The sequence below is a fragment of the Coffea arabica genome, chromosome 6c (genome assembly GCF_036785885.1).
Source record: "Coffea arabica cultivar ET-39 chromosome 6c, Coffea Arabica ET-39 HiFi, whole genome shotgun sequence".
Taxonomy (NCBI): domain Eukaryota; kingdom Viridiplantae; phylum Streptophyta; class Magnoliopsida; order Gentianales; family Rubiaceae; genus Coffea; species Coffea arabica.
In genome coordinates, this window is record NC_092320.1 from 23,028,260 (window position 1) to 23,089,207 (window position 60,948).

At 36.1% G+C, this 60,948-nt stretch overlaps 2 protein-coding genes and 1 long non-coding RNA gene across 4 annotated transcripts; 1 reads left to right on the forward strand and 2 right to left on the reverse strand.

Moving 5' to 3' along the window:
* Nucleotides 1–29,986: 29,986 nt before the first annotated feature.
* On the reverse strand, nt 29,987–37,338 carry LOC140008559 (uncharacterized). 2 transcript variants are annotated; one of them, XR_011816025.1, is made up of 3 exons: nt 36,943–37,260; nt 35,223–35,282; nt 29,987–31,726 (listed from the first exon to the last, which is right to left on the reverse strand). It is a non-coding gene; the product is annotated as an uncharacterized lncRNA (long non-coding RNA). The 2 variants fall into 2 exon arrangements; XR_011816024.1 differs by having other exon boundaries at nt 29,987–35,282; nt 36,943–37,338.
* A 2,439-nt stretch (nt 37,339–39,777) lies between these two features.
* LOC113693165 (uncharacterized) lies at nt 39,778–41,914 on the reverse strand. Its single transcript, XM_027211738.1, has 4 exons — nt 41,145–41,914; nt 40,565–41,043; nt 40,145–40,285; nt 39,778–39,866 (listed from the first exon to the last, which is right to left on the reverse strand). The coding sequence occupies exons 1-4, from the start codon at nt 41,912–41,914 to the stop codon at nt 39,778–39,780; spliced, it is 1,479 nt and encodes a 492-aa protein (XP_027067539.1).
* Nucleotides 41,915–49,040: 7,126 nt separating this feature from the next.
* LOC113693166 (uncharacterized) lies at nt 49,041–50,448 on the forward strand. The gene is made up of 4 exons (XM_027211739.1): nt 49,041–49,088; nt 49,200–49,335; nt 49,818–50,084; nt 50,153–50,448. Exons 1-4 carry the CDS (start codon nt 49,041–49,043, stop codon nt 50,446–50,448), a joined length of 747 nt encoding a protein of 248 aa, XP_027067540.1.
* Nucleotides 50,449–60,948: the final 10,500 nt, after the last annotated feature.

Consider the following 60,948-nt stretch of genomic DNA (forward strand, 5'->3'; position numbering starts at 1 on the left):
GGATCGACCCTTAATACCCTATACTTGCTCACGATTCGTATACTTACGATAAATTGTGTGTGGGGTGTTTAGGAGTTTATAAATGTAAAACTTGATTGTGAATGAACTAATTGTGTATATATACCCTGCGCACGTCAAATTTTTGGCGCCGCTGCCGGGGAAGATTTGGCAATATCGGTGTGAAGAGCAACTTTATTAGTTTAGACATTTTATTAGTTATAGTTTGAAGTTATTTTCTGTTATTTTTAGCGTTTTATGTGTAAATGTGTTTTATTACCTATTCTTCTTACTACTCTTGCTCTTAAGTTATTTAAAAGCAATTTTAGGTAATGAGGAGGGTAGGTCAATTTGGAGGACAATGCTTGAGAAGTGAAAGATTGGCAATGGATGGTTACCAAATACAAAACTCCTTCAACAGAGATAACCAAGAATTTACTGAAGGTATGTCATTTGAAGATGGTTTAAAGTGCTTAAAGGCAAAATTTGATATAATTATGTTTCAAGTTCAAATGGATACCATGATGCATGAAATTGAGCAAAGGAGGAATGTTAATGCTTTTAATTATTATCATGTAATTTGTGACTTGTGTGGAGGTTATCATGCTACTAGTACATGCATGCAAGTACAAAATGTGGATTATTATGATGAATTAGAGCATTACAATCCTTGTTTTAATCAATACAGTGCTAATTGGAGCCATTCTCATATGTATGGTTGGGATAATCAATGTGCATATAGTGATTCTCCAAATTTTTATGATTACCAACCTGAAAGTGTCCAATATGAATCAAAACCATCTTGAGAGTTGGCAATAGAGAAGTTAGCTAACGCACCTCTATCTTGGGAATTAGAAAGTGAACCATTAGCTAATTATTTTAATGCCTCTTGGGAGCTAGCTGTAGAAAATTCTTTTAATCACTTTGATTTAGCCATAGAAAAGTTAGCTAATGTAACTTCCGACCGTTTTAATAGAATTGAGGAAAGAATAGATGAATTGGCTTCTCATTTTGGTAGAATACATGAGCAATTGAATGCATTTGTGTGAAGTTATTTTTTCTAATAATTTGCAAAATGATCCTAACATGAATGGTGAGAATGTTTTATGTGAAAATGGATTGCATTTTGATGAAAATTATGAATCTCAATTGTGTTTCAATGAGCAAATATCCATTTCACATGATAATATCTTTGGAACTAACCTTGAACCTCAAGAGATGAGTTTTAATGACTCATTTTTCACCCCCTCTTGAGGAGTGTATTGAAAGTATAAGTTCTAAAGGTATTAATGCTCAAGATATCCTCATTGTGTCTCCTTTGGTAAGTTCTCAAGTGGTGTATATTAAAAGTAATATCTATGAATCACTTGAGATAGGTAAACTACTTCCATTTCTCTTATCATTCGATTATGTGGCTTTTATCATAAAGTCATGCTTTAATGATCCACAGCGGCCTAAAATGATGGATTATTCTTTAACTAAACCTCTTTGACAAGTGAGGTGAAATAGTCGAGCCAACGACTATAAACAAAAGCGCTTGTTGGGAGGCAACCCAATAATTTCTAATTTTTTTTGGTTATTTGATTGGTATTTGTGTGTATTTTGTAAGTAGTAATGACAAGAAGTCACGTGAAGTATTTCAAGTGCAAAGGAGTTTATAAGGAGTGGAGACCGATGTGAAAAAGGGAAGCTTAACCTTTATTTTTGAGTTTACAATGCTTAATTTCATGTTATGAGATTAAGTTAGTCATTTGCATGAAGTTAAAGTGGATTCAAGTGTTTAAATGTGTTCATGACCTATTTGCACTCTTTAGACCATTTGAGCATCACCATGTGCATTGGAAGTGTCAAGGGGACTATTTGATCCAAGAACCTCAACCCTCAATTTGCATTCTACATGTTTTTGATTTGTTTTGAGATATTAAGATTCATGTTTAAGTCATTTTTCATATGCGTGAAGTGTTGAATTGTTAAAAATTTCATTGTAGAGCACGAATTGGAGAGTGTGTTTTAAATTGGGGTCAAATTGAAAATTGTAGAAATTTCTGCAATAAGTGCAGAATCAATGGATCCGAGCTCGAATCCATTTCTGCAATCAGAAAAAATTTGAGTTTCTTGATCCGAGCTCACTTATCATGATCCGACCTCGGATCCTTTCAAAAACGACCTCGGATACTTTTTCTCATTCTTCCCTCTTTTTCCTCCGTCAACTCCACTTTTCTTCTTGTTGGTTGCAAGCTTTTATTCTTAAGAAGTTTTATTTTTGTCTTTTTCAAGGTGCATTAATTGAATTCTCCATGCTTTCTCAAGTAAAGTTGGAAATTCATCACATTGCCATGGATTCGGATCGCGCAAGTTCATTAGGGGAGTATTACTTTCTCTTACTTTTGTTATTTCTCCTTTCTCACATTGAGGACAATGTGAAGTTTAAGTGTGGGGGAGGAAAATATTTGAACTTGCACTTTAATGCTATGAGATGATATTTTGTGACTTTAAATGATTAGAAATGTTGGAATTGTGCATAGAAATCTTGCCATATGGATAATTTGCTTGAAATTGGGTATGTTGGCAGGAAGTTTTGTCCATTTATAAGAGAAAACTTTGTCAAAATTTTTCTAAAATCTTTTCCAATATTTCATTATGGCCTAAAAGTTCTTCAAATTTTTGCATTTTTATTCAAAAGGGCTAAATTGTTTCAACTTTAAGTGTCTAATTCTTTCACTTTTGAAAACTTTATATATATTTTAGAAGATTTAATCCTCATTTAACTTGGAAATGATTAGTATGCAATTAGGATTTTTGCATTTTAGAAAGTATATCTGATAAAGTGAGGAAAATTATGCCTATAATTTTACATATTTAATAAAACTTCTTCTCTTTACTTAATTTTTCAAGTAAGTGATTGATATAGTTGATAAAAGTTATACTCCTCCTTTGATTTTTTTATATATTTTCTATGAGGAAAAATTTATTTATTGTCTTACAAAAAAATAATAAAAAGGGAAAAGAAAAAAAAAAGAATAAGAGTTTTTCTTCTACTCCAATGATTCTTGTACCGAGTAACTGGGTGTTGGCATCTACAAATATCGACTTTCGCGTAAAAAAGTACTTGAATTACGAGTATACATAGCAATTTAAATAAGTGAAATGTTGAGTAACTGGAGATCTTCACTTAAAAGTGTCGATTTTCGCGTAAAAAGACATTCTCACTATTTAAGTAAAATTAGTGTAAATAAATCCCTCTTAGTTGTAAAATTTTGAGAAAAAGATGATTATAGGAGGAGGAATGTGACTTGCTTATTTGTGAAAGTATGTTAGGGTGAGAGATTAAGTTTAACTTGTTAAAATTAGGGTATAATTATCTTTCCTTTACTTGATATTATGAGTATTTAGTGTAATTTGAACAATTGCATAATGATTGTTTTCCAAGTCTTAAGGAATTAAATTTGACAAAAAAATGCATATATTATTTCACCTCTTGAATTATTATAATTGATTATGTGTGAATTGCTTGAGGACAAGCAATCGTTCAAGTGTGGGGGAGTTTGATAAGTGCATAATTTACGTGCTTTTAGTGTATTTTATTAGTTAGTTTTGGTGTGTTTTAAATAGTTTTATAGTTAATTAACTAAGATTCTAATAAAAATATGCATTTAGGGGTTTAAGTGTTAAAAATTGCATTTCTATGAATTTTTATGGTGAAACTTCATGTTTTTGTAGGTTTAATGATTCAATCATCAAATAACATAAATTGAGAAGAGAATTGGATGATTGATGATGGTTTTAAGTGATAAAAAGAGAATATGAAGTGCAAGAGATGAAATGCAATCAAGTTCTAAAGAAAAGGAGTTTCACAGTTTTGACATCTTGTGGTATTTTGGCAATATCTTGAGCGACAATGATCGGATTGAGGTGATTCTTATATCATTTTGAAGCCAAAAAATAGATCTACATTTGGTATGAGATATTGAAGTCCAGTTCAGTGGTTTTCATAGTCAAAAGGTCGAAATATTGAAGTACATTTTCTATGGTCGAAGCTGAAACAAGTTTCTGACCAATCAAGGGTAATTCGGTCATTTATCAGTCCACGGAGCTCCAAATTAGGTGATTCTACATGCATTGGAAAGCTAACTCAAAGAGTTACAACTTTCATGTTTTACATAAGAGCTAGTTCAGCCTCTAACATCACGAAAATATCAGTTGAAGTGGATAAAAAACAAAGCAAGTGATCCGAACCTGGATCCAATATGATCCGAGCCCTCGTCTGATCTTCTGGACAAGTGGATTCGAGACCAGAGGATCCGAGCTCAGATCCACTGTAGCAGGCCTCGGATCCCAATGAACAGTGAAGGTAAAAAATGAAGAAAAATGCCATCCGAGGGGTAATTTGAGCGATCCGTGCTCAGATCTATCCCTTGGATCACTACTTTCGGCTTACCAACTTGTGTTCTGTTCACACAAGCTTTTTGACCAACCTTTCCTGCAAGATTATCGGTGGAAACAGCCCAAGACAGCTGCAAAATAAGCTTTACAACTCCATTTTAGCTTGTTTATGGGCTCAATACATGAAAAAAAATATTTGTCCATTACAAGAAATTCCTCTATAAATATATGGCTTGAAGAATATTTTCAGAACTTTGGGAGGCTAGAGAAACTCCACAAAAATGTAGTTCTCACTAGTTTTTCTTAGTCAATTAGTTTAGTAGTTGAGTGTAGAGTAGTATGGTTCATCCTACTTGTTTATTAGTTAGGCAAAGATGAAGATGGAGATGAAGAAGGCAAGGGAAGAGCTCCCGTGACAAGGGTTACTTTTCTTTCTTTCCAACTCTTTATCTTTTGTACTTGATTCTAAGTTTAGTTAATATACAAGTTCTGGATTTTGTGTTTATGATGTGTCTTTAAAGTTTATGCCTTGGGTTTGGTTGAACTTCCTATGATTGTTAGTGTTTATTATTTGGCTATTTGATTGCTAGTATTTGAGAAAGTTATTTAGCACTTTAACTCTTTAAATCATGATTAATCTGGTACCATTAATCACTACAAGAAATTTGGCCTTTTGTGACAACATTCTCTGTGGCAACATAGAAACTTGTCACAATTGAAGACTTTAGTGACGACACTAAAAGTTGTCATGCTTGATCGTGGGTTCACCCGTCAACAGTGACAACAAGAGATAAGTCGTCACAGTATGGATGGCGCGCAACTATGCAGTTTGGCGGCAGATCACCATTGTAACGACTGGAAAAGACGTCGTCACTGTAGGACCAATTTCAGTGACAACTTTTTAATATCGTCACAATATGGTGATACGTTCTGAATTAGTGACAACAAGTAGTCGTCACTGTACAAAGCGTTTATTCTTATCCCACTTTCACTAATTCTACTATGTCACCTTAATATTTTCAATATGGCCCATATGTTGTAAATAAATTTTATTAATTCTATTATGACACCCTAACTTTTGCTTTTTGACCCATATACCACCTTAATTTTTTCAATATGGCCCATGTGTTATAATAAATTTTATTAATTTTACTATGACACCCTAAATTTTACGTTTTAGCCCCATATACCACATTAATTTTTTGATATGACCCATGTGTTGTAAATAAATTTAATTAATTATGTTGTTTCGCTGAGCTTTTATGTTTTAGGCCCATATTTGGTAAACTAATTTCATTAACTCTACCATGACACTAGTGTCTTTTGCAATTTAGTCTCGTATGCGATAAAGAAAGGTTGTATTAATTCTATTATGGCACCCTATGCTTTTACACATTAGGTTGTGTTCATCATTAGCAAAATGAGGAAAGTATTGTAAAAAAAGATGTTTACCTATTTTTTAATTATTCCAAACGTAACTAATACCTAGTTATAAATTTAAAAAATATCATGAATTCATTATTTAGTTCTCTTGACAACATATGGGAAATTACTGATTAACATTGTGCGAAAATAATGGTAGAGAATAATAAAATTTAATATGAAATTAAATAAAAATCTTGACAATTGCATGACTGGAGTTTGTTATGTATTACAATTTACAATAATCAAATTGGATCTATGGTTAATGAATCAGTACTTGTATCAAATAGATTTAGTGTTTCATGCATGTATTAGTAAACCATTTTGGTTATTTGATCAACTAAACAGATTGTTTGGTCTTGTCAAACCACACTTCGTGCATAATTGATAACATTATTAAATTGATAACAAAAATATTTGCCTTTAAAGATCTTTTTTTGAATCATAAACATATTTGTAATAAGCCTTTTAGTTTTTGAACATTATTTTTGGTAGAGATCCTAATGTTGAGATGCCTTGATTCAAGTTTTCGATCTTCGCTGAGCTGCTCGGTAAAAATAAAAATTCAAAATTTAGTAAAAAACCTATGTTAGTAAAAAAATTCAAAAATTCAAAAATACTAAAATTTTATATTCCAAAGTTTTAATACAGCTTGTGAACTGAAAAAGCTCAAAATAATAAACAATGTTAATTGAACAAAGATTGGGGAAAAAGAAAAAGAGATAGAAGGCATTATTTCTATAAAAAAAAAGGTTCAACAATTTAGAGAGAAAAGGCGTTATTTTTCAGTGTGCAATAATGGAAGCGGGAAGATGAAAATTGAAGGAGTAGAGGCGGGTTCTAAAAGAAGCAGAAACGACATCGTTTGAAGTTCATTTGGAAGACAAATACTCAACAACACTTAACCAAATTCCAAACAAAACTCATTTCCCTCTTTCTTTGCCTTCGGACACCATCTTCTTCTCCTTTTCTCCACTGGGATCTTGCTAAAATTACTGAGATAATCACTAAATTGAGCTACCTAAACTTCAATTGCAACTTTAGTAGGTAGCAGATAGCAAATATCCCTAAGTTGAGCCACCATTTGCATCCCTAAATTGAGCTACCCAAACTGATAGAGCAGCTTTAGTAGAGTAGGAGATAACAAATATCCCAAGTTCGTCACGGCATTTGACCATGAATTTTGGGGAAAAGCCAGAGTTTGAAAACTGAATCAGAAGGAAAAGAAGACCTAAGGTTGTCACGACATAATTTGAGGTAAGAAATCTCAAATTTTTCCATCTATTTTCGAATAGTTCTGTCTACTGTAAGTCATGTGAGCTGAATGTTGAGTTGTGAGAGTGAAACGAAGTGGAAGGGAGGGTTGTGAGCTGCATGTTGAGCTGAATCTTGGAAGGGCGGTTGTGAGCTAAATGTTGGAAGGAGGAAATTTCAGAAATTCTGGAGGAAATTTTGAAAATTTTGGAGGTTTTTGTGGCTTTGAAGATGCTTGTTTGTGGGTCGCCCTTTGTTTATTCCATTGTCTATAGATGCATGGCAGCTTTTATTTCATCAAGGACGAAATTTACACTGTTGTCTCTTTAGGTGAATTTTGTGAACTACTAGTATGGTTTCTACTTTCTTGTGGATCTATGTCAAATATTGTCAGATGCAGTGCTCATAGTCTGATGTTTCGGGTTCAGTTTTATCAGTAGGCATGTGATATACAGATGCATGTGCTCTCTGTTTCGGGTTTTTCTTGCAATTAGTTTTCTGTGAAGTCAGTTGTTGAATGATTAGGTTTTGATGATGAGATGAAATAAGTGCCTCAAATTCGCAAAACAAGTATCTATGAAATTGAGACAGCGAATCCGTAATGATGGTAACAATTAGCAAAATGTAATTTTTCATTTATACTGTATTTGGCTTCTAGTGTGTTTGTTTAACGTTATCTCCTGTTATCCAAGTGTTAGTCATTCTTGCAATCTTACATCAGACTTGAAATGTCGTTTCTTGCTGGCCTTTGTTGAAATAACTCCATGTGTTAGTCATCCAAGTATTAGTCAACTTTGTCATTGGAGCCATTGTTGAAAAATGATTCTCAGTTTTTTCATTGCCTTTGTTGCAGTTGCTTTACAATGGATTCAAGAGACAATTAGGCCCCTTTTTACCTCTGTTCTTCTAATTTGGAATTTACGTGTCAGGTAATGTCTTTAACTTGTGCTTTAATAGATTGTTTTTGACTTGTGTTCTGGAAAGCGTGTAATTGTCTCTTGAAGAATTGACTTGTTTTTGCTTTAATAGATTACTTAAATAGATTTACAGCTTTCAAGTGTAAATCTACTGCTTCATAATCTGCTTATCTATGCTTTTTTCTGGTTGTAATGTGTAGATAAAAATTTGTGACTTATGTTCTGGATTTGTAACTCTAGGAAATGGACAAAAATTGGATGAAACTTGATAATAGACAGGACGAGTCGTAGAAACCTGGGGTGGTTGTGTTCTTAAAATTCGCATATTCTCAAAAGGCAAAACATCTTACGATAGCTTGCTCTTGTAAACAATGCAATAACTTCTGCAACCATACAAAAAGTGTGGTGGAGAACCACTTATTTACAGTTGGAATTAGAAAAAGTTACACCATGGTGAACAATTTTGACAGAAAATTAGAGAGGATAGTGATCTGGGCGGTGATGAAGAAGAGGATACTGACAGTGAGGAATTAAACCATATGCTCAATGACATAGGCACTGCACAATGGGGAGGGGGGGAATTGGTTTAGTAGGGATGATGATGGTGAAGGAAGTTCAGGCTTGAATGCTAGTGAGACTGATGCCTTCCTAAAATTGTTGGAAGATGCAAAAAGGAAACTTTATCCTGGAAACAAATTTTACTCAAAGCTGTCTTTTGTAGTCACTATTCTACATCTCAAAACAATGAACGAGTGGACTATAAACTCGTTTAACTCCTTGCTAGAGGTCTTTAAGAAAGCACTACCTCTCAAAGCTGCAGTTCCCAAGTCTTTCTTTGATGCTAAAAGAATTATTCGAGACTTGGGGTTCATATCTGAAAAAATACATGCCTGTGTCAATGATTGTGTACTCTTCCGCAAGGAATATGAAAATTTGGACACTTGTCCAAATCCAAATTGCAAAGAGGCCTGCTACAAGTCAAAGGGTTCAAAAATTCCACGAAAAGTTCTTCGCTATTTTCCCTTGAAACCCAGGCTTCAACGCTTATATGCACATAAGGAAATAGTTTTAGATATGCGGTGGCATAAAGAAAAGCGTGTAGATAATGGTAACACCATGAGGCATCCGCCGGACAGCGAAGCATGGAAACATTTTGATAAATTATATCCAGATTTTGCTCATGATCCTAGAAATGTCAGGTTTGACCTTGCGACTGATGGTTTCAATCCTTTTGGAACCTTGATATCGACTTATAGCATTTGGCCTGTTTTTGTTGTACCATATAATCTGCCTCCCTGGAAATGTATGAAAGACCCATTCTTTTTCATGTCAATGTTGATTCCTGGTCCTAAATCCCCGGAAAATAAGATCTATGTCTACATGACACCTCTAGTAGATGAGTTGAATGAATTTTGGGATGGTCTAGAAACTTATGATGCACATACTGGTCAGAAATTTACCCTTCGTGCTGCTTTATTTTGGACTATAAATGACTTCCCCGCCTATGCTATGTTATCTGGATGGAGTACTAAAGGGTATCAAGCTTGTCCAATTTGCATGGCAGAAACATCCTATATGCATTTGAAACATAGAAAAAAATTATGCTATACAGGCCATCGTCGCTTCTTGCCTATTGATCATCATTGGCGTAGAGAAAGAAAGCCATTTGATGTAAAGTAGATTTTAGGAATCCTGTTATTCCCTTATCTGGAAAAGAAGTTCTGGAACAAGTAGAAATAGTTGAGATACAGTTTGAGAAAACTCTTCTGCAAATCAAGGCAAGGAAGCGCAAACGTAATGCCAGTAGGCTTAATTGGACAAAGAAAAGTTACTTTTTTGACTTACCTTATTGGTCAAACCTAAAATTGTGGCATAATTTAGATGTCATGCATACAGTGAAAAATGTCTCGGAGAGTGTCTTTGCTACTATTATGGTTATTGATGGCAAGACTAAAGACAGCTGGCAGTGTCGCAATGATTTAAAGGAGTTAGGTATCAAAAAAGAGTTGCACTTGATTCAGAATGGTGATGTTTACATCATGCCTCATGCTTGCTACCAGCTATTTAAAGAGGAGAAGAAAAAAGTATGTGATTTCTTAGCTTCTATCAAATTACCGGATGGCTTTGCTTCTAATATATCTCGATGCATAAAGAATGGGTAATTCCAGTTTTCCGGAATGAAGAGTCATGACTTTCACATTTTCATTCAACGAATACTCCCACTTGCAATTCGTGGATGCTTAACTAAAGAAATTTGACAAGTGCTGTTTGAATTAAGTGATTTGATTAAAAAGTTGTGTGCTAGAACATTGCATAGGGATGTATTATAGGAGTGTGATAGCAAAATTCCTGTGATTATGTGCAAATTAGAGAGACTATTCCCTCCTGCCTTCTTCGACATAATGCTACATGTGCTGGTTCACCTACCTGCCGAAGCAATTCTAGCTGGCCCAGCTCAATATCGTTGGATGTTCCCATTTGAGAGGTATGCCATCGTACGTATATAGTGTCTTTTTGTATGTCCATTATTATAATCTGTCTCGCTTACTGCAATGCATACTAATATTTCCTATTTTTATTAAAACAAAGGAAATGGGAATACTTAAAAGTTATGTGCAGAATAAGGCTCGCCCAGAGGGGTGTATTGCCGAGCGGTACATAGACAAAAAATGGTTGACATTCTGCTCTATGTATTTGGATAATGTCGAGACAATATTCAACAGGTCTGAGCGTAACAACGAAAGAGTTGACAAACATGGGCAGCTATCAATATTTTCAGGCTCTGCTCATCCATTTAGAGGGTCTAAACATCGGTATTTACCTAGGGATGTTGGCGAGCCGAGCTACTCGCGAGTAGCTCGGTCAACGACTCGGCTCGAACTCGGGTTGACCGAGTTCGAGCAACCGAGTTCGAGCCGAGTTTCGAGTAGCTCGAATGCAAATCGAGTCGAGTTTCGAGTCGAAATAACCCAGCTCGAGTCGAGTCGAGTAGCTCGACGAGGCAGAGTTATTTAAATAATATATTTATAATTTAAATAATATATATGTATTATAATTATAAAATGACCATTATGGGTATAAGTTATATGAAATTTACAATATATCATTCTTTATAATAAAATCCTATAATGGCAAAAAAGTAATAACATAATTGTAAAAAGACCTAAAATGAAAAAAATTTTCAAGCCTCGAGCTTAAAGGAAATTTTTCGAGTCGAGTCTCGAGTATCGATTTTTTGGGCTCGCTCGAGCTCGACTCGGCTCGATTACACCCCTATATTTACCTGATTCAGAACTAGCAAAGATCCACACATTTTTGCTTAATAACTATGATGAGCTCGATGACTACATCAAGTAAGCATAACTTATGCTAACATATTTTTATGTCTATGACTCACCTGTAAACTTACTTCAACATATTTTTATGGCTAGTGAGCATAAAACCTTATTGGAAGCTGAATGCACTGAAAATGTGATTCAATGGCATGATAAGGAGTTTGTTACATGGTTCAGAGAACGTGTACGGTCTAATTAACGCTGCAGTTGTTTGGACTTCTTATGACTATAATTTAAATAATATTTTTAGTGACTTTTCTCAATCTCTGGACAGGTGTTATATGGTTCCCAACCCTAGAATGATGAATTTCGCTTATTGGCCTTAGGTTTAGACAATAGAATTTGTATGTATACTGGTTGCATGGCTAATGGGTATAGATTTCACACTGAAGATCGTGAAAGAGAGAGAAAAATACAAAATAGTGGCATTGTAGTGAAAGGCGAGCATGACAATAATGTCATTGACTTTTATGGTGTCCTAAAAGAAATTATTGAAGTGAGGTGCTGGTTTGGAAAGAAAATTGTTGTCCTATTTAAGTGTGATTGGTGAAAACTAGATGATACAGCCAGCATGCAAGTAGACAAGGATTGGGGTATTACAAGTGTGAATTCATCAAGAAAATGGTACGAAAACCAACCTTATGTCCTTCCTCAATATGTGGAACAAGTATTTTATATTGAAGACCTGAAAATGGGTAGAAACTAGTATGTAGTTGAGAGGTTCGATCCACGAAACTGTTATGATGTTCCTGAACATGTGGACAAAGAGGCAGTAGTTGAAGAGATATATCAAGAGGAAGCACGAGGGGATGGGAGAATTCAATATTATAATAGATCTTGATAACCCCCACCAGTTTCAAGAGAAGATGGCAATCTATTAAAGTGCGTGCCTTCATCTGTTATTCATGGTGACCAACAGCTGAGAGGAATTCAACAAGCTAATGAAGACTTTATTGATGACAGTGACATTGGGGACCCCAACAGTTGCGATGATGACCAAGATGAGGATATTCTTAGTGACAATGACACAGATTCTAGTTAGATGAGATTTATTCAATATGAATCTAATGGTTGTTGGTATCATGAGTACAACTTCTAGTTTAGTTGATTCAATATGTTGTCATCTTGTTTGATTTATCTTTTTAATGGATGTTTGGTTAGTCCAAAAGTTTTGTCATCTTGTTTTATAATCTTGTTTGTTAGTCTGATGTCATCTTGTTTTGTCATCCCAAGTATCTTTTTAGTAACATTTTTTTAATGGATGTTTGGTTAGTTGTTGCTTTCAGACGGCTGGACCCGGAACGAGAGCCCAAACACTTAGAAGACAAGCATAGCAAAAGCAACCATCACTACCTTCAAATCAGCAACAAGGTCCACCTGCAAGTACTAGCTCAAACGACAATGAGACCTTTGTGATGCCAGCATCTTCACCACAAAATGTTACTACTGGTTCAAACAACGGGCAACCTCAAACTCCTAATTCATTGGCATCAGATGCAAATGAGACTGCAAGATCTCAGGATGGTCAACATGATAATACTGGTACCAACTTATGCACTTACATTTCTAGTTCTTTTATTTTGGTTGAACTATTATAGTTAATTTAGTCTTAAATTTTGTTTAACCATAGCTGTGCCATTGCCAAAAAGAAGAGGTCGTACTAGAAACATTATTTTGGCTCGCAAAAGAGAGGATAATGAAACTCTAATTATTGAAGTTGATCCTTCCATTCGGCGCATAGTAGGAAAGGACTCTTAATACTTCATTAGTGAGAGTGGCTGTGTTGTTAGAAAGTTTGGAAGGTTTAATGTTGACAAATGGTCACATTTTGAGGCTGAATATAGAGAAAACATATACAAGACGGTTACGGTTCTTATCTTTTTTTGCTTATATCACTACTATAATGAATTGCTTGATCTTTATACTCATGCAATATTCTTATGTACTTCTATTTAATTTTTCGGCACTTATATTTGTCTTGTAGGATGACTTCCAATTTGAGAATAACATCACCTCAAAAACTTCTATAAATAGGCAGTTGAACACCTTGTATCGGAATCACCGATATCGGTTGCATCGCTATTTTCTAACTTTTGGGACGAAGGAGGAAGCAATTCAACATGTTCCTGAAGGTGTATCAGCTGAGGATTGGACATGAATATGCAACTACTTTGGAAGTGAAGAATTCAAGATCTAGTTACATACTTGAATTAGTCTTGCCTAAATATAAAACTTATTTCAAATATTTAGAATTACTGCTGGTTGTTTATCTATTACAGAAAATCAGTGACCGTAACAAAGGAAATCGTGCCAAGAATGAAACTCATACTACTGTGGGAACAAAGTCACTTGCTAGAGTTGTTGAAGAGAAGGTAATCAATTAAAACTGTTTGGAGATGTGCTTATGCTTTTGTCTTTCTTCACTTTCAAAGTCAGGTGTCAGAATTTCTATTTGACAAAAGAGGAAGGAGGGAGTGGAGCTTTTAGAGATAGAAATGTTTGAAATTAGTCGTACATCAAAGAAGACAGGAGGGCTGATAAATGATCTAGTGAAAGAGACTTTGGTGCGAGATGTCCTTCTATTTTTATGCATTTACAGCTCCTTCGTGACATGCCTTTTAACACCTAAGCTATTCTGTCTTGTCTAGGCAACAATGAAAGAGATGGAAGCTACAACTTCAATAAGCAGTGCTGAAATTTGTCAACAGCAATTTGGATACATACCTGGACAGCTTCGTAACCGCAGCACAACCAAGAGGCAAGTAATGGAGATTGACCACTTGAGGAGTGAAATTGAAGAATATCGAAGACGGGCAGATGTGGCAGAGCAACGAGCTACACAAATGATAGAGGAATTCAATGCCCAAAAGGAGCTAATTAAGAGCTTGCAAGATCAGCAACTTGAAACTAGGGGGCTGTACGAGGAGTTGATAGCCCAAATGAAAGACTTGCGCAAATGATAGACAGCAAAAAGGTGAAGAGTTTCAACCTTAAGACTCGATGACTTGATTATTGGTATAATTTTATGCTTAATGTTGGTCCAAAGATGATACTTATTGCGAAAATCAAGCCTTAACTTCGCACCCTGTCTTTCTAGTCTTTGTTGCATTTGCATTGTGTGAAACTATGAGCACTTGAAAGTACACTATTGTATCTTGAAAGTACACTGTGAGCACTTGAAAGTACATTGTTGAGCACTTGAAAGTAAACTGTGAGCATTTGCAACAGATTTGAGTTCATGCGTACGTGAGACAGATCATATAGAGGAAGAAATGGACGCACAAAGACCATTATTGTGAAAGTGTACTGGTTCAAATATCTGTTCTTTTGTAGTTGAAAAAAAAATACTAAATTTTATCTGTTTAGATATTCTATGCACAAAGGAGAGAAAGGAGGCAAGAAAACCATCTTTGCTTCTTTTCCTTTACATGAGAAGCAACCCCGACCTGATGATTCTTTGCGAAATTAGAAAAAGTATTTTACTGATTTTTGGCTGGTTCACCTACTTGATTGATTTTTTTTCTTAAGTTCACAGTAGTTGAATATGCTGAAACTCTAAAGAAAAGTTTATTTTCAATGCAGTCTAACTTCATATTTTGATCGTGAGAAGACTGATGCTCGTGCTGCAAGAGATGCTCAAAATCTGACCATAGCTGTGTAGTCTATGCTTTAGTGGCAAAATCTAGTATTCCATCTTTTGGGAAGGATATGTATTGGCCATTAGAACTTACAACTGATTATGTGGGATTACTATATTCCCAACATTTGTGGTTCACTTCTGTTTTGATTAATTTGGAGATGTGTTATGGCCAAATATATGAATTTGCAGCATATATTCTACGTTGGTTTTTGCCTTTTGTCAAATTGAATGTTTTGTTATATTTGTTGAAAATGGCATCGCAATACCATATTTGTATCGGTTAATTTCAACTTCTTTAAACAAAATTCAGTGACAACCTTCTCAAAAGATGTCACTTTTAGCCAAATTTAATTTTTTTTTGCTATAATTGTCAGAACAAGAGCCATGGCAATGTTATATTTGGAATGAACAATTGCAGCTCTTGTTGACAAAGTTGTAAGTTCACTAAGTAACGACTATTCTTGTCATAGAATACTAGGAGTGAGAGTGACAAGTTCAAGTCGTCACTGTGCACGTTCAAATTTGTGACGACTTTTGCTATCTTTTATGATAGAAAAATTTTTGAAACAGTGACAAAAAACTTCGTCACAGAATACTAATCCTTAGTGGCGACTTAGTCTTCGTCATTAAATAGTAATATTTAGTGACGACTTTGTATAGGTTGTCACACGTACCCATTTGTGACATAAAATTAGTGACAATGATGTGACAATGGAAAAAGTCATCACTATACTCATATAATGACGACTTTTTAATTTTTAGTGATGATTTTTATTATCACAAAAGGCCAAATTTCTTGTAGTGAATCTTGATTATCTAAGGTATTGTTTCTGCAATGAAAATTGAGATTCAACACTGGTTCAAGAGATGCTAAACATAGGTAGTATACTTACGAGAGTAGAAGTGCACCTAGGTGGTTTGGTAATTAATTTCATGTAATTTTATTGAAGCAATGAACTTGTAGCTAATTCCATAACCATGAGAGTAGGTTTGGATTAGTTATGAGTATAATTGATTCATTACGAAAGTAGGATTCAAATGCATAAGGAAATTACACTATAGATACTCTAGATAGTAGTATTCAATGATCCAAAAGTCACACTTGCATAAGTAGTTAGGGATACCACAACCCAAGGAGTTTCCATTTTGTTATTTTCTTAAGTTCAGTAGGTTTTACTTATTATAATTCATTGATAGTTTAAATAATAGAGAAACTTTAGTAGTGTCGGTAATTGCAATCTTTCTTGTGGGATCGACCCTTAATACCCTATACTCGCTCAGGATTCGTATACTTACGATAAATCGCGTGTGGGGTATTTAGGAGTTTATAAATGTAAAACTTGATTGTGAATGAGCTAATTGTGTATATATATCCCGCGCATGTCAGTTTTGAAGCAAAGATCGGCATATGCTTTAAAATCATCCCTGAAATAGCAAGAAGAGCAGAAAAAACCAAGACAAAAGTGTAATAATCAATAAAAAGAAAGAATAGATGTCTGATTACATATGTTTTGCCTGTAATTAATAAGACTACATCCTCACAAGTAGTAAACAAGAAACTTACACAATTGGGCTGTCCAAGAATCCATTGTGCTTGTTTTGCAATGCAGTTGGTAGATCAAAGTGAACAAGCGTTACAAACGGTGTAATTCCTTCATTGATGCAATTATAAGAAATATTTAGCCACAATAATTGCTTAACTAATATTTTCCCATGCAAAAAGTTAATGATAAAAGTCAAGTCCTTGAAAAACAGCTTGACTAAACAACTCCACCATTCTTAATTAACTCATCAATGAAGTTGTTGTAAAAGTCCATTCCAGCTTGATTTACTCCACCAATTAAAGTCCCATCTGCAAATTGACAAATTGTTAACTTACTTTTCTATATATTCTATTGAATCTATTCATCAGAGAAGACTAAGAAAATTTCTATCCTGATGCCATCACACCTGGTAAGATCCGTGACTAGGAAATGGACATCCTGTAAGTGTCAGCCCCCATTTCCTTGAGCTTTTGAACATCTTCCTGTGTTAAAAGATGATCATAAGAACATATTTTAGCTTGAAATTATGCTTATTTTGATCTCTTTTCAAAGTACTGCATGTATATATTAACATACATTAATTTCTATATTCTGAGTTACCTTGTAGCGATCGCAGGAATCAACTGCTTTTTGGTCGGTGCCAATAAAAATATCCCAAGTACTTGGTCCTCTCCCATCTTCAGTTCCTGAACCCTCAGTCTGCAGAACAAAAGTGACAACTGATAATTAGTGATTTGATCATGTGAAAAATAAAAATATGTTATTCGATGTAAGGTAATATTAATTGCAATATATGCATATTTTACTTGAAATTAAAGCCGAAGTTGAGTTGCCGAACTTGAAATCCGGTGGGAAATCTTTCCTCTTTAGTTGCGGTTTGGGTACAATTTCAGATGGGATGATTGCTCCATTAACGAGTTTCTCAATAACATCAGGCTTGGGGAAAACAATCCCCTTGATACATTTTGTTATGCTTCGAGAATAGGAGGGGTTCGACCTTGCAGTTTTGAGTGGTGAAATTTGCACATTTCTTTTGAGAATCTGGCACTCTTTATCTAAAGAACTCAAATGGACGGATGGATTCTCTACAGGACGAGGACCCAAAATTGGTGCATTGAAGCTTGGCAAAACATCGTTCGTAAGTGCCATAATCTTTTTTTTTTTCCGGAAACGATAGAAATTTTTATTTCTACTAATAGAGAAATTACAATATATGAGTAAGGGCTCAAACTTGTCCTTTACAAAAGTGTGTTAAGGCACCGAGGATCAAAGAACTCCTCATCACAGTGTATATGCATTGCTTGCTTGCTTAGTTCATCACTGAGTCTATTAATACTACCATTACTAGATTGACTATCAAATGAGCATGTCCTAAACATTGAGCTAAGATTTTTTATGCATTCTAGGTGGGCTGCTATACGCATGTTGCTTGGAACTTGACCATTTATCAGCTTTAAAATCTGATTGCATGGTGTCTGAATCTTTATGTTCTGCCAGCTTTGTTCTTTTAGCTTGCAAACTGTCAATTTTATAGCCACCAAATTGTCCAAAATAGCTGATCCAGTGCTTCTTTCTTTCAGCATCCATGTTGCACATATCTGGTTCATGACGTTTGCTGCTATGATGCCAATTCCCATATTCTATCCTTCAACGTGTTGCCCCACATCTATACGAATGTTCAGCATGTTTCCAGCTTCTCCCACACTTTCCTCTTGTTCATTTGCTGTATCCGTTTCTGAGATGCTCATCTGTTGCTCAGCCTGTTGGGATTGCTGATACTCCTCCCATTCCTTGACTGCCTTTGTAATTACTTCCATTGGATGTCTATCTTTGTCTTCAAATTCTGCTTCATTCCTGGCTTTCCAAATCTGCCAGAGGATGTCTACTGTTAATCAATAGACATAATCAGTTTGAGTGTAATTAGTGCCATAATCAGTGTGGTTGTTTTCTACTTCTCTGTTTGAGTGTAGTATATTCTATGCTATGACTGAGGGGAGGAACTCTACTTATATAGGCACAAAAAAACCAAAAAAAAAAAAGCACAAACCAATGGGAATATTTCATAAATGGGGTTTGGTATGGCTGAGTAGTGCAGTTATATATTTTTTCTCACAATTTAGAGTGAACTTATCTCCTTGTTACTTTCATCAAGTGAATTGATGTATATAAACAGAATTCACATGTCCTACAAAGTTTTATGAGTACATACAAAATTATATTCAAAATATACAACATTCATATTAGTTATTCCCTCCATCTCATATTTTTGTGACTTTTCGAGAATCTAACTTTTTAAGAATAATATTTTAATTGTGATATTTATACTTTTTTCTCAAATTTGTCCTCTAAATTTCAAATTTTGAATTTGAATATAACATGTACATATGAATAAAGGTAGGGACAATATTAAAAATAGAGATTAAATATAATTTTGACTTTTGTAACGTGACACTAGAACGGAGACAATAATAGAAAGAAAATCCAACCATACTTTTTCGAAATTGGACAATTTGTTTGGTAATATTGGATTATAAAACACATGTTAGTTGTAGTAGCTATCGTCAGGCTAGCGCAGAAAAGGCTGTTGAGATTTCGTATTCATCAAGTTTCGAAAATGCCATATTTCTACGTCACAAGTACACAATAATAGAGCAAGTCGAATTGTCCTTAGTATATAAAATGGTGCATGAGCTATGAATTCGTGCTATAATATCAACTACTCACTGATTTTCTTTTGAAAAGAGACGATAGAAATTTTATTAAGGATGCTACTAGAAATCGTCCAGCACAAGTTACTTGACAAAATTTGGAAAGAAATTTCAAAGAGATTTAAAAAGGTTAGCACACTTAGCATGATGGATTAAAGTATGCGCTGCCTTATTTGCTTCCCTTAAAATCCATTTAACATCAATAGAATGCAGTATTATAATCTAAGTTGCATATCATATTTATCCATGTAGAATTGAAGATTAAAATTACGTATATAGGCACTCTCAATAAGGTCTTGGAAGACATAATTTATAGACTTTGTGAAGAATAGAGGTGAGGAAGAAAAGAGGCTTGCAGATAACTTTTTCCCTTGCCCCCTTTCCTATCGATTGCCATGGTATTTAAGCACAAAATACAGCCTAGAGAATCTGTTTTGTTACAACAGATATATCTATCTTAGACTAATTCAAAGCAGAACTAACTACCAGAAATCTAGGAACAGCAAAACAGTTATCATAAAAATAGAGCATCGGTTATGTTATCTTTTCATGCCCCCGCAAGATGGACGGTGGTGGAGTGAGTCCAATCTTGTTCAAAACCATGGTGAATTGTTGACTAGACAGGGGCTTGATGAGGACATCGGCAAGCTGATCAGAAGCTGAGACATAAGAGACTCTGAGGAGACCGTTTTGTACTTGTTCACGAATGAAATGATAGTCTAAGGCAACATGCTTCATACTCGAGTGAAATACTGGATTGGCATAGAGGTTTGTGGCTCCAACATTGTCACAATAAATCACCGGTTGATGGGGAATAGAAACGCCAAGTTCAGTGAGGAGAGAACAAATCCATCGGAGTTCAGCGGCCAGTGGCAGCAACTGATTGATACTCAGCTTCGGTTGACGATCGGGCAACAGTTCTCTGTTTCTTGGAGCTCCAAGATACGGGATTATGGCCGAGATAAACAATGTAAGCACTGGTGGAAGTAAAATCATCCTTGTTGCCGGCCCAGTCGGCATCGGAGAAAGCATGAAGAGTAAGAGATGACTTACGACGAAGTGTTATGCCATGATCTAACGTGCCACAGAGATAGCGAAGTAAGCGTTTGACAGCCGTCCAATGTTCGTTCGTTGGTTGATGCATGAATTGAAAAAGTTTATTGACTGTGTAAGTAATGTCTAGATGGGTCAAGGAGAGGTACTGAAGACTTCCAACAATGGTTCGATACTCTGTAGGATTAGATAAGGGAGTATCAGCATGCAAGGTAAGAGGCGGACTTGTTGCTAGAGGTGTAGTGGCTGGTTTTGCCTCAGTCATCCGAGTTTTTTGAAGAAGATCAACAATATACTTTCGTTGACTAAAAAACAGACCATCGTCATGGGAGAGCATTTCAACACCCAGGAAGTAGTGTAAGTCTCCAAGATCCTTTAAGGAGAAGCGCATAAAGAGTTGCTGAAGAAACTGATGTACAGCTTGAGTTGTGCTTCTAGTAACAATGATATCATCAATGTAAACAAGAAGATAAAGAATAACTCCTTGAGTGTTGAATATGAACAAAGAGGTGTCTACCGTAGAGTTATGAAAGCCTGAAGTGAGCAGAAATTGGCATAATTCATGATACCAGGCGCGTGGCGCTTGTTTGAGACCGTAGATGGTCTTGCGAAACTTGCAGACATGGTGAGGATGATCACGATCAATGAAACCTGGAGGTTGAGACATAAACACAGCTTCTGAAAGTATGCCTTGAAGAAAGGCATTGTTGACATCTAGTTGGTGAAGTGACCAGCCTTGACTTATCGCAAGGCTAAGAACTAGACGCACAATGGTTGGTTCGATGATAGGACTGAAGGTTTCGGAGAAATCAACCCCTGGGCGTTGATGGAAACCTTTGGTAACCAGACGCGCTTTGTACCTGTTAACAGAGCCATCAGGTAAATACTTGATGCGAAAAATCCATTTACACCCTACCAAGTTTTGGGTAGGATGAGATGGAACAAGTTCCCACGTGCCATTACGAAGAAGAGCATCAGATTCTGTGGACATGGCTTGCCGCCATTGAGGGTCTTTCAAGGCTTGATTGACGGTGGTGGGCACAAGGGTGGGATGGTGAAGTTTAGCATTGAGGTTGAATTTTTGAAGAGTTTGTGAATGTTGTGTTTGGACCGAGTAATGATGCCTTGAGGAGATGAGTGCGTCGGGTTGGTGGTTGTGGATATAGTTTCAGCTGGAGTAGGAGGTGAGGAGATGGGTGATAATTCAGAATGGGATGCGGGTTGCGACGACGAAGGTTGTCCTTGGGGTTGAGAGGGTGTTGGGACGGAGGAGGACACAGAAGGAATGACAGGTAAAGTCATAGAACACCATTCGAATGTGGTGGAGGAAGTGACTCGAGGGAGGGTCAGATTAGAGTTAGCAAAGGGAAAAACAGACTCAACAAAACGGACATGATGAGAGGTGTATAATCGGTTGGAGGATATATCAAGACAGAGATAAGCACTTTGAGTAGAGGAATATTCAACAAAGAGATAAGAAGTCGATTTGGGTTCAAGTTTGTGAGAGGTGTAAGGAAGGAGCCAGGGATAGCAGAGGCAGCCAAAACTTCGAAGTTTATTGTAGTTAGGAACAGTGCCAAAAAGTTTAAGGAATGGAGACTCATTGTTGAGAGTAGGAGTCGAAAGACGATTTATAAGGTATACGGCTGTGGAAAAGGCAAAGGACCAATAGGTTAGAGGCATAGATATGTGAGAAAGGAGAGAAAGTCCAGTTTCAACAATATGACGATGGCGACGTTCAGAATAGCCATTGTGTTCAGGAGTATGAGGGGGAGAGGTGAGATGAGAGATGCCATTGATTGTTAAGAAGGAAGAGAGGGCCTGATATTCACCACTATTATCAGAGTAAAGCGTTTTGATTTCACAGTTGAAGAATTTTTCAACCAAGGCCTTGAAGGAAATGAAAACATTACGAGCATCAGATTTGCGTTTCAGCGGATACAACCACATATATTTTGTGAAGTGATCAACAAAGAGAATATAATATTTAAAGTTGTCAATGGAGTAAACAGGTGAAGTCCAAACATCCGTGAAGACAATTTCAAGTGGAGAAGAAGTGGATAAAGTAGATACAGAGAAAGATAATTTGTGACTTTTATTATAATAACAAGAATTGCAATGAGAATTGAGAGGGGAAGAACTTCAGACAGGGTAGTGATGAGACATCCAGATTGAATGATGAGACCATGTGTTTGAGTGTCGGTAGTGATGGGTGACCAAGTCTGTGATGCCAGGCAGGGTATATGGTCTTTATTGTGGAGAATGCAAGCAATGGTGATGAAGACGAGGAGTTGGGCCACTCATAGACACCATTTTTAGTTTGGCCTAGGAAGAGAATGGCTCTCGTTTGAAGGTCCTTCACAAAGAAAGATGATGGTAAGAATTCAATAGAGGCATTATTTGATTTGCAGAACTGAGAAATGAAAATTAAATTACATTTCATGGTTGGAGCACAAAGAACATTAGAAAGAGTGAAAGAGTGAGGAGAAGTAGGAAGAGAAGTTGAACCCGTGTGTGTGATAGGAATTCCAGAGCCATCTCCAATCATGATTTCATCTGGACCAGTATAGGGGTTGTGAAAGGAGAGGTTTTGAAGGTCAGTTATAATGTGATGCGTAGCACCACTGTCCAATAGCCAAGGATCATGTGAAGGGGAGGTTGAGGTAGCAACATGAGCTTGAGCTTGCCAAGGAGGAGATGCACGAAGTGGCGGTGAACTGACAAGGCGTGACGGTGGTGATGCGTGAGGAAATTGTTGGCGGAAGAGAGTGCACTGAGAGACGACATGACCTTGACCACGACACCACTGGCATTTGCCCAGAAATGGACGCATTGGTCGGTTGGAGTGACTGGGAGCTGACTGCAAGGTTGGAGGACGAGCAGGCCATGGTGGGTGATTGCCCGGTGACCGTTGATTTCAGCGTTGTGTGTGTGTGAGGTGGGCAGAGGCTGGAAAACCTGGTGAGGAATTGCGCAAGGACAGCTCTTTGTTGATGAGTTTTTCATGGAGTTTGTCAAAGGTGATGACCGTGTCGCGGCTGTTGACTGCATCAATGACGGATTGGAAAGTGTCATCAAGACCGTCCAAAACTTTTTCAATTAAGTCTTCATGATCAAGTGGTTTTCCAAGGGTGGCAAGTTCATCAGCTTTGGTCTTGATGGCTTGCATGTAATCGGTAACAGATTGTGATCCTTTGGAGATGTTCTTCAGGTTGTCTTTGATTTGTTTGATATGTCCACGAGAGGGACGCACATAGGTTTTGGCGAGGGCTTGCCAAGCATCATGAGATGTTTTTGACTGAGCAACAAGCAGAACAAGGTTGGGTGAAATCGTGCCCACCAGCGCTCCAAACAGAAGCTTGTTTTGTCTCAGCCATATCTGATATGCAGGATTGGGAGAAACTGCATTGTTGACAGTGATGGTGGTAGGAGGAGACGGATGCGAACCGTCAATGAATTTGTGCAAGTCATAACCTATGAGGATGGCTTCGATTTGAGTTTTCCAGGAGAGATAATTTGTGGAGGTAAGTTTGATGGAGTTGTGGATGGTGACCAAGGTTAGAGGACTGTCTGGGTCATGAGTATTTGGGAGAACAACCTGAGTATTTCCAGTTGCCATGGATGTTGCGGATCAGAATCTAAGCTCGTATGAGATAGGCTCTGATACCATGAAGAATAGAGGTGAGGAAGAAGAGAGGCTTGCAGATAACGTTTTCCCTTGCCCCCTTTCCTATCGATTGCCATGGTATTTAAGCACAAAATACAGCCTAGAGAATCTGTTCTGTTACAACAGATATATCTATCTTAGACTAATTCAAAGCAGAACTAACTACCAGAAATCTAGGAACAGCAAAACAATTATCATAAAAATAGAGCATCGGTTATGTTATCTTCTCACTTTGATGCCAGAATCAGTTATTCCTCAAGATTAATTCCTGCCACGTTGAAATAAGTTTCTTTTCAATGAAAGAGCAAAAATTCAGTAAAGATATTCATTGCATAAAAGTGTAATATTGAAAACTCTTAATAATTCTGCAAGTCTTGTTCTTGAAAACCAGTATATGTGCTAGCAATGTTAAATTTTAGTTGATCTAGGATTGTATATCCATCATGCATGAACAAATTCCGGGGTTCACAAACAAAGATCAAGTTCACATGTTTAATTTTTATTTTTTCTGTTTACTCATATGTAATTCTTCCCTTGGCAGGGATGACTCTCTCTTTATTTTTCCCTCACCTGTTAAAATCGAAAGTGTTACAAAAAAATTAATCTTTCCTAGATTGACAATATATATATATACACTATTAGCATTTGATAAATGACAAATATGTAAAATTTGAATTTAAAATTCAACTTTTGCACATACGTCATAGATCCAACAATGATAATGTATACACTGTCAGTGTATATAAGATTTACTTACTACAAAATTAAGGTTTTCTTTTCAAATTAAATTGTAAGAATTCTTTTAGACTTAGTTTCGCCTCAATGATGATAATGATTTAATTGATTGTCTTTAAAAAATTAAAATCGACAAATACGTGCCGATTCTGGTTAAATAACAAGCTCTAGCTTCTCCTTTTGGACCTTTTCTACACCATCAATTGCTTTTCACAGACTTCCACTTTCTGATTTTACAGTATAAGCACTTGCTTCCTCTCTCATTTTCACTAGGTGTAAGGGAAGACGTCGACATAGCAATTTTCGTTAACGTTTTAGTTGGAAATGTAAGTTTTCTTTTCTTTTTTGCTCGACTTCTAAGTATCCAAATTTTCAAGGGAAAAAAGTTTCATACGATTATATCTTTCCGCGGATCTTTCAATCACGTAAAAAACTCCATGCTGAGCCCCCTAGTCAGTAGCTAATACAAAGCACTGTTTCATGCCCTTGTCCTTTCTACTCCTTCTAAGTTTTTTTTTTTCACCCAAGAAATATCACAAATTTTTATTTCTTGAAGTTTCACATGCCATGTAGTTCACATGTACAATCGTGTTGTGTCGTACATGGAAACTTTATTTTGTACACCAATTTGATTCATAAAAATGATAATATATATGTAATTGTGAATCAAATTCTTAAAAGAAGTATATCAATCACATATAATTGTACTAAATCTCAACCCTTATAATTTACTCAGTTCACACTTTACACAGAAGAAGGCCTCAATCACCAATAATAGCACTTGATCAGCTTAATTAATGTGTTTTTTTTATCTCAAGCGCTGCATAATATTTTTTCCCTTTTTTTTGGTTTCCCTCATAGTTAGTAAAATACAGGATGAGTATAGTTCAAGACAGTTTACATACGTATATTATATAAATTTTATTTAAAAGTAGGTTGAAAAGTTTGGCGTAAAAATACGTGTTTGACAAAATTACGCATATAAATTTGCACGTGAATAATATGAATATATTTGAAAGTTATGAAACTAAAAATATGGATATATATACTATAGATTTCAAAGACTATGCTACATTTATGCTAATTTTAAATTTATTTTTATGCATGAGACATTAAATTTATTAAAATTTTATCACCTTATAATTTAAATTTGTGTACATATACCGTTTTGTGATATATATTGTTCTTATTTTCTATATAACTCAAAAGTTATCCTTATTCAAATTCTAAAATTTTTTGAAAAATTGAAATATAATTTGTGAAGTATAATATGTCAAAAGTTTTTTTTACACGTTTTATAAGTTTAATTGAAAGTACGAGTATTTTATAGAGTATTTTTAAAATATATGAAATATGGAAATATTTTGGAGTGACACATATAAATGTGTATTATGTAGATATAATACGAATATTTATTAACTATGGTTTCCCTCCATCAAAATAGACGACTAAGAAAAGTTAAACATTATTGTCCATGGGATTAGCTACTTGGATCATGGAGTAGTCCATGTGCATCATGAAGTTCAATCATTACCCCAGTTGCATATGATACCACTTAAAAAAATCGATGTCAAAAAATCTTTTGCCAAATAATTATGGCTTGACCAGTAATCCTTTTGTTAGTCTTTGGTGTTAGCTGGTGGCTTTATCCCTGTCACTGTTCCATTGTTTTGGTCGTAATAAAAAAACTGTTGCTTGAGAAATGGATAAGCCATGGAACTCATCCTATGATAAGGTCGTGTTTGGATTGCAATTTTTGAAATTTTGTAAAAAATATACCGTAGCGATTTGATATATGTGAGATAAAAAAGTAATTGAAAAATGTGTTCACAAAAAATATAAACATTTTTTGATGGAAAATCTCTTTCCAAACAAGGCAAATTTGAAACATTACGAATATGTGAATCGCGTTGAAATGGGTAAGGTTTAGGTGCATCTAATGATCTAATCTATACAGACCTTAAGTTTTAGAATATGAATTATTATCCCTATGTCACAAATTTAAGTTATAAGCATTTAAAACTGAGGTAATACTTACAACTTATACTGTATGCAAACACAGCTCATATAATAGCACAATGATGGTCTTTAAAGTCTCAAGTGAAAATCTATTTAAGCATTTTCCAACTAAAAATAGTTTATCATTAGTTGTTATCATGGATAAAGGTCAAATTTATTATACTGTATGGAGGAAAAGAATAAGGAGTAATCTGGCTCGTTTCAAGGTGCTAGTAGCATTGAAAGTGAATATTGTTCAATGGAAGTAAAGATAAATGTTCATTGTTATAGGATAAAAAGTTTTAATCCTCGTTGCTTCTAACTCAGATTCTGGATATATATTGGACAGTTGGCCTCGGATCATAATATAAGTTAAAAGCATGGAAGAAATTGAAATTACTTGAGGGCTTCCAATTTTAATTGAAAGTGTTATTAGGTACTGAGGAGCTGTTTGATAAATATTCATTAATCACAATCACTAAGGCTGTGATTAATTAGTTAATAGTAATAGATTTTTGTTAAAACTCATAGAGGGTTTGGCAACTAAAATTCATGTATGAGTTTTACACTTTTTTTTTGTCTTTTTCCTCCTTAATTCATTATTTTTTCACCACTCTTTCTTCTAGTATTTTTTTAGTCCATTACTTTTAACTAAAAGTCTGAGATACATGAGTAAGTAAATATTAATTCCTTACTAAAAAGTAATTACTCATAAAACCCATAGAATGGGCCATCATATCCATTAAGTTATTATAATTGACTTAATTAAACTATAAGTATTACTATGGTTAATTTTGAAACTCATTCCTTAAGACAAAACCTATTTACAAACACCCCTGAGATCACAATGCCTTCAGTCAATCCCTCTTGTCGCTCGTAATCTTTCACACTCAAAATTGTTCAAAATATTTGGTAGCAATCTTCCACAATCAAAATTGTTCAAAACATGTTATTAGTGACATTCTAGATATACATCTCTAGTAAGTTAAAAATTTTTTTTTAAAAAATCAGGGTTGCCTAATTTGCCTATGTTCTTGACAACCTGCACCAATAATGATGAAGATGACAATGACGTTTTTCAGAAAATAGAAAAGAGAAAGAACAAGATTCATGTGATTTGGTCATTCAAATCTAAGTTTACAGGTGGATAAGATTAATATTTCACCATCATGAAAAAGGATAATGCGTGTAGAGAGACGGCTTTAATAAAATAAATAAACAAGATATACAGAAGGGATGAAATTTGTTCATTAAGTTCTCTGGTTTGGAGATTCTAAATCTCTTCAAAGGCCATTTTTTGGTAGGAAACTTCGAAGCCATTAAAATTGTTAAGTTGAAAATCTTTCAGCTAAAATTCCATGACAAAAAAATTAGGCTCAGATGATATCGATTTCATTTGCTTTTCCATTTTGATTTGGGTGGATAACTATGTAATGTACAGGATGGAAAGCTATTCACCTTGTTTGTGCTGAAATTTATATGATCTCAAAGAAAAATTCTTAGCAATCAGAAGTGTTTTTATGTCGCTGATGTCTTAAACGACTTGAGCTCTTCAAACATGAAGTAAATAAAATATTTAAGGGAAAAATAAGAAAATTGCTAAGAAACACGTACAAAAACAAACATATGTATACACATGGATATATGCGTGCATATACTTTATAAAATACAAACACATATGCATTTTTTAAATTTTCTTTTAATAAGAGAAAGATGAAGTTTGAGAAACGAGAAGGATGATTTAGTCCTTCTCACTGTTATAAGTTGGATGATTCTTTTAATTTGTAGTCCGTGGAGGCTATAACGGGAGGTGGATGATTTCCCAAGATATCAGCAGCATTTTCGGGAGATTACTCACTGTTATAGAGAAGCAAACAAACCTGCAGATTATTTAGCTAATTGGGGGGCAAATGCGGGGCATGATAGAATCTTTGATTGCCAAGGTGAATTGCTGGCCATTGTCCGTGAGGAGATGAAGTTGGATCGTTTGGGTTACCCTAATTTTCGTAGGAGATTTGTATGACTGAAGCAAATTGAGGAACTAATGCGCTGGCAAAAATGAGTTTTGGTTCAGTTCATCCACTCAGGGAAGGTATCGAAACTACCTAGCTATCTGATTGGGTGACTTTATACTTGATCGATCGATTTTTCCAAACTTTAGTAGCATTACAATGTTATAAACATTTGTCTTGTGGATTTTACTCTTGTATTTGGGGTTGTTGGCAGGGAGTTTAGTCTATTTATTAGGGGAAACTCTGCCAAAAATTTTATAAAATAAATAATTTTTACCCAAAAAAAAAGAGAAACGAGAAGAAAAAGAGGCAATTAAAATCCAAGACTTCTAAATCTTGAAGTCTTAGTGTACATGTAGATAAACAAACGCAAACACACACACACATATGCTTTTAACTCAAAACAAAATTAATTGAGCTAACACTTTCCTTCTTAATTTTGAAACTCATTCCTAAATATAATACCTATTTACCAAACACCTCCCTAAGAGATTCTCCGATCATAGTACTTTCAGTCAATCCCTCTTCTCAATAGTAAACTTTCACACTCAAATTGTTCAAAACATGTGATTAATGACATTCAAGACATACATCTCGAATAAGTTAAACAAAATAAAATAAATAAGTTGCCTAAGTCCTTGCCACCCCGCACCAATAATGATGAAGATGACAATGAAGTTTTCCTGAAATAGAAAAGAAAAAGAACAAGATTCACGTGGTTTGGTCAGTTAAATCTAAGTTTATAGGTGGATAAGATTAATGTTTCACCATCATGAAAAAGGATAACATGTGTAGGAGAATATTCTAAAGGACCCAAGGTAGAAAGACGATTTTCAAAAAATAAACTAGATATATAAAAGGGATGAAATTCATGAAAGTATGTATGCCATAAAGACAATCACTTTTTAAGATTTTTTTATATATATATTTGAACTATTTATGTATTAACAAATAACATTTTTATCATATTGATTACTTGTATATTTACACTTGTATGATAAAGTCCCTAGAATAAACTTAATCAATGAAATCGTAAGTGTTATGATGGTGAGGTTCATTTGATTAAATATAAAGTTTATTCTTAAATATCTCTAGTCAAAGTATTTACAAGAACGGGACATTGTTAATATTATTAAACTAGCATATACTATGCCGTTTCCATTAAGGAAGTAGTAGACCTCATCTACTATATTATGTAAGACACATAAAATAGAATATGGGTGCTTGATAGTATAATCCAATTCCCTAGATTGATCTGTGTTAGAGATTTCTTTTGTGCTAAAAGAATTAATCTCTAGATGATGTTTTACATAAGTGAGTCTTGGGTTTAAAGTTATCATTGTGACAACCCGGCCTTCTCCTAGGGCATACCCTAGAAGTTAGCGGACTGTCTGTCTGGCTCTCGTCAGGACTCATTTATTTATATTAACTTCAGAGATAACATTTCTCATTAATCATCCAAACATCCATTCTTAATAGTTCTTAATAACACAAAAGCTTCGTCCACTACAAATTAAACAAGTAAATCATCCAAATGTTCATTCTTAAGTACATCACCCAAGTACATCACCAACTAGTGTAAAATATAAATCTAGCCATTAAGAGATGCAAAATGTAGGTCTTATCATCAATATATAACATTAGACCTCCCAAAACACTCTAACTCTACTTGATCGTCCTTCAAACTTCAGCTCTTGTAAGAAAAACAAAGCTACAAAGTTGAGCTAACGCTCAGTGAGGTTTCCATGCAAGCAACAATCAATAAACATTTAAACTAGATAAGCCAGTAGCAAAATTAAGCAATTAAAGAACACTTCACTGAATCAAGTAGAGAGCACTTCACTAAATAATGACTTTTAAAAGGATACGGTGCTCGCATTAGAGCCACTTCAAAGTACTACACACTCCACCAACTCCTCCTTATAACCTCCAAAACAATAAACACTTCCCTCACTTAGATGGCCATATCTGTGACGCCCCCACTTCTCCCTAAGGCATACCAAAGGGTATCCGCGGGACGCCTGCCCAACTCTCGCCAGGATTCAAGCAATCTACGTTCAAGCTTATAACGGTACTAGACATCACATCCAGATAAAATAAATGCAATTAGTGCGGAAGCGTTCAAGGTTAACAATATTTAACAATCACCCAATCCATACAGCGGGGTCCATGATGCATCCTAAAATATACAGTAGTCCAAAATATCTAGTCAATAGAATTGAAATTCTATTACAAAAGTCTATAAAAGTACACAAAATAGAATTTCCTCCGAGTCTCATTCCAAACCCAATCCTTTTAAGGAAAACAAATCTACAGGGTGAGCAAAATGCTCGTGAGGCCAAGGACACACATGCAGGCATGTTGTTCAAGTAACACTCCCAATTTAACAAGTCGAGCAATAATATTTCAATAATAACAATTCACGTTAGAAAAGTAAACAGAAACAATTCAAGAATATATGAGCTCTCAGGAGCTATTTTTCACTTGTACGATCACGAACCTCTACGAGTTGACACTCCGTCAATCGGGTAGGTTTAGTCCGTAGAAGCTTCACTTACACTTTTCCCTTTCACCTTACATACCACACCGGGCCCGCAATACATTTATAAGGCAATACTCTACGAGTATGCCAAACAAGACCTCTCAATAGGTCAAGCTTATGTGATCTCATGGTTCACTAAGGAGCCCGACCAAGCCAATGCCAGCTCGAGTCCAAGGTTATCCAGTGAGATTTGGGCGTCCCCTTCTTATCACTTAAGAGTCAAGGAGGTTTACTCCAACGACTTATGCAGCCGTAGCATAAATAATCACTTAAATTCACTTAACAAGTCACTTCAAGAATTACAAGCACTTCATGTCATGAGATTCAAATACATTACACTTAAATGAGGACGAGTGTGATAAAGTACACACTCGACTCGGCATTTCTAAAATATTCATTTATCAAAAGCAATTAACACGTTTCATACTCTTGACACTCACCGATACAAGAACAAGGAAGAAACGTCACTGGAAGTTCAGACGTTCACTGTGGGATCCTCTTGAAGGTTCTCGTGCGAGCCTGAGCAAATGATAACGAATTATCACTTAGAACCCCCATCTATAATAGAGGATTGCACATAGGTACAATCTAGAAATACCGCGAAAGGAGTCTTAAGTTCTTGTAAATTGAGGCTCAAAGGTGGGGTTCTAAAACACCAATGAAAACTGATTTTTATCTTTAAAATTATTGGATGGAAACAAGTAGGTATGATACCATGTAAGTAGATTTTCAAACGAGCAATCGAAGACAAAGTAAAACTGTACATGTCACTATCCGGCCGAATTTTCAGCTGGATTCAAGGCAGAGGCGAAGCTAATTTTTTTCAAATTCCACCACCAATCCGGCCAACTATCCAGCCAAGAACTGGCTGGATATACAGTCGGATTCTGCGAAAATGTTTCTCGCGCGAAAATTTTTCAGAAGGCTAAGAATTATCGGATTCGAAGGCATTCTTTGAAAAATCATAACCCACTCTCTATAAATTCAAAATTGGAAAATTTGGTACCGTTGGAAACCACTTCCAAAGTGCTAAGAGTTTCTAGAAGACACCTTTCCATGAATCCAAGTGGAGGGTACCCAAAAATTAGCTCAAAGTTGCTGTTTTGGGCATTGAAGGCAGGTTTAGGTTGGTTTTTGACCAACTTTGAAAATTCGGCAAAATTCACTCACTTTGAACTAGCCTTCAAAATTTGGTACTCTGCTAGAGTTGCAATCCAAGTTAAAAACAAAATAAGTGGAGTGAGAATTGAAGTTTTGAGCACCAAGATATGGTGACCCAAAGTTACCAAAATCTCCTTGTTAAACAAGGGTTTTCCAAGTTCAAGTCATGAACTTTGGAAGTTTAGTTGAGCAATGAAACGGCCTCGGAATAGCACCAAAATTAGCAGTATAATACTAGCATATAAGGACTACTTCTCTGTAAAATTTCATAGAAAAATATGTACGGGAAATCGGTTAACGAAACCATTAAAATCACAAGAAATCCTAAGGCTAAGCTGCCTTTGAACTTCCGTTTTGCTGTTTTCGAACATTTGGCCAACAAACATCTCAACCATGGTCCATTCCAATAGGTAATGTCTAAAATATGCCCAAGGTACATTTGATAGGTGATTTACACCAAGAAGTTTTGGATAACAAATCCCAAAGCAACGTTAGTTTCAAATCTGTCCAAATGCATGGTTTTCCTACACAAAACCAGTTTCGAATTTTGACCATAAATCACTCAATTCAACTCGGAATTGAGCGTGGTTGGTGGCGTTGGAAAATAAATTCATAAGGCTACATTTTCCTAGATGAAACCATTTTCAAAATCCATCCATAACTAGTTCATACATGAGCATCAAGTCGCAGTTCATAATCTGCCTTCCAGTGACAAATGAAACAGGACAGAAAGTTTCAAACGAATGGTTTGGCTCACTCGAGTGGAACCAGAATGTGTATTTTATACCAAATGAAATCTGAGAATGTCTAGTTTTCAGTGCCGCAAACAGTACTCGATTCCGACATCGGAGCGATGAATTATAGCCGAAACAAGATGACTGTCTGGGTAGTGACGGGAATCATTTTCCAGTTTTCTCAACTTTGGAAATCACTTCATTTAACCAACCAAACCATGTTATTTTTCCGTGAATCTTTTTACGCAATCGAAATAACATGTAAACAACATAAACAAGCCATTAGATCCTCAAAATTTCGAACCAAAGTGCTCTAACAAGGCAGGGCAAAACGGTCACTTTTGATCAATGCACCATCCTTGAGTTTCTATCAACAACCCAACATTAATCCACTAGTTTAAGCACTAAATAAAGATTATTACCATCAAAACACCACAAATCAGTCCATATATCCAAGGTGGGAGTTCATAGAGCCCACTCACCAATTTTACAACAATTTAAAGCTACCCACGAGAATCCAAGAGCTCATGAGTGTAATCTAACTTCCACAAATCAAGAATTGAGAGGTTGATCGTTCATTACCTATTTGGATGACTCAAACAGAAATTTTCGGCCCAAATAAGCTCAAGAAAACCGTGGAGTTGAGGCTCTTTTTCTAGCTTGAGTTGCGCTCCAAGTGTTTAGCAAAGTGTAGTTAAAATTTGGGGTAATTTGGTGGAGATTTGAAGTAGTTTGGTGCAAGATGGAGTGAAAAGATGAAGAAGCATTTTGGTCTTCTTCTTTCCCTTGCTGTTCGGTTGTGTTGAGGTGAGAAATAGAGAGTGTTTGCTGATGGTGAGGCTTCCGTGAGAAGCTTAGCAATTGTGGGTTTCAAGTGTACAAAAGTAAACTCTCCAATAGTGCGCGTACGCACGCGTTTTGTACTCGATTTCTCTTAAATTTGTTACACTAGTGCACTAAACCTATAATGCACTTACATTCATATCATCATCACTCTTAGTAGTCCCAAAGTAAACATCTAAGGTCCTTCAATTAATCGTGCGCGTAAAAACGCGTATTTCCAATTTAAGCGCGATAACGCGAAATCTCTAAAAAAATTTTATAATGATAATATTACTAACTAATATTTGAGTGCTTAAACATAAAATACCTAATTTAGGACTAATGTACATGTCTCCAATTTTTCCAAACTTATTGTATTCTCGATTCAATTATTTACTCCAATCGCGTATTCACTATTTTCACTTAACGAGTCTTCAGAAATTAAATTTTGAAACGAGTCACTTTAAAAATATAACTAAGCCATAGATCCCTTTAATTAGGTCTAAAAAGGTTAGAAAATAATATTTGGGGCAATTGGCCAAATAAATAATTAAATGAGCTAGAATTTGGAGTTTAAAAATAGGTAAATTTTTGTGAGTCTTTACATGAATCGAATATTAATTCCTCAATGAACCTTTCTTAATCTACCATTGATCATTCTTAACTCTCTAATATTAAAACATTCCCAATTCAAGTATAGCCTCGAAAGACGTGCACTCATTGTTCCGAACTAAACGAATTCTTGAAAAGTAAATTTTCCAACAAAACGCTTTAAAAATATCAAAAGAGGCGTAATCCATATGAATGGATTTTAAATAGTCAAAATAAATAATTCGAAGAAAATGAATAAATAAATATTTAAGTAAACTTGTAATATTCGATAAATAAGAAAATTTTCGGGTCCTCACAATATCAATATCAGTGATCTTTCTACTCCGTGGTAATACTCGAGCATACCAATACACTTACCCAAAGCTACCGTCCTATCCGACCAAGCCCTTTTGCTGGCTCGAATAGTCCATTGAACAAAGGGTTTTAGGGCCCAATTCAGCCGGTATGATAAAGTACACACACGGCTTACAGTCATGCACACTTATAATAACATTTAGCCAATTACCAAACTTTAAACTCAATTAAGTCGAGTGCGATAAAATACACCATCGACTTAGAAGGCGAGGGACAATTGAGATATACTTTACAATGAATCACTTAGTAATATTTCATAATAAGCACATTTATCACATAATTCCACTTAAGTAAACATAAACAGTTAAACACATAAATTCGGAAACACTCACCAAATATCCAAATAAATTACTCTTGAGCCTCAAGTTTGTTTCCTGGCTCACAGCTATTCCCTGAGATAAGTGTATAAGTCCAAAGTAAATATAAAATTTGTAGATATTCATTTATTATTTATTACCCTATTATCGGAACTATTAAAATCAAGTTTGACTTTAAAATATAATATATTCAATATTTATTCTACATTTTATTTCGAAGCTTATTGACTTTATCATTTTAACTAAGAAATATACATATTTTTCAAGATTATAATTTATAAATATTTAAATTAGGATTAAACCATTTTCTACTTTATATCCTAAGGTTAAAGTAAATAAACTTTTCATCCTTCCCTTTTTAATCCAAACCAATTCTAAGCTGCCTATGATTTGAGTTTTGTAGTAACTCATTAGTTTTCTAGTTTTAATTTTCTTAAATGCTCATAAGCGTAGTTTTTACAACCAATTAGCTAGAATTCAAGATTTCATAGAAGTTTCATTTTTCTCTTCATCCGATCCCATAACAGGATTTCAGCTCAAATGTTCCTAAACCTATAATAAACTTCACCTTTTAATTGCTTAAACTTTAGTCACCTAATAAACATTCCATTCATGGTGATTACCTCATAATTTCCGCATGTTGACTGACCATATCATATTCAAGATCTGTCATCTACAATGACAACCATTAACTAAGCTTTCTAGCAATGTATCAGTCCAATATTCAGTATATTTCCCTTAAATCTTTCCTTTCACTCTCATGTCCCAACTAGCCAGGTTAATTACATTTATTAAGCTACAAAGTAGCCTTGTACATAACGTGGAAAATTTTGCAGCTAACTTAGAGGATAAGACTGTTCTACTCTTCCTTCTGTCTCTCGGTCATGAGGTAATTCAACAGCACATCTCATTGCTTCCCTCCTCATTTGTTTTAGTTTAACTCTACTTACTGAACCAGCCGTAGACATTAAACAACAAAGCAACCTTAGTTCTACCTGTGGAAGTTCACAGAGCCAGAAATTAAAAAAAAGGCTGCTCTACAAGCTGATTTCCTTCGCTTTTTTTTTTTCTATCATAGCAGATTGTACCAGCTTCCTTTTGTCAAATTTTAGTTAAGCTTCCTGAAGTTTTCTGATTTCCAAGGCACCTATCTGTTAAGGTAAAGAATTAACATATCTCATGCGGTTGTTAGTAAGTGTTTCCAACATATTAACAACAAGTTGCATATTCTGTTTCATTTCCTCGGCCAACCTATCTGCAGTAAATTGAAGGAAATCTGCAGTAAATTGAACTCATTCTTCCTTCAATGTTCATTTTAGTTTCCACTTGTTTCTGTCATGCTCGATGAAGTTAAGATGCTTTACAATACATTACAGCTTAATACGAAATTTAAAACTAAACTTTGCAGAAGACAGCTAGAGTTTCTTCACTTCTTCTCTCTCGGATGAAGCTATAAGGATTCTAGCAGGTTTCTTTCTTTGTTTTCAACTCAAAGTTTCAACTTTCACAAGTTTCTATAGCTAAAATTCACTTAATGCCTTCCATTTTTCCATTGATAACAAGCTGCAATTCATTTAGCCATCTCTCGGTTCCCACAGATTCAGTCCAGCTTCAATTTTATTCCTTCATCAGATTTTTCCTCAGTTAAAACTTATTTTTCCTTGCTAAAAACTAACATGCAGCCCATATATTCAGTTATACACTGTAAATAAAAGAAGGTTACAAAGAGTTTTACCTTTTTCCTTTAAGTTTTAACGGTTACAGACTGCTCCTAATCTTAGCCTCGGTTCCTCAACTCTTGCACCAGCTATATCTCCCTTCCTTGCATTTGTTGGTTTGTTCGTTTATGTTTAGCAGCTGATGGAGTTAATCAGCTTCCTCTCCTCACCTCTAATTCCACTCCTCGGTTGGTTTGAGAAAGAAAGAATGAAATAAAGAAGGAAAGAAAGAAAAGTAAGGAGCTGCCTGGTTCCAGTGCACAAATGAAATTCTTAGCTTCTCTCTTTCGGTCACTGCTTACTCAGCAATGAAATTCCTGGCAGCTGTCTAAATAAGAGTCACTCACCGCCCCAAACTAGCAGCCAAATTCTACGCATTTTCCTTTCCACCGTTTGAACTTAGCGGATGGTTATCTAGCTTTCAGTCGGTTCCAATCTCTCCAAGCATCTCCTCTCTCGGTTCTTGTTTTGTCAAAATTCTAGTAGCTTGTTCCTTAATTGCATGGTAGTTTAACCGAATCTCCAAGATTGGTTCAGTCCTTTAGTTTTAGTTCATTTCTTTGCTACGAGTCCATAATTTTATTGTCTCATACATTGATTCCAAATTTCGTTTATTCTAATTTGTATGTACCTTGGAAAATTTTCTGGTCTAATAAAATTTCACACATTTGACTTTAAGGAAAATTAAGTAGTCATGTAACTTATTTAACTATATAATATATTCAAATGGCTCAAATTACAATATGCATATCATATGTTTATTTGATTCATATAATTTTTTTTTACACCATTCTAGGATATTTCTTTTTTTTTTTTTTTGACAAATGATAATATTTTTATAGATATTAACACTTGATAGTACAAGGGCTAATTACAAAAAGGGGTAACTACCCCCATATCTTTCCTAGCTAAAGCTGAAAGCCAAGTTGGGAATGTACCTTCCCATTCAAAACTTCTAGTTGCCTTGACTGCGAATTGAGCCAATTCATGGCTACAACTATTAGCAGTTCTGGGAACAAAAGAGAAAGTGCAACTTTCAAATCTTTTCTTCAGGACATCAATGTCATCCAGGAGTGTTTGGAGTCTACATTCCTGAACATTGTCCGTATTGATGAGACTCACAACATACTTACAGTCATATTGGACTTCTTTGTTTGTCCATCCTGCACCTTGAGCCATTTCCAGCCCACCTCTGATTTCTAGAGTTTCCTCTGTGGCTGCTTCCCCTTTCCTCCTCTCAGTAATTCCCTTCGCTTTCACTATCGCCCCGTACTAGTTCCTTACAATGATCCCCAATCCTGATCTGACCATTTTAGCTGAAATTGCTACGTCCGTGTTGATCATCATTGTTCCTTCCTTAGGAGGCTCCCATCGCTGCTGGACCTGTCTTTCCATTTCTAGACCTGAATTTGCTCGTGTCTGATTCATACGCTGCCTCATACTCGATCCATTCCTGCTGTGCCTTGTCTATTATTGCTTTTGCATCCACTAACTCACTCTGGAATGTTAACTTGTTTCTCGCTTTCCAGATTTGCCATAAGAGGTTCACCGTAAGCCTGATTCTATCTACTCCTTGTGTCTCCTTTGCTGATTGCGTTACAACTTCCCACCATCTCCACAAGTTACCTTGTAGTGCAACTAAGCCCTCCCACCTTACAGGAGCTAACTTCCATATCATTTTAGCTTTTGGGCAGAAGAAGAAAATGTGCTCAATGGTTTCCATTTCCTCCCCACAGCAGTGACATATCATGTTACTGATTCCAAATCTCTTGTAGAGAGCTTCATTTGTGGCCATTCCATTTTGCAGACATCTCCATAAAAAATGTTTAGGCTCCACAATCTTTTCCATACTGTGTGCTTTCTAATTTCCCAGCTGGTTTCCGGATCAGATGCAAGTCTTCGATTCATCATTTCACTTTGCTCCTTTGCAACAACATATCCAATTTTCACAGTGTAAATCCCAGACTTGCTATAATTCCAAAACAATCTGTCTTTTCTATCATATAAACTAAGCAGGATATTAATAATGTGATCCACATCAACAACATTAAACCAGTGCTTCAAGAGATCATTCTTCCACTTTCCTCCCTCTATTAGCTCGTGGACAAACTCAAGTTGACATCCTATTGGTTTAACTATTGTTACTCTTCCATCAACCAGGCCAGGTATCCATCTATCATGCCAAATTTTCATTGACCTTCCATCTCCCACTCTCTTCCATAGCCCTTGTTGAAGTAGTTCTCCCCCTTTATGCATGCTTTTCCAACACCAAGAAGCATTGTTAGGTGGTTGTTGTCCTAACCAGTCATCCTCTTTCATATACTTAGCCTTCAGGACTTTGCTTACTAACAAATTTGGATTGGTAACAATTCTTCAAATTTGTTTTGCAAGCAGAGCCATATTGGAGGCTTCCAGGTCTCTAAAACCCATCCCCCCTTTCCCTTTGACCTCTGAAAGTTTACTCCACCTAACCCAATGTACTTTTTTTTTAGATTCCCCACCACCCCACCAGTACCTTGCGATTCTAGCACTAATGGCTTTGCACAAACCTTTGGTATTATTTTAGAGCAGGACATAATGTGTGTAGGCATAGCTATAATGACTGATTTGATCAAAACCTCTTTGCCTCCTTGGCTAAGCAACTTTTGTTTCCATCCTTGAAGTTTACTACTAATGTTACTCATCAAATACCCAAAAATCTGGTTTTTAGCTCTCCCAATGGTCATCGGAAGACCTAGATATTTACCACTAAGAGCTTCCCTCATATTGTCCAACACCTCACTAATTTCCCCTCTAAGCATCATGGGAGTATTTCTAGTAAAAAACATGGTAGATTTGTCAAAATTTACCACCTATCCAGTTGTTTTGCCGTAAAGCTGAATTATCTCCTTGATCTTCTGAGCCTCTTGTTTGCTAGCTTTACAACACAAGAGGGAGTCATCTGCAAAAAATAAATGAGACACCATGGGCTGTCTTTGCAGATTTTTATACTAGTTAGATGCTTATTATCCACAGCTTTCTTGAGTAAATTTGAGAGCCCTTCAATACATATGATAAACAAATAAGGAGATAGAGGATCTCCTTGTCTAATCCCTCTGGAAGGTTTGACACATCGAACCTTTTGTCCATTCAAATTAAAGGAGTAAGAAACAGTGGAAATACAAGTCATGATCCATTGAACAAAAGTAGGACAAAAACCCATGTGCATCATAATTCTACCAAGAAATTTCCACTCCACTCTATCATGAGCTTTAGACATATCAAGCTTAATGGTCATGAAGCCTACTTTGCCAAATCTCTTGCTTTTCAGAAAATGTAAAAGTTCATGAGCAATGATAACAATGTCAAGAATTTGTCTACCTGGAACAAAAGCAAATTGAGATGGACTAATGCAGTGCTTAAGAACTTTTTTCAGTCTATTAGCCAACAGCTTGGAAATGGTTTTGTACAAAACATTGCATAGACTAATAGGTCTGAAATTAGTTAGCATCACAGGGTTATCAACCTTGGGGATTAGGGAAATGATGGTCTCATTAATAGACTTAAGGAGATTACCCGTATGAAAAAAGCTAGTAATGGCATTGACAATATCAACTTTGATTATGCTCCAGTATGTTTGAAAAAAACACGGGGACATACCATCAACTCCAGGAGCTTTGTTAGGAAACATAGAGAAAATGCCTTGTTTGATCTCCAACTCGTCCACAGGTTTAATCAACTGTGCATTCATGAGATTGGAAATAGTGCACGGTATGCCTTGTAGCACTTCATCAAATTCTGTTGGGTTATTAGAGGTGAAGAGCTCCTTATAGTGTGTACACAATTCTTCCTCAATTTCCTGGTCACTCCTACACCACTCCCCATCAGTTTTCTGGAGGATGCTGATCCTGTTTCGTTTCCTTTTAGCCATGACACTTTGGTGAAAGTAAGCAGTGTTTTTGTCCCCCTCCTCGAGCCATCTACTTCTTGATTTCTGGCTCCAGTATAGCTTCTCATCCTTATAGGCTTTGCTTAACTGACGCTTCAAGGTTGTAATGACTCCCTTATTGCACTCTCTTGTTGCCTTTAGTTGCTCCTTTATCTCCTGGATTTTTGCCTTTGCATTACCTTTGGCTGTCCTGTTCCAATCGATCAATGCTAATCTGCACTTCTTAATTCTTCTCACTACTTTAAACATTCTGGATCCATGTTGTTCTCTGCCCCAAGCTGTTTTAATTACCATTTCAGATGCTTTGTCTTTTGCCCATCTTTGGTCGAAGAAAAACCTTCTTTTACCTCTCCTTTGTTGCGGGTTTGTGTCCACCATAAGGAGGCAATGATCAGATGCCTCTTTTCAATATGCTCGCAAGTCACATTTTCATGTAACTGCATCCATCCAACACTCCCTAAACATCTGTCCAACCTCTCCTTTACCTCCCCCTTCCCGTCCCATGTATTACTCCATGTCCAAGGGACCCCTACAAATCCTATATCCACCAGCTCATTCCCAGAAATGAAGTTATTAAAGTCCCTAAAGCTACCTTCGGATCTTTCTCTCCCTCCCCATTTCTCTCCATTAGAGGAAATATCATTAAAATCACCCATAACAGCCCATTTCTCACCCCATTCCCTCTTTTTTTCCTCTATTGTTTTCCATTGATGTTTCCTAACTCTATCCTCCGTACTTGCATAAATTCCTACCAGCCACCAGTCATCATTTGTTTCCTTCTCTACTACTATCGCTGCAATGTACCAGTCAGAACCTTGTACACCCAGCAGTACCACATCCTCCTTCCAAAACAAAGCTAACCCCCCAGCTCTTCCTTTAGGATTCACAACAAATCTATTCTCAAAATTAACTCTTTTTTGAACTTGTTTCATATATCTTTCCTGGTTTTTTGTTTCACACAAAAACATGATATTAGGAAAGTGGAGGTGAAGTACCTCCTTCAGTTGGGAAATTGTCAAGGGGCCTCCTGCACCTTGACAATTCCACACCGCCACCTTCATTGTGTTGGTGGAGGCATTACGAGACTAGCCTCCAATTCCCCTCCCTGTTGGGCAGCATTTCTGTCCCTTTTTACTAGCTTTTGTTTTGAACCTTCTTCAAAGTCCTCCTCCATGAGATCCAGCTCTTGTTTATCATCCTACATTTTTCTTTTTTCTCCAAACCTGCTCACTTATCCCACTATCTGTTATGTCTCTTAAAGGTATTCTTTTATTCCGCAAACTCCTCCTCCATTTCCCCCTTGTTTGCTTTCATTAACTGGTGATAAGCACCCATTCTTTCCAGTTTCAATAGCATGAATTATCATACCCCCTTTTTCAGTTTTGTCCTTCACCTCCTTCTCTGGAGAAATCTCGACCACCATGTCCACTAGACTATGATCGTCCTTCCTGTTCTTGCTTGTCCCCAGGTCTACTATCACCTTACATATTTCTATGTTTTCCTTTTCTCTTGACTCTTTCCCCTCTAAATGTTTTTCCACTCTTTTTTCCAGCTCATTGTTTTCTCTCAGAATCTCTCTCCCTTTCTTCTCAATTACTTCCTTTTTCTGGTCACTATTCTTACCCACCTCATCACTCCCTCTACTACCTATATCAACCATTCCCCCAGAACCTTTCTCCCTAGCTGCTCCAGCCTTAATTCCAGATTCTTTGTTCCCCACAAATACCACCATACCCCTTTGTTTTACCTCTATTTCCATCCCTTTGTAAACTCTCAAGGGAGATGCCATAATGTTCCCTGCTCTAATCCAAGCACCATATTGACCTTCCCTACCAAACTGTCCATCCTTCCTTTCCCCATTACAGGACTTGTCCCCGTGGCCTATTATCCCACAATTATAGCAAAAGTCCGGACATCGCTCATATTTAAACTCCACCTAGGTGTTCACTCCTTCCAACATCACCAAGGTTCCTCTCGGAAAAGGTTGAAGTACATCAACCTCTGCCATTATCTTCATATGCCTGCCTTCTTCCCCCCTCCCCGGTGGACAAATTACCTCTCTTACTGATCTAAAGAGTTTCCCTAACTTAAAACCCACTGTTCTACACAACCAGTGGACTGGAAGATTCCAGATCTGTACCCATATGTAAGCATATCTAAAGCAGTGGAGCTTTCTTTCACAACCTATCTCCCATTCTTTTATCACTAGAACCTGATTGTCCAGAATCCACGGCCCTCCCACCAGCACTTTTTCATGGTCATCTTCATTTTCAAACTGGAATTGAAAGAGGTTAGGTCCTAGCTCAGTTATAGCCATGTTTCTGGGATACCCCCAAACATGGTTGGTAAAGTTTTTAAACCCTATCAAATGTGCCACCTTATCACCTATCACCCTTCCAACTAGGCTCCTACTACATTCTTGCATACCCTCTTTAACATCATTTGAACAGAGATCTACCACTTCCAGCTCCGTTGTAGAGAGCTCGAATTTGCCGAAAGCACGAGCTAACTCCTTCTCCATCTACTAGAAATCTAGCTACTTGACACCACCTTTGTACTATTTCCTTTCGCAGAACTCCAGTTGCATAAACCTGCAAAACAGAGTAGAAGAACACAAGGTACGGGAAAGCTTAGGAAACCAAGTACAGGTTGAAAAACCAAACAAGACCTCTACCCAACCCACTCAGATTCTTCTTACACACATACCGACATCCTCTACGGTTAGCATCCTTCTATAGTTCCCGGGATCATGACCATTTTCACACCAGAAAATTAGAGGCATTTAATTTAACCATTTATTTGTTTTATATAATATTTCTAATGATAAGTTAAATATAATGAAATAAATTCAAAGTATGCACATAAATTTCCGAGTTCTCACAATCATGGTACCTTGAGTATGGATAGTTGTACTTTATTTGTAATATGATTGCTCCCGTACAAGAGAATCCTCACATCATTAGCATACAGGTATGTATTTGAAGTATGGAAAGATAGTGAATAATTTTTAAAAATTTAACACCTCTTATGAAAGTGGAGTTATCTCATTAATGGCTACTTAATTATAAAATATAGCTCAAGTAATCATAATACTAAGTGAATGAGTCTTAGGGCCCATTTGGAGTTACAGTGCTTTTGGTAAACAAGTACTTTTAGGTGTTAAAAGTACTTTTAAAGTGTTTGGTTAACATCATCCCATAAAATTAGGAGTAGAGCTTTTGGTGTTAAAAACATTGTTAGCAAAAGCTCAAATTTGGTGCTTTTAGAGTAACTTTTGTGATTTAAAAAATAAAATATCAAATTTAATCATTTTATCCGATATTATGAATCAAATAAAGAGATAAACACTTACAAAAATTTTCAAATTATACATTATCCAATAAAATAAGTATTTATTGAATTATGTCTCCAAACAATATATTTAAAAGTACTTAAGTAGTTCAAAAGTACTTTTATTAAAAGCTCTACTAGGGAAATACTTTTCAATAAGCTACTACTACCCCCAAATGGGCCTTTAGAAAGGTGTTTTTAAGTACTTGATCTTTTCGAGTTATATTTTGGTGCCAAAAAGAACATTTATCGCATAATGGAATTGGCATGACTCATTCCATGTTTAATGTGAGATAAGTATATTAAAAGAATATTGATTACATGGTAAATGCTCATTAAAAGGTCAAGTATTCACTTGACTTTTCTAATTCTTATTAAAAGGTAAAATTAAGAGGATTTTTAATTTATGTAATTTTTATTAATTAAGAACTATGACTCATTCTTATTGTCAACGTGTTTGAGAACCTAACAGGCCATACACATTAAGAATTCCTTTAGGTGGATCAAATGAATTTCAAGTAGAGATTTGAAAGACAAATTCTATAACTTATAATTTAATTTGTGAGACAAATTAAACTTGAGGGACTAATGTTGCAATTGTAGTTGAGTCTTCCAATACAAGGAGTTGAATTGGGGTAAGGAAACCAATTCTTTAGGAATTTAGTTTTTGGTTTTCCATTAGAATTGGGTCAACCTCTTTATTTATATATACCCTCTTAAACTTTTGCTAGTTAGACAAGTTCCACACACAAATTGGTGAGATTTTTGCAGGAAATTTTGAAAGAAAAATAGGTCATAATTTCCACTAGAAAGGAAAGGAAAAATTGGTCCTTTTCTCTCTCTCTTGGTTGAAACCCTAATTGTGAATTAGGGCAAATTTTTCTCTTCCATCTTTTGTGTATGATTGTCTAAGAATCAGGTAGCACTAAATCTAGCAAAAGCTAATTCGACCTTAGAGGTTCTAGCTAAAGAGTTAGTGTGGATCACCTTTAGAGGCCAATCATATGAGTAGTTACGTGGATCTCTCGCCACCCTCTGCAACAAACGCTCCTATTGTTTGTTTGTTTCTTCATTAATTGAGATAACATACTCAAATACCCTTCTAGTTGCATGTGATTTATCAAGGCTAAATGTCCTTTGAGGAATAAAAAATTTTAATCTTTCGCTGCTTTTATGCCTATGATTCCTTACAATTCGCTCATTAAGTTCTCTGGTTTGGAGATCCTAAATCTCTTTAAAGGCCATTTTTTGGTAGGAAACATTTCCAACTTCGAAGCCATTAAAAGTGTTAAGTTTGAAAATCTTATAGCTAAAATTCCATAACAAAAAAGTTAGGCTCAGATGATATCCATTCAATTTGATTATTCATTTTGATTTGGGTGGATAACTATGCACTGTGGAGGATGATAAGCCATCCACCTTGTCTATGTTGGAAATTTATATGATCTCAAAGAAAAATTATGAGTAATCAAAAGTGTTTTTATGTGTCCGATGTCTTAAACAACTTGAAGTACCTTACGATTAATTAAACTCATCAAGCATGAAGTTAATAAAATATATAAAAGAAAAAAATTGAAAATTGCTAAGAAACAAACACACACACATGTGTGTGTTTGTGTGTGTATGTGTATATATTCTTTCAATTCAGTGAATTAATTGAGCTAACAATTTTCCAATCAACCCATAAAAGTCATTCAATAGTCTAATGGTATCCAATCATATAAATCCGCAAAAGTCATTCCAAATAAACTTTAACAATTATCCCAAAAGCAACAAACCCGAGGTCTTAATAGAATTACATTTAGAGTCAAGTAACCATGCAATCATAAGAAAAGGGGAAAAAAGTCAAGGCAATCGCTCCTATAGTAGGTAATCCTCCTTCTTCTCCCCCTAAAAAATCTAGCCATTTTCCTATGCATTTGCCTAATTATTGCTAGTGCATCCAATTAGATTGGATACTACAATATTGTACAAGTGTGAGGATCATTTTTCACAAGATTCTTTTTAGTGGACAACTAGGTAATGACTCTCAGGAAGCTGGTTAAGTTTTTCCATGAAATGTTTGAATTATGGAACATCAGGTGAAAAGTACTTGCAAAGTGGTAGGCATTTTTCTTTCCCTCTGGGAAATTGTTCAAGCATGTCTCTCAAGGCATCTAAAGCCAAGTTTGCAATTTCTCTAAGGTTGTCAATGGTTGAGTTTGAGATAGTAGGTGGAATGTTGGCAAAATAAACCAAATCTAAAAGTTTCTATTTATTTATTTGCTAGTTTTATTGGAATCAGATTTTTAGTAGTTGTGTTAATTAGGAGTTTGTGTTTTATTTGATAATTTTTCTGTAAGTGATTTCTTATTTTGTAAGTCTTAGAAGTTATAATTAGGGATTAGTTGAGGTATTTTTGAGAGTCCAAGAGAGTCTAAGAGCATCTATAAGTTTTTATAGTAGTGTGACTTTCTTCTGTCGTTTGAGATTTCAATAATAGTGTGAATTATTTATTTTCTTCTCTCTCACATAAATATTTTGAGTGATGATTTTATCCTTTCAATTCAACCCTACATGTTTTGACTATTATTGGAACCCTAAATTTTGAGTTCAACATGGAAGAGGCTGTGGTGATGGTTGTTTTTAAGGTATTGCTCGATCAACCTTGCCACCACCTTTTCTCGCTTCTCAAAAATTTAACAAATTATTAGAGATTCAATCCTAACAAATTGGCATCAGAGTTGGGCAATCTTGATTAATTTCTTATTTCTAGTATGACAACAAAAAATGTTATATCCAAATTTTTTAGCAGAGTACTAAACTTTGCGCTATGGCCCCTTAAGACGCAAGCAATATTGATTCAGAATGGATTGAATTCACTACCCAAAAAGCACTATTACTGGTGATTTTGTTCTTTAACAAGGCTAGGAACTATTAGAAAAAGTGTTATTTTCATGACGAATTATAGGTCTTCAATTAAAAAAGATAATATTTAACAAATTTAGATTGTCATAAAAAAATGCACTTAGTTGTCACAAGAAATTGAAACTTTGCACTTTCCAATTTGAGCTAGATATCAGGAATTGTATACTTCCAAACATTTTATTTTTTAAAAATTTTGCTAATTAATCAACTTACAGTGATGAGAATGCTATCATGAATACTACAAAAAGTTCCTAATATGTCATCACAAAATGTATAGTTCCCTTCTTATTTTGCTGGGAATGAAAAATGCACGAGAATGATATGAAGTTTATCAACTCTTTTTTTTCATGTAACTATGATGTTTAATCCTTATTCTCATGCATATACTTTTTTCTGTAAATGTAGTACTATGCGTTGTTGATACTTATAATGAGATCAAGAAAAGAAAAGGCTAATTGCAAAACGCCTTGATTCTTTGTAAATCAATTCAAAGAACATGTCCTTGGTCCGTTAAGCAAGTATTTCAAAGAGCCCTGCCAAGCAAGTATTTGATCGTCTGCAATTCCAAGTTAGCAATTGCAGCCAATTGATCCACTAATTGATGCCGATCCTGCTTTTCCTTTCTTACTAAAGTAAGTAATTTTGTTGAAACGAAGATCAATTCATCAAAAGTGGGTACATGGCTTCATCTATTCAACTCTGCACGTCAACTGCTTGATGAAATACCCAGCCGAATTTGAAGTTGGATTCTTCACTTATTCTTCAAAGAAGCTACCTGTGGTAATTTAATTTAGCCCAAAGCAGAATTTCTTTCCAAGTAAGATCGATGATAGTGGTTAGGAAGATAGACTGCACGCCAACTGTTTGACGAAAGATCCTGCCCAATTTGAAGTTTCTTATACCACTTTGATGATTCATGGCTGCCCTTCACTCCTTGGCTGAAAGGCAAAGTATGTCCCTATCACCGAAAAAATCCTTCTCCCAACTCTTCTCACAGCCAGCAAGGTCCACTATCCAAATTCGGCCGACGACATTGTACAAGGGTGAGGCTGCGGTTGTTTTCTCTAGAGAAGATGCGGACAGGCTTGCGGCACCGTTTTGGTAGGCTTTGGTTGGGAAATTCTCTCATGGACAACCTACTTTAGAAGAAATTTGCAAGTTCTTTGCAACGTTAAATCTAAGAGATCACGTTTCTATTGGGTTGATGGACTATAGACATGTTTTGATTAAGTGTTCAGCTGAGGTACATTTTAACAGGATTTGGATGAGAGGGGTTTGGCAATTGGGAAAATTTCCGATGCGAGTATTTCGTTGGACTAGAGAATTCCACATGCATAAAGAATCGTCTCTGGTTTCGGTTTGGGTGAATCTACCGACTCTGCCAATACATTACTTTAATAAACATTCTTTGTTTTCCATTTTATTTCCAGTCAGCAGACCTTTATTTCTGGATTCGGCTACGGCTGCTGGCGCAAGGCCTAGTGTGGCTAGGGTGTGCGTGGAGGTTGATGTGGTGAACCCAGTTGTTTCGAGAGTATGGGTAGCCGTCGAAGGGGAAACAGGTTTTTGGCAAAGAATTGTGATAGAAGATATGCTGTCGTATTGCTCCACTTGTTGCCGTTTGGGTCACTCACCTAAGGAATGTAAGAAGAGCTTGTCTGAATTTACGTCTCGGCATCAAGCTCATCAGCACATGCGTTTGCAGTGCTATGCTCAGGTGGTTGCTCCTGTGTGCAATCCATCTGTTAATGGGAATAAGGAAAATGATGCTATCGCAACTACTCCTATGAAGGATGGCTCCAAGGCTTCGGAAATAGGACAGCAGTTGCAGTGAAAGGGACAAATCTTACTGGGTCGGATGTGCTAGGTGCCACAATCGATCGGCAGGAGGCTGACCATAGGCAGGAGGCTGACCATAGTTGTTCCGATGATATTGCACTTGTTGCTATGATGGGTGGAGAAACTGAGACATTGGCTTCTGCTAGATATGGATATCAGGTTACATGTGATGGGGCAGAGGGGTCTTTGGGAGGGGAGAAACACAAAATTCATGCATAGCTGGTGACTGAAAAGGGGCATGATTATGATGAAAATCTGGCTTTATCAAAGCAATTTTTGGCCGAGAAACAGCAGCTATGGCTGAGAGAACTGTGTTGGAAAGCTTTTTCTATCAATTTGCATGGGAAGGAGGATGGGGTTCACAGAGATTATGAGGAGATTGAAGTTGGTTTGTCAAACATTGCAGGCAATTTATCTCCGAGAATGGTTGTCCAATAAGCAAGAGTGATGAAGTCGTCAGTGTCGGCTTTGAACATTGATCAATCTGTGGTGACGGCACAAGATTTCAAACAAGCAAGGGGGACAGGTGTGCGTACTCATTTTCCGTCTGATAGACAACTACGGTCTACTACATCATCCCAAAATTCTTTCCAGGTTTTTCTCATGATAAATGGCATCTTTTGGAATATTAGAGGGGTGGCTAAAGCCCCTAATCTAAAAAGATTGATCAAATTAATAAGGTTACAGCATATTAGTTTGTTGTGATTTGTGAGCCAAAGTTAGATGTGTTTAAAATTGAGTCCATTCGGTTACGTTTATTATTTGATTTTGTGTGTGTCAATCGTTCGGCTGACATTTGGGTTTTCTATAGTAGTCCTTTTGTGTGTTTGATTGTTGGTAGTTCAGATCAGTATATATCTATCTCTGTTCAATATCCGCTACTACCAGGTTCAATCATCATGTCATTTGTTCATGCAAAGTGCACAATAGAGGAGCGGAGATACTTATGGAGCAACTTATTAGCTAATAAGCCTAATTCTCATCCATGGTACATTGGGGGTGATTTTAATGTCATAACGGCGCCGCATGAAAAACGTGGGGGTCGTCCATTTGCTGTAGATGAGGGAATGGAATTGGTGTCATTCATGGAAGAGGCTGGGGTTCTTGATGTAGGTTTTTCAGGATCTAGCTTCACATGGTGCAATAATCGGAGAGGTAGAGTTAGAATTTTGAAGAGGTTAGATGGACTTCTAATCAATGGGGCATGTTTGGACTTTCCGCAGCCATTTCCGTTACTCATTTGGTAAGACATCCCTCGGATCAAGCACCATTGAAGATTTCGTTTGTATCTCGGTTAGATAATAAGCAACGGCCTTTCCGTTTCTTGAATGTCTGGACGGCTAAACCAGAACTTTTGGAGGTGATTAGAAATGCCTGGGATCAAGAAATTAGTGGTTCTACCTTCCGGGTTCTATGCTCTAAATTATTGGCAACGAGGAGGGCTATTCAAGCTTGGAACAAGTACAGTTTTGGAAATATTTCGAAGCTGTTCAAAAGGCGAAAGTTGCGGTACAACTAGCAGTGGAAGTAGCTGATCAAAATGATACCGAGGAGAGCCAAGTTGCGCTCATGAAGGCTTAGGCGGAATTACGCTATGCTTTATCCATAGAAGGGCAGTTTTGGAGCCAAAAAGCTTGAGTCAAATGGTTTTGTCATGAAGATCGTAAATCAAGGTATTTTCATACGATGGTGAAATAGCTACGGGTTCAAGGAATGATACATAGAATAAAAAATTCCAATGGTGTTTGGGTGGATGAAGATGCTGATATAGCAGGTGAGGCAATAACATATTTCTCTAATCTTTTCTCGAGACCTTCAGTGGCTGCTTTCGATATGTTGCATCTCATTCCACCCACGATTTTGAGGGAGGATAATAGGATGTTGGAAGTGATTCCTTTTATAGAGGAGGTTCATCAAGTGGTGAGATCAATGGATGGAGACAATGCACCTGGTCCGGATGGATTCACGGGTACATTTTATACCTTTGCGTGGAAAGTTATTGCTCAGGATGTCTACAATGTTGTAGTCAATTTCTTTTGTAAAGCATAGTCGCCTCGGTTCATCACTTCTACCTCCATTGTGCTGATTCCTAAGGTTTCAAACCCCAAGATTTTTTCCAATTTAGGTCAATTAGCCTATGCAACTTTATTAACAAGTTGTTATTCAGAATCTTAGCTGATAGAGTGGCTGGTGTTTTCCCAAGGATAATTTCCCCCAGCAAACAGATTTTGTGAAGGGCAGGAATATAACAGAAAATTACTTGCTAGCTTAAGAGATCGTGTTGGGTATAGGCAAAAAATCTAGAGATGGCAATATTATCCTGAAATTAGATATGTCTAAAACTTATGTAGTGTCTTAGAGCCATATTATTAGTGTTCTGCAGAAGTTTGGCTTCGAGGAGCGATTCATAGATCTGGTATGGCGGTTACTATCTAACGTTTGGTTCTCGGTTATTATTAATGGGTCTTCACATGGTTTCTTTAAATCTACAAGAAGTTTATGGCAGGGTGATCCATTATCGCCGGCGCTATTTATTATAGGTGCTGAGGTTATGTCAAGAGGTTTGAATAGCCTCATAGTCAAATCGGATTTCTTAGGATTCAAAGTCCCCCATGGGTGCCCTTCTATAACTCATTTGGCTTTCGTGAATGATGTGCTTATATTTACGAATGGCTCCTCCTCCTCTTTGAAGGACATTATGCAGGTATTAGAAATGTATTAAAGATGCTCGGGGCAACTGATAAATATTCAAAAAATTTGTTATTTGGTTCACCCAACATTGTCACCGACTAGAAGACGGGTAATTGAACGTGTCATCGGATTTGCTTAGCAGTCCTTCCCTATACGTTATTTAGGGTTTTCGCTATATTTTGGGAGGTATAAATCGGCTTATTTTGGGGAAATGTGTCAATCTATTCTAGGAAAGATTTTGTCATGAAAATCAAAGCTACTGTCCTCTGGAGGCAAGATAATTTTAATCAAGCACGTGTTGGCATCAATGCCAGTGCAGTTGTTGTCAGTTGCTGTGATACCTACTGCCCTTTTTAACATTATAGAAAAGGCTTGCTCGGCATTCCTCTGGGGGTCTACATCTGAAGAGTCGAAGTTTTATTGAATACGGTGGTCTCGACTTCGCTATTCGGTTGACGAAAGGGGCATGGGATTCAGGAAACTTACGGACATTTATACAGCTTTCTCTTGTAAACTATGATAGAGCTTCCGAACTCAATCGTCGTTATGGGCGACTTTCATGCAAGCAAAGTACTGCAGAATGATCCACCCCTGTCAGGCATCATTAAGGTTAACAAACTCGGCAGTCTGGCGAAGAATGTTAAACGTGAGCCGCCAAGTGGAGCTATCTATGGTATGGTTAGTCCATGACGGGTCGTGTCATTTTTGGTACGACAATTGGTTGGTCACTGGTGCATTATTTCATAGAGCACTAGCTGTCCCAAACTTATCATTTCGCAATTTCATTATCAACGGGCATTGGGATGTCAATCTTTTATCTCAAACCTTGCCAAGAGATATTGTTTCCTGAATCTTAAAGTTCCCGATCCCTGAAGGTGAACATGCAGATGAAGTCATTTGGATGCACACGTCATCTGGAAACTTCACATTGACATCAGCTTTTTGGGAGGTTCGACAGGTTTGTAACACGTCGATGGTGTTCTTTAAGGTTTGGCACCCTACGATCCCTTGGCAAGTGTCATTTTTTATGTTGCGATTATTGATGGGAAAACTGCCACTACCGGATACGTTATGTAAACTTGGTTTCCATTTGCCTTCAAAGTGTTTTTGCTGTCAAAAGGTGTCTGAGGAATCTATTGAGCATGTATTTTCCAGTGGTCACATAGCTTTGGAGGTTTGGAATTATTTTGGGGGTTTATGTGGATTGAACTTCCTAGGGGTGTCCTCTCGCATAGTTGAATGGTGGTTAAGGTCACAAGATTCTGCGATACGACATTTTATCTGTCTCATTCTTCCAAGTATTACCTGTTGGCACATTTGAAAGGCGAGAAATAAAGCTATATTTGAGGGTGTCTAGATGCGATCTGCTATCATATGTAAAACCATCTTCTCTGAAATTAAATCCATTGTGAAGATCCACTTCAAACAAATGATTGAAGTGCAAACATTTTGTCAGTTGTTTGATTGGTCGATTTCGTCTGTTAGTATATTTGAATTCAAATTGGTTTGGTGGGAGGCGAAAGAGATTGGGAAGTTTATATTCAATACATATGGTTGTTCTAAGGGTAATCCAGGAATGGGTGGAGGTGGTGGGGTCCTTCGAAATTCAACCAGCTTACCTTTGTTTGCTTTTTCGGCTTTCTTTGGAGAGACTACATCTCTTTGTGCAGAGGTTTTGGCTCTTCTAATTGGTCTTCAAATATGTGTACAAAGGGTTTTGATAACCTATGTGTGCAATCGGATTCATTGGTCTTAGTTGGGATTCTTCAGCGGCGCTTTTAGTGTCCGTGGCATATCTGAAAAGAGGTCCGGCAAATTTGGTATTTAGTTGACGATACTACTTGTTTCTCACATTGCTACAGGGAGGCAAACAAAGCTGTTGATGCACTGTCTAATACGGGCATAATTCACCCTGAGCAACATATCAAGGTCTATGACTGTTTTAATATGTTTTCTAGGCTGGCTCGTAGGGAAATCCGACTGGATAGAATAGGAATGCCTTCTATTAGGAAAATTAGGCATACTGCAGCTGCTACAGGATGCGAATAAAATGTTTCCCTAATTTTCGTAGAAAAATGCTTTAGTTTAGCTCAAAATTTGTATTAAAAAAAAAGATCAAGAAAATGTTGGCCTTCGGATAGGAACATGATGATGGCTTCCATTTCAGGACTTTGCTGATTTTGCCTATGCTTTTATAGAGACATGTAGTACTCTATTTTGGCTAGATTATGACTACCAATGCTTGAACTAATGTGACCTTAGTAAATATTTTGGATGATGTATGTTTTGATGAATTTGAAGATGTTTATGACCATATATATGTATTTGAAAAATTACTATGGAATAATTACTATTGGCTTTAGCATTAGTTAATATAGAATCCTAGGCTATGATTGTTGCAATACTAATGCAGTTAGCTTTTTATGACAATTTAAGAATCTACCATTTTACAATCAGTTCAGTGACTACATTATGGGGTTGTCACTATCCACAAGCTCACCTAATGACAACATGCTTTGTCACTGATGAACTGGATATAAGTGACAAGCGAAAGTCGTCACTATTGAGAAAAATTTTGTGACAACTTCTGAATTATTTATGACAAAGATACAGGTAAAACAGTAACAAGAAAAATCGTCACAAACTATACTAGTTAGTAATAGCTTTATGTTTATCACTGAATAATATGCTTTTATGACAACCTCATTACATTTGTCACATAGATCATTTATGACAGAGAATTTGTAACAACCATTTGACAATGATAAAAGTCATCATTGTCATGACTTTTTGGGTTTCAGTGACTACATTAGGTTGTTACTGAAGGCCATATTTCTTGTAGTGTGTTTTTTCGGATCCTATTATTTAATTCTTTGTTTTTTGCTATAAATATCACACCTTCCACTCCCCAAGTTTTGAATTTGTTCTAATTTTTAAATTCAATTGCCTCACTTGAAATTAACAAAGGAGTCCACTCCTAAATAATTGGAATAGGAAAAATTTCATAATTACTTGAGGGGTTCTTTTACAGATATTTCAAAATTCTGGGATACATGACCAGACGAGGTTGTTAAGAAAAAGACTGAAGTGTGCCTTGGCTGTTTCATGGACTTTTTCCTCAGGCAACAAGAGATAGGAAACCCCCATACCTGCTAGCTAAGTGTTGGAGAGATAGCACCAATACATTTCACCTATCATTTGGTGAAATGAAATTTGCTCCAATAGACTTCACTTGCTTAACTGGTATCTAGGTTGGTAGATTACCTATTCCTTGGACATTTCTATATTAAGGAAATGCTAGATTACATCCATCAATAGCTTGGTTGCACTTTTAATTTTGTGGCTGGTGATGTTGTCCGTGTAATAGATATTTTGGAAAAGTTTAATGGCAAGACTATTGATACATTGAATGATGCTAGAGTCACACAACTAACACGGGCCTTCATACTTAACATGCTAGGAAGAGCTATTTTTACAAATATGAGAGTACAATACACCTTTTGTATGAGACTATATCCACCCCCATTTTTTGCTGCAAAGTAACACAAGGTATTGCAATCTAATTTTAATGCCCCATACCTTGCTGTCTCCGTAATGTTTCTAGGTATACAATCTTCAGCTCCTTCTTCTATTTTCATGTCATAATTAGCGTCTCTTGACCATCTTCTCACAATGTAGATATGCTGAATTTCTGAAGTTTGTTCCAAGATCATCACATGGAAAATATGACCACATAGTATTCCTTTAGACTCTAACTTCAAGCATGAACACCTCATCTCAAAAGCTGCCCTGTTAAATTGAACTGTCTATTTGCATCCTAGGATATTGTATCTCAAAATTCATGTGCTTGTCAGGGAACACTAAAGTCCAACAAAAGCATCTGTCCTTGATGACTTAAATGTTTTTTTTTACCATGAAAAAAATATTTGAGTGTACGCCTTAGTAGCATATCTCTATAGATGGTATATTTCAGTTGTCAACATTGTTATTGTGTTTTCTATCTCCTAGATTGCCCCTACTTCTATGTTCTACAGAAATGTTAGTGCCAAGTCAAATGTCCTAACAAATTGATGCAATCTCATCTTTAAATGCAGACACTGGTTCAGCAAGGCATTCATCTTCTCTGACCTTTGGGTGTTTTTCATGCCTAAAAAAAAAAAAAAAACCTCTAAGGTATGCCTCCACCTAAAGTGATCGCATTCTATATATGTTTTGCACCCATTCATTATCTTGTAGCCCATATTCACTTACCACCCTACTCCACTCGTACTCAAATTCATGTACTACCATTTTATTCTTCAACGAATTGGCAAACACACTGATATACTTGGTGCACTTTACATTAGTTTTTACATTTCTATTAAGGTGCCACGAGCATAATCTATGTCTCACCTCAAACAAAACTTTTCTTATTGCCTTGTTGATCAAGGCATATCCATCCATTAGAACAGATATTGGTTTCTTCCCATTCATGGCATCAATTAATGTTCATAGCGCCTATTCGTAGCTCTCCTCTTTCTCACCTTGTATCAGTGCACATCCAAAACTACACTTGGGATCCTCGGTTACATCTTTCCTGTGCCAATCCAATGCCACCTGTAGAATTGCACCAAGTGTCCTGTTGTCATTTGCACTTTAGTTTTCTAATAACTCAAATTAGTTTGGTTTAACACAAGTTTCCTCTACCCTCTAAAACTTTGAACCAAAATTAACCGGTCTAATTCATATACCAATACTTTTGTATGGAGACCACTCATCATCTGTTGCTTTGGAGAAAAGGAAAAAGAAACAAAATTGCCTTTAAACTCTTTCATCGTTGATTGCTTTGAAAAAAATTCAAAAAGAGAAAAAGACCCTAAAACTAGCTCACACCATTGCCTAATAAGCAGAAAGTTGAAAAAAAGCCTTGAAAGTTGCATCACATTGTTGGCTGTTTGATCAAGTGGTGACTCGCACTGCTGCTGAAAATGTTACTTTCAGCTATATTGTTGGCTATTTCCGATGAAGTCCACACTTCAATTACGTCCTCCACTTACAGATGTATCACATGTATGAAGCTTGCCCTTATTCTCCTTGGTCAAATGTATCCTATTTATTCCTTCATCCTCTCCTTTTATTTTGGTATTTTTCCCTAATATTCATTGTTTACTTTGATTACTAACCCAATTTGTGCTGGATTTCTATAATTTACTGTTTGTAAAAGATGACTTTGAAAAGAGTTCTAATTAGTATAGTTTATAAGCTTTTTTACATTGATTTTGTCTTATTCTCCCGTGGATAACTGAATTAACTTGGCAGAGTTAACTTGAATAGGAGATTAAGGGTGCCCAATCTTGGACTCTTGATAGTTGGATTTTTATGATTTCCTTGCAACCTATAAATTTATAGTATAATGGTTTTATATTGGACAGATAATTTGGACTAGAGTCCAGTTTAGTGGTGATCTTATGATAAGTTCACAAATTGCAGCAGATTTGGCAATCTTTTGGAAATAACTCAGTGGGTCTTGATTTTTTCCGAAAACTTAGAGAGACGAGATGAAGAGAGAATTTCCTGACACCTGATAAAAAGGATTAGTTAGCCATATCATTATAGATGCCAAATAGTTCTGCAGGTTAATGCACATATCGGGAGAGTCTCAACTCTTAAGGAGATGTTAGACAGGCATTTTTTGCTTTTGCCTTTACATGGACAGTTGCTAAGATAGGTTTCTTGTGCAACTGTATGAAGGTCCCCTGATTAAATGCTTGGGAAGATGTTGGCTCAAAGAGATTCATTTGTTCGTGCAGATAAGCAATTCCTATTTATGAAACATGTGATCTTGATCTTGCTTTGGAGCAGCTATACCATGATACATCAGATTTTCCTTGGCTTTGATGTAAAATACTAGGCAAAATGTCTGCATAATAACAATAACTACCGTATAGTTTTTCTTTCTTGGTGTATAAAACGTAAGTGAATGTTGTTAGGTCTGGTCCTAGGAAATTGACCAACGAGAATAAAAGGATTCTTGCCAACTCAATAATGACAATAACAAAACAAATAAATCAAACATAGAAACACGAAATTTACGTGGTTCAGTCAAATCAACCTACGTCCACGGGCGAAGGGGTAGTAGATTTACTATGACAAAAAGAGATAGTACAAAAAAGATAGTACAAAACCCTAAAAAATAATTCCTGGATCCAAAAGGCACTTAAAACTGAAAACACAAAAGAGTTTAAATAGCACTAAATACTTAATGGCCCAAAGACCCAATACTTGCTTTTTTGGTTTGATGCTAAACCAAAACCTCTCTTAGTTGGAGCGTGGGCCCCCTAAAACTCTCTTGAACTAGTGCACACAATACTTGGGCTGGTGCCCTTAGCACAATTAAACTCACTTAAGTCTACTATATTTATAACCACTAAGAGGAGATACTTCTTTATAATTGTCCCAATATGGGATATAAAGACATACTCAACAAATCTCCACCTTGACGTGTATTCAACATCGGAAAATAGTAGACAAATTGCAAACAAACTCCACCTTCTCCATAAAAGTTCTAACAGATTTCAACGAACTACAAAAGTCCTAACGAACCACGACGAGCCACTAACAAACCAAGATACAAAAGGTTCAACAGGCCGTAATGGGCTAAATCTCACAAAAGGTTCAACAGATGCCAATGGACCAAAAAAACTACGAACATATTAATCTTATTCCACCTTCTTGTCAAAACCCTTAACGAGTTCCAACAGGTCAAATAACTCTTCTTCAAAATCCAACTCAAGTCCAACGAATTTTTTTTTCTTTCACTCTCTGTAGCACCCAAAACCTGTTATTGTCATCAAGAACCCAAAATCTGACCATGACCCAAAACTTGAAGCTAAATCTGAAACTTGAAACTCTGATACCAATTTGTTAGGTCTGGTCCCAAAAAATTGACCAACGAGAATAATAGGATTCTTGCTAACTCAATAATGACAATAACAAAACAAATAAATCAAACAGAGAAACACCAAATTTACGTGGTTCGGTCAAATCGACCTACATCCACGAGCGAAGGGATAGCAGATTTACTATGATAAAAAGAGAGAGTACAAAACCCTAGAAAATAATTCCCGGATCCAAAAGGCACCTAAAACTGAAAACACAAAAGAGTCTAAATAGCACTAAATGCTTAATGGCCCAAAGGCCCATAACTTGCTCTTTTGATTTGATGCCAAACCAAAACCTCTTTTAGTTGGGGCGTGGATCCCCTAAAACTCTCTTAAACTGGTGCACACGACACTTGGGCTGGTGCCCTTAACACAACTAAACTCACTTAAGTCTACTATATTTATAACCACTAAGAGGATTTACTTCTTTATAAAAGTTCCGATGTGGGATATAAAGACATACTCAACAAATGTTCATGATTTAGAGGCTAGAAATAAATATTTATTTTGCAGTATAAGAAATGTTAATTCTTTTGGTTAGGTCTCTGGAACCTAAAGGGCATGTTGAAACCATATGTTGTTCACCGCTTTACATGGCTCTAGAAATAATGCAACCCCAGAAGTACGACGCAAAGGTGAATTCTGATTTATATAGATGCCAGATGTCAACTCAATTATAATCTATTAACTTCGGCATGAAAAGGCAAGCAGATCTTTGGAGTGTTGTTGCCATTCTATTTCAATTGGTGACGGGAAAAACCCCATATACAGGAAACAACCAAATGTAGGTTCAACTTCTTATCTAATTTTTTCTACTTCTAAGCTAATTGTATTTTTTATTATCTTTTCTGTATCTTATTTAATATATTGCATTCTACCATTTTCTAACCTACTTCTGACATTTTTGCAGTTGATCCAAAACATCATGAGATCAACTGATTTGCAGTTTCCTCGAGACCTAAAGGATTTGAATCCTCATTGCATAGATTTGTGTCAAAAATTACTTCGTCGTAATCCAAGTACTGTCCAGGACTCTTGAGGACATAACTAAATAACCCAAAATGCGCAAGAGCTATTACTTTGGGTCAAAGTTGTTCATGCGCAATGAAAGATTGAAACTCTTTGCTGGAATACCAAGTTTATTTGACTACTATCAAAAGCTTTAATTGTATCATTTTCCTTCAATGGAGAGATTGACATTTGAGGAATTCTTTAACGCAGATGAATTGTTGTGGCAATCATGCTTATGAATTTAAATAGTTGTGATTTGGATTGACCAGGTTTACTTATCAAAATGATGTACACGACTTTATTAATTAGTTCAAAATTATTTTGTGCAGGAATATGAGAGCACAAAAAATTATACACAGTTTTCCTCTTTTTGAACTGAATCCTGTGGGGAAAATCGAAGAAATTGCTCAACAAGATTTACCTTCTAGTTTAGATGATGATTCCAGTGGTCTTGATGGGAGTCCCTCTTTTGTTGGGATGTCCCCAATTAAATCTACATATGGATTTTCTCTTGATACAAAAGCTGACAGAAAGGAAGTTTCTAAAGCTGCAGAGGAGAAGGATCTTGCTTCCAATTATGGAGTATCAGTCATAAACTAGAAGCAACTATGTTTAATATTGGTGTTCTCATGTAAGTTAAGAAATGTTTCGTAATTAATGTTAAAATTTATTATTTGGTTCCTAGTATCCATTTTGCACCAAAGTTGTACATAGTCCAACGTTTTTTTATATTCTAGTACTTGAAATTTGTTTGAAATCAAGCCTCCAATTTTAATCGTTTTTAATTCTTTGAAAGTCTATCATTTTAGAAACTCATTCTTCTGAAAGTTTATCATAGAGCTAATTTCCTTTGCATGCAACTTCAATAAGCTCTATTTAACATCTCTACTGCCCATATCAGACTATATTGAATGCAATAAGTAGCTGCTTGGTGAATAACTTATTTTTTTGGTAAATAATAAAATAGAATTCATCGTAACAAGGAAATCACCCACTTGCAATTACGTTAACAGGTGGCTCATAAAGTTCAAATGTCTTATTGAATTTTGGAATGGTAACAAAGAGTTCAAATGAAAGATCTAAAACTTAGTACCCATGTCAATTGAAACAAATATTCTATGTAGAAGAATGTGCATTAATTTTGGGAAGTACTAAAAGCTCCATTGTCAATTTATGTCAAATTTTCAGGTCTTTTCTCCGCTTGAACAATTGCACGAAATATCACTGGTGCATGAAACTGGACAACCACACCTATCATTGCAATCAGCTCCATCTTTTTGTCCCATCGTGCAAGAGTTGTTATTCAACTGGAAGTGATTTACTTTCGCTCCTCCGAAACCATGTAATTCTTGTGCCTATGGTTGGAATTGCATCACACAAAAAAAATTGAACACTTA

Excerpts from the sequence above, each read along its gene's own strand:
- LOC113693165 (XM_027211738.1), bottom strand. The coding sequence starts at position 41,914 with ATGAAGGTGGCGGTGTGGAATTGTCAAGGTGCAGGAGGCCCCTTGACA. Across the intron at positions 41,044-41,144 it reads AAGACAAAGCATCTGAAATG|GACAGCCAAAGGTAATGCAA; the intron begins GTAATTAAAACA and ends CGATTGGAACAG. Across the intron at positions 39,867-40,144 it reads AGTGGAGTGGAAATTTCTTG|ATGACTCCCTCTTGTGTTGT; the intron begins GTAGAATTATGA and ends TATTTTTTGCAG.
- LOC113693166 (XM_027211739.1), top strand. The coding sequence starts at position 49,041 with ATGGGTGGAGAAACTGAGACATTGGCTTCTGCTAGATATGGATATCAG. Across the intron at positions 49,089-49,199 it reads CTGCTAGATATGGATATCAG|CAATTTTTGGCCGAGAAACA; the intron begins GTTACATGTGAT and ends GCTTTATCAAAG. Across the intron at positions 50,085-50,152 it reads ATGGTGCAATAATCGGAGAG|CCATTTCCGTTACTCATTTG; the intron begins GTAGAGTTAGAA and ends GACTTTCCGCAG.